Source organism: Gadus chalcogrammus, chromosome 3 (assembly GCF_026213295.1).
Source record: "Gadus chalcogrammus isolate NIFS_2021 chromosome 3, NIFS_Gcha_1.0, whole genome shotgun sequence".
Classification (NCBI taxonomy): Eukaryota; Metazoa; Chordata; class Actinopteri; order Gadiformes; family Gadidae; genus Gadus; species Gadus chalcogrammus.
The window spans coordinates 2,439,661-2,507,050 of record NC_079414.1 but is presented as its reverse complement, the minus strand read 5'-3'; the positions used below and the strand labels follow the sequence as shown (position 1 = coordinate 2,507,050).

The 67,390-nt window shown below is 47.2% G+C and overlaps 2 protein-coding genes across 6 annotated transcripts; both read left to right on the top strand.

Annotated features, from left to right (window-relative positions):
- Positions 1-6,083: 6,083 nt before the first annotated feature.
- Positions 6,084-9,306, top strand: LOC130377986 (uncharacterized). Its single transcript, XM_056584937.1, has one exon. It carries the CDS (start codon positions 6,084-6,086, stop codon positions 9,171-9,173), a length of 3,090 nt encoding a protein of 1,029 aa, XP_056440912.1. The 3' UTR covers positions 9,174-9,306.
- Positions 9,307-15,594: 6,288 nt separating this feature from the next.
- On the top strand, positions 15,595-44,569 carry LOC130377684 (equilibrative nucleoside transporter 2-like). Of its 5 annotated transcripts, none has more exons than XM_056584851.1 (14): positions 15,624-15,688; positions 17,247-17,412; positions 30,350-30,404; positions 30,523-30,604; positions 36,574-36,716; positions 37,123-37,262; positions 38,324-38,458; positions 39,258-39,355; positions 39,564-39,639; positions 39,765-39,874; positions 40,203-40,311; positions 40,701-40,786; positions 42,578-42,774; positions 44,039-44,569. In XM_056584851.1, exons 3-14 carry the CDS (start codon positions 30,373-30,375, stop codon positions 44,148-44,150), a joined length of 1,320 nt encoding a protein of 439 aa, XP_056440826.1. In that variant the 5' UTR covers positions 15,624-15,688; positions 17,247-17,412; positions 30,350-30,372; the 3' UTR covers positions 44,151-44,569. The 5 variants fall into 5 exon arrangements, with proteins under 5 accessions (XP_056440818.1, XP_056440826.1, XP_056440839.1 ...); XM_056584864.1 differs by lacking the exons at positions 15,624-15,688; positions 17,247-17,412 and adding exons at positions 17,419-20,874; positions 21,044-21,080; XM_056584843.1 differs by lacking the exon at positions 17,247-17,412 and having other exon boundaries at positions 15,595-15,688.
- The last annotated feature ends 22,821 nt before the right edge of the window (positions 44,570-67,390 follow it).

Sequence of the window (67,390 nt, the reverse complement as noted above, 5' to 3'; positions counted from 1 at the left end):
ATATACATATATATATTAGTGCTGTCAGTTTAACACGTTATTAACGGCGTTAACGCAAACCAATTTTAACAGCGTTAATTACGTTGTAGTTTTTTCACCTGCTGTCTAGCAACAACTTAGAAAAACTAAGTTGTTGCTAGACAGCAGATTAGCCTACGAAAAGAATAGACTGGTGTCGTTAGAAAAACTCCAACACTATACCGGATCTAGCTACAACGGAAACCAAACAACAAGCACGCCGCACAAACTTGTTGGGGCAAGCAAGGATACGGAGCGGGTGAAAAACTCCTTAAAAGTGTGTCTGTGTGTTTGTGTGTCACTCTGTTCGAGCCTGGACCTCGTTTCCCGATAACAATGGATCTTCGCTCGTACGATCATTCTCACGATGGATCTTGCGAACCATCGTGAATTTCTTTGGAGCGTTTCCCGAAACTCCTCTAAACATGAACGCGCGTTCACTGCACTCACAATGTTCGTAGGATTGTAACAGTCTACTGACACGGTGCTGAAATGGGCTCCGTACTGAGGGAGACGCAGGAATGTCGCAGGAAAATGGGGTTAAAAAGGATCCCCATCAAGGCCAACAGCAGAGTAGCCTACGAAAAGAATAGACTGCAATAATGTGAATGCTAAAGACATTAAAACACAATTGATTAGGCCTAGGCCGACATATGTATCCATAATCCTGAATGCACTGTGCGTACATTTTTTCACAGCCTTTTCCCCCCTTCCATGTTACAAAAATCTAAAAATAGCTTGTGTGACAACTAGGTGCTGATTTCTGAAACATGCTTTGCACAGCAAAGAGAGCCGACTTTATCTGATTCCGCATAAGGTTTCATTGATTGGCGCGCTCTCTCTAGTCTAGAATATTTGTAGACTAAAAATGCAACGTTCCATTCATGTATTATCATTCAAACGCAGAGGCTAGGCTTTGACGCACTGCTATTGCTGACCCGATTAGGAGAGCTTGGTCTAGATCCTGCCCATATTGTTGGGCAGGATGATGTAGGCTAGGTCTTTTTACACTGCCAAGCCGGTTTGGTCGCAAGTTTCCTGTGTAAAACCGAGCGGGTCGAGCCCCATTCGTCAATGCGCAGGCTTTCTTGGTTCACTGGAGAAGGCGGGCCTGCGCACATAGTCTAGACCTCTTTAGAATAATTTGTATTATTGCATACTCCCGAATGTTTTAATTTTTTTTATGAATGAAGAGGCATGCAATAATGATTTCACGACGTTCACAGTTTGTGAGTTTTGCGTCTGTTGAGTGATTGAGGAGGTTGCGGACGCAGAGCTCAGGCTGCCGGACGGCGCTGCAAGGAACTTTTATAAACGCAATATTATTATCCCGCAGTAGTCTCGCAAAGCCAGACCAAACTACAGCAAGTAGAATGGTCTGGAGCCACGCTACCTCGAGCCGTCTATCCGTGGGGAAACTGGGCGGGCCTGTTTTATTTCTTTAAAGCCTATGGTGCAGGTTAACCGGAAGTTTCGATTAATGGGTACATAAAGCACTCAAAATATGTATAGCATTCATCTAATGTCTCCAAAATGGTGTTAAAGTCCAGTTTCTGTCGTTTTTTGTAGTAACGGGTGTTTTCTAACGTCGTTCGCTGGTGACGTCACGGTAGGGAGTCGTGGTGGAAGGTAGCCTTAAGCCGTTTCTCAATTCGCGTACTTGTGCGTGCTCGTGTGCTCGTGGACTCGTGAAACGTCATCAGTCGTTGCCCGAGCACTGTTCCAATTCGAAGCACGCATCAAGCGAGTACTGTCGTAAAACCCGGAAGTGTTCTTGATGCGTGCTCGATATCGCCGTTTCACCGAGCATGCATCGGAGGTGGCTCGTGTGTGCTTGCAATCGCTATAAATCCCAGGATGCATTTCGCACTCGCAGCAGTACGATGGCGGACAATATGGAGAAGACGCCCAACTGTAGCTTAAGTTACTCTTAACTTATATATATATTTATATAATACAATAATTAATAATAATATAAGATAATATATAAATATATATATAAAGTCGTGTGTGTATAGCTCATACACATGACAGGACACGCATATCTTTTCAATTTTTATTCATTCAGTATATTTACATACTATTTGAAAATTAAAGAGGCTGGGATTTTGTTTTATATCATTTGTTTATATTGTTCAGTAGTGTATGCCTAAATGAGGCCGTAGCACAGTTAACGGACGAGCAGATGTGGTGACGTCATCGAGTCCGCTGCTGTTCCAATTGCAGGTACGTACTCGCGTGCTCGCAAGTCTGTGCTTGAAGTACGGACTTGCCAAGTACGTGCTTGCAAGTCATCGAGTCCGTAGTACGCGTGCTAGGAATTGAGAAACGGCTTCAGCCTAGTAATAGAACTATGGCGTCTAACTGGGATGAGGAAGAGGTGGCAAGAACCACAAATTACATTTATGATGGCCCGCAGCCGTATAATTTCGAGCCTGTTAGACGTGAGAGGGCGAATGAGGAATTGCCGAGGACTGATGGCCGTCAAAGCCAATTAAATTCATGGTCAGAGGAGAATGGGTGGAGAGTTGGTGAGGTGTCCAGTGATTTGCTATCATTTAGCAATGCGCTTGAGCTCGTTGCTGTACGAGCTCCCCCCCCCCCCCCCCGATAACCCCTACGATTAGTTATCCCACGTTTTGATGGTTGCCTAATAGCTCCAGTAACTACATATTTTGCCTAGTGTTTATTTCTAAGCTTTTACCTATTCCTCCGGTGAAAGTGTTGTTGCAAACGTACCCGGTAGCCGCCGGTCACGTAGGCTGGTCATGAATTCAGCGTGATTATTTTCGATTCTACTCCTCGTGATTGATTGTCATTGACACCGTCAGGGTACCGCTTACCGAGAGAGGGAGAGTAGTAAGCGTGTCTGTGTCGCTGTGTTTGGCTGGTGTTTGTGGGCGGTGCCGTCCCATGGAATCTGTGGTGGAGGGCTTGTGCTGTAGGGAAGTGAGTGCGTTTTGGTCGCTGGTCGAGGAGCTCAGCCCAAGACCAGCAGATGTGACATGCCTCACTCAGCATCCAGGATTTGAGGCATGCTGCCTGAATCCGTTTGTGCTGAAGATAGCATACACACATTTCAAGCAGGATCATGGTCCCCTTCAAGCCAGCACGCACGAGTATGTTAATTGTTTGTTTACTTTAGCATTCTTTTTATAGAGTCCTATGAACCAACTTAAACAGTTATAGGCGACTAGAGATGTGTTGCATAGACAATAAACATGCATTAATTTTTTTTATTTTCCAACCTACTTCCCTAGGCAATACCGGTACACTGCATACAGGCAGGCTATACGCTGGGCTTATGGAGTTCTTGGCCTGCATATAAGGAAGCCTCTACCCTCCTGTGGTTTCAGCCATCAGGCAACAATTTCAGAGTGGTGACCAGACCTATCATGGCTTTCAATGGCCTCGTTTGGATGAAGAATAAAAACCATATTGGCACGTGCAACATGAATACAATTATTTTTCAGTTCAAGAATGAACTCATGCTTGTTGTGTTGCGATCGCTCAACTGCCCTTAAAATTTTATAAAATACACAGAACACGTGAATTCATATAAAAACAGTTTATTAGGTCATCCCAAGTAATGGGGATCGATTACTGAAAAAAGGGACAGGTTGAAAGGCCTGATAAAGTAAACAAATCTCAAGAAACCAACATAAAATAATCTTGCAATAGTGTGGTCTTACCTGAGGGTCAGCTGATGGTTCTCTCACTCACTCACAGACACATACATGCAATGATATTACATAGAGCTGACGCATAGTGATCCAAGAGAAAAGCGCACACAGAGGTCCCTTTCGGATTCTTAAATTATTTCTTATGAATTATGGGGCAAATGGAGCTGTAAAGGAATGATTTGTGCACACAACTAAGTAAAAAACCCAATCAATAAAAACAAAACATGCGACATGCAGTGACCATGGTGATGCTGATAAAGGAATGAATGCCATAAATAACCAAGAGATAATGTTAGTCTACAGATGTTAGGGTCAGCGCAAGGGGTTCAAATGTAAGGTTATAATAAACTTCCTGGAACAATAAAAAAAAACAAGCAATAAACAGCACACAAAGAGAAAACAAAACATGCGGCATACAGAAAACCACCACCAAATAAAATAACATATACTTACTATATACATATATATACATACTCACAACTAAATTATTGGACCTGTCTGGGAAAAAAAATATTCTAATTCAATTTTTTGTAGCGTGACTGCTGGGCTAGATGGAGGCTGACGGCCTCCTCCTTGGGAATTTGTTGGAAGGATTTTGCGATGGGGGCAGGTGCACAGGCTGACAAATTGGCGCTAACCTCTTGAAGAGCCTTGGGTGAATCCATGTAGCTCTCCCGAAGGGCCTTGATTAATGACGTTGCATAACATGCAGACATAATAATGATAAAATACTGTATAAAGATCGCTGTCACTGATTACAGATGTCTTGTGCGCAAATGTCAAAATATGATAGAACTGCATGACACTGCCTACCGTATGAGGCCTTCTCTTTGATGGGAACAACTACCCAGGCACCTTTTCTGAAACGTGGATATCGCACGCTATACCTCTCCAAACCATCGCTTCTTCGTGCGGTCTCTCTGTTTGCATTATAGTTGTAATGCAGCGCCGCTAAGAGAAGCCTACAGAATAACACATTTGAGAACACTTTCGAAACCTGGTGTATGTATGATCAAATACGGCATTGTTATTCCATTGGACAGCACTGACCTGCTATACATGCCATGGTATGAAAACCCAGTGTGCTTGGGCGCGAAGTGCAGGATCAGGGAGTGGAAGGCTTCAAGGGAGTAAGTCTGGTGCTGCGGAGACAGCTGTCGAACATCCTTCAGTAAGGATGTCCTTGTGATGATACCCTCCAGTTCTATTTCATCCTTACTGACCGCCAGAGGCGGTGCATTAAGCACTGGATTTATCCGTCTCGCGCATGCGCAGTTCGAGTACCTATACCAACAAGGTCACATGTGACCCTCGTGACACCGGATTGGCTATACAGCCCGGTGTCGACAGAGGATCTGTTCCTTTCGTCTTCTCGCAAAGACGCATGTTGTAGTACCGCTTGCGGATAGCGTATTCGCTTTTTGAAAAGGATCGCGCTCCAGACTGTGTGCAGCCTCGCGACCAAGGGTCGGAGCAACGGGTGAACTCGTCCTCCAGGGGCTGTTGGTCTGTACAGCGCTGAAAGGCTTCCCTTGAGTAGAAGCTTCCAAGTTTTTGTTTAGTTTCAGTCACTTACCGGTGAAGGCAGCGCTCTCGCGTCCTCTCCCGGCAAAACTGCTGGGATTATTTTTTCACTACTGGGATTAATTTCGCTACTGATAGCTCCCTTATAGAAACAGCTCGGCTGTGTTCTGGGTTACCAAATTTATTTGGTAAAAGTTTTTCCAGTCAGTCACTTACCGGTGAAGGCAGCGTTCTCGCGTCCTCTCCCTGTAACACTGTTGTTTATTTCTTTCGGTCACTTACCGGTGAAGGCAGCGCTCTCGCGCCCTCTCCCTGTAACACTGTTGTTTGTTTCTTTTCAGTCACTTACCGGTGAAGGCAGCGCTCTCGCGTCCTCTCCCGAGAACACTGCTGTATATTTGAGTGTGTAATTATTTTTTCAGTCACTTGCTGGTGAAGACTGCGCTCTCGCGTCCTCTCCCGGTAACACTTTCTTGGCTTTTCTTGAATCAGTAGCTCTCTGGTGAAGGCAGTGCTCCCTCTCCCAGTGTTCTGCTGATGGCTCATGTGTGTGGCACCTGTGTGGCCCTCCTTGAGCCTGACGATGGCCATGATCGCTGCCCCTCTTGCCTCGGCTTCGAGCATTTGAGGGAGGGCCTTACCGAGAGGGCCTGTATGAACTGCGGCTCCATGCCCTTGGCACTCAGGCTGGCTAGGCTCGCAGCGGTGGAACATCCGGCAGCTGTCGACCTACCATCAATGGCGCCACTTCCTCCTGCTCAGCCCGGCCATTCTTGGCGTCGGGGTAGAGCAGGCCCCCCCCCCAGGAAAAGGGCTAGGGACGAGCTAGCATCCAAGGTGGATCGCTTGTCGTCCGATATGGAGAGGATACAGGAACTCCTCCTGACCCTGCAACCTGGGGCAGGTGGCGCGGTGGCTGACATCCGGCCTGACCCTTCCCTGGGGGATGTGCCGGGGACGGACGATGTCCTGTCGCTGGCGGCATCAGCCAACCTCTTCAGTGAGGGTGTCACGGGGGAGGGAGCCTCAAACGCTTTTGGGGAGGCCTCCCGCTCCTCTGCTCAGAGCTCTGGGCACAGCACAGAGGGTAACCCCATCGGGTCCGTCATCCGTACGGCCCTGGCTCGCCTGGGGCTCGATGCTCCTCAGGCAGACTTGGCCCAGCCTAGCGCCTTTTTCAGGCGCAGCCCTGCCACAGCCCCTTTCTCTGTCCCTCCTTCGGAGGAGTATTTAAAGGAGCTACACCTCTGCTGGAAGGACGCCAAGGCTCTCCCCCGTCCTTCTTCCAGTGCTCGGGCCTTGGCTGCCATGCGGGATCCAGCGCAGTATGGTTTGGGTTGCATGCCACCCGTTGAGCCCGCCATTGCCTCCCTCATTCTAACCCCCGATCAGGCCTTGCGGCCGGATGCCAGGTGTCCTCGGCCCCAGTGCAGGGTCACAGACGACCTGCTTTCGAAGGCCTATGACGCAGCAGCACGTATGGGGCGGATTGGCAACTCCCTCTCCCACCTAATGCTGGCGCTCTCGACCTCGCTGCAACAAGCTGCAGTTGAGCCGTCTACACAGGACCTGAGCGACGCGTCCCTACAGGCCTTTGCCCTCATGTCCAGGGAATTGGGGCGTGTTATGTCCACCCTGGTCCAGACTCGCTGCCAGGTTTGGTTGGCTCAGTCGCCCCTGACGGAGGCGTGCAGGAAGGCCCTTAGAGCCGTGCCAGTGGTACCGGGGGAGCTGTTTGGGTCAGCTGCCCTGGAGACGCTGGAGCGAGCTGCCCAAGCTAGGCAAACCAACCTGCAGCTGTCGGGTCTTCACAGGAGTGTCTCCGCTCCTGGCAGGCCTAGAGCCCCCCCGGCTGCCCCCCGGGGCCGCTACCAGCCACCACGCTCTTACCCAGCAAGAGATGAGGGCCTACGCAGGTCTCGGCGGTCCGCCCAGCAGCCCGCTGATAGCTTTCGCGCCCATCGCCCGGGCAGCCTCGGGCCGCGGAGCCTCACCGGTACCCCTCCAGAGCCGACAGAGGCCGGGGGGCCAGGCGCTAGGACCACGGGGCCGGTCGTCGGCTGTTTTTCCCAGCAGCAGATCAGCTATTGGGCTGCCTGTACTATAGACCCCTGGGTGTTTTCCACCTTAACCCGGGGGTACGAATTACAGTTCCGACGCCGGCCCCAGGCCTTCGGCCGGGTCAGGATGACAGTCGTCCGCGACCCGACGAAGGCCGCAGCTCTGGCCCAGGAGCTATCCGCCCTCCTGGCCAAGGGTGCGATCGAGCCAGTGGACCCTCAGATACAACCCGGGGGGTTCTACTCGGCGTACTTTCTGGTCACCAAGAAAGACGGCGGATTCAGGCCCATTCTAGACCTAAGGGGCCTGAACACGTTTTTAAAAATTTTACCATTTCACATGCTCACCTCGGCGGACACCCTGAGGGTAGTTGCCAGGGGGGAGTGGTTCACGACTATAGACCTAAAGGACGCCTATTTTCATGTGCCGGTTGTGGCACACCACAGGCGGTTCCTGAGGTTTGCCTATCGGGTCAGGCATTACCAATTCAGGGTACTTCCCTTCGGGCTTTCCCTCTCCCCGAGGGTTTTCACCAGGGTTGTGGCGGCAGCCCTCGCACCCCTGCAGACGCAGGGCATGAAGATCCTGCCGTATCTGGACGACTGGCTGGTCTGTGCGCCCTCCAGGTCCCAGGTGGCCCAGGACACGGCCCGCCTGCTGTCGCACGTCGCCCGGCTGGGCTTGACGGTGAATCAAACAAAGAGTTGCCTGGACCCTTCCCAACGGGTTACCTATCTGGGGTTGGTCCTGGACTCGGTCGCCATGAAGGCCTACCTTTCATCTCGACGGGTGAACGACATCCTCCGCCTCCTTCCCCTCTTCAGAGCCGGCAGGAGGCTGCTTTTTATTAATTTTCTTCAGCTTCTGGGCAAGCTGGCAGCTGCTTCAGCTGTGGTGCCTCTGGGCTTACTGTCCCTGCGGCCACTCCAAATGTGGCTGAACAGCCTGCACCTAGATGCCAAGTGGCACAGGCAGAGGAGGGTCAAGGTGACCCTGCAGTGTCTTGTCTCTCTGGCCCCATGGAGGAAGAGAGCGTATCTGGAGGCAGGCGTGCCCATGGGCGCAATCCCGGCACGCCGGGAGTTGGTGACAACCGACGCCTGCCTCTCGGGATGGGGCGCAGTGTGGCAGGGCAGGACTGCGCAGGGACGGTGGTCTGGCCGGGACGTGGCACAACACATCAATGTGCTGGAACTCCGGGCTGTGCAGCTGGCTTTAGCCAGCTTTCTGCCCCATTTGACAGGCCGGCATGTCCTGGTCCGGTCGGACAACATGGCCACGGTTTCGCAGGTGAACCACCAGGGGGGCACCAGGTCAGCACGGCTACTCCGGGTATCCCAGAGCCTGTGGACTTGGGCTTATCCCCGTCTGGCCAGCCTACGGGCAGTCTATTTGCCGGGGGCCCAGAATCGGGCGGCAGACTTTCTCTCCCGACGGAAGCCTCCACCGGGGGAATGGCGGCTTCACCCCGAGGTGGTGGAGTCAATGTGGGGCCTCTTCGGCAGGGCAGAGGTGGACCTCTTTGCCTCGGAGGAGTCGGCGCATCGCCCCCTCTGGTTCTCCTGGGCAGAAGCGTCCAGCCCTTTAGGGCAGGACGCGCTGGCGCACGATTGGCCGGACAGGCCTCTTTATGCCTACCCACCATGGCCTCTGGTTCTGCCGACACTCCAGAGGGTCTTTTTGCAGGGCCACCGGCTCCTTCTGGTGGCCCCCTTTTGGCCGGGGAGGCTCTGGTATCCACTGCTGCTCAGGCTCTGCTGCAGCTCGCCATGGCGCCTCCCCGACAGGAGGGATCTCCTGTCCCAGCTGGGGGGTCAGATCTGGCATCCCGACCCCTCTCGCCTACAGCTCTGGGCTTGGCCACTGCAGGGCCCGACCCACTGCTGAGGGAGTGCACTGCGGCTGTCAGGGGTACGGTCATGAGTGCCAGGGCACCATCGACCAGGTTGCAGTACGGAAACAGGTGGAAGCTGTTCTCCAACTGGTGTGCGGCTAGGGCCGTGGCTCCAGTGCATTGCGCTGTGACCACGGTGCTGGAATTTCTGCAGTCCCTCCTGGATAGTGGCCGGTCGCACTCTACCTTGAGGGTCTATGTCGCTGCCATCTCCTCCCTACATGATAGGGTTGACAGCGCCACGGTAGGGCGCCACAGATTAGTGTCCCTCTTTCTAAGAGGGGCTTTGAGGCTGCGTCCCCCTACAGCCATGCGGTCTCCAGCATGGGACCTGCCGCTGGTGCTGGAAGCCTTGTCATCTCCTCCCTTCGAGCCTTTGGGTCAAGGGGGTTTGAAGTGGCTGTCTATGAAGGCTGCCTTTTTACTCGCCATAACATCTGCCAAGCGGGTCGGGGAGTTGCATGCCCTATCAGTGAGTGATACATGCCTGAGGTGGAACTCTGATGGCTCGGGTGTCACTCTATGGCCGAACGTTGCGTTCCTGCCAAAGACCCTGCCACGCAATCACCTTAACCAGCCCATCCAGTTAGCACGCTTTGACCCCCCTTCTGGGGAGGGTGGGTCTGAGCTGCTGTGCCCGGTGCGGGCCCTTAGGGCTTATATTTCTGCTACCGCCGGTATTCGCCAGTCGGAGCAGCTTTTTGTTTGCCATGGTGGCCCTAACAGGGCTCGTGCTTTAACAAAGCAGAGGCTGTCCCACTGGATTGTGGAGACCATAACACACGCCTACGGGGCCAGTGGCCGCCCCCCGCCATCCAGGGTGAGGTGTCACTCAACTAGGAGCGTCTCCACATCATGGGCTGCCCTGAGAGGGGTGCCCCTGGGGACCATCTGTGCCGCGGCGTCATGGGCGTCGCCTAGCACATTCTCCAGGTTCTACCGGGTCAACGTTGCCACTCCCCATCCAATGGGCGTGGCCCTGTTGCCAAGCTCTGCTCTCTCTGATCAGTAGGTGAGCACCTTGACTCTTCGTGACGTTGTTGGTATTGGCCATCCAGTGCTTAATGCACCGCCTCTGGCGGTCAGTAAGGATGAAATAGAACGCAGAGTTACGTATGTAACTCCGGTTCTATGAATCCTGGATGACCGCCAGAGTTACAGGTCACTCAGAAGTCTCGTGGTTTGCGAGAAGATTCTGGGAACAGATCCTCTGTCGACACCGGGCTATATAGCCAATCCGGTGTCACGAGGGTCACATGTGACCTTGTTGGTATAGGTACTCGAACTGCGCATGCGCGAGACGGATAAATCCAGTGCTTAATGCACCGCCTCTGGCGGTCATCCAGGATTCATAGAACCGGAGTTACATACGTAACTCTGCGTTTTACTGCTGCCATTGAGCCTGCAAGAGACCAAGATAGGTAGGCAGGCACGCAGACAGACACACACACAGCAGACATACAAATAGACAGATTTTCTTTTCTCCAGTGGAAACACACATGAAATTGTCCTGCATATGAATTATAGCAAATAGTAGGGCAAGGGGTCCTCTACCGTAGCAGCATTGACACTGTCCGTGGTCTCACAAGGTGAGGCATCTGTCAACATCTTGCATAAATAAATTAGCGTCAGCGACACGGTCACGTCTAAATACATATGAAAGAGGACCGTAATAGTCACTTTCCATCAGGAAAAGGGCAATTATATACATCAACTAAATCAGACACACACACACTGTTGTGAAAGCCGATGAGCGCCAGTGATCCAAACACTGGCCATGGCGCTTTCTAGTTAGATATGACAAGCTTTTGGACATTTACTTCAGGACAATTTTGTTTTGGTTCATATTCATGAATCACGAAATGTGCTTTTCTAATGTCAGACTGATCATGAGTCATGACTGTAGTGGAGGCGGTGTCAAAGGGAATACGGTATGTAGTATACACAGGGCTAGCTAACGCACAGCTTGTAAACATTAGCATGAGGCTTACCATAGCCAGCTCTCGCTTGCGGCTGGCGGCACTGATCTTGGTGCCTCTCGTTCTCAGGGCAGGGCAGGCAGAGATGCGTGTGCACAGAAGGCACGGCGTTCGGAATAAGCTGTGCCAGGCTCTTAAACCCGAGAGATACCATCCTGACATACCCTTGGTCGTAATCCTCCTCCGTGAAATGAGCGCTGCAGACCTTGGAGTTCTTTGTGACCGAGGGAATAGAAAAATCTGCTCGTCTAACGCGGACAAACTGTACCCACTGTCTGAGGGTTGCCTTGTCCTTCGGAAAGGCATGAGTTATTAGAGTTATTACACCCTGCACAAACACAGTTGTACACCATTCTAAATCTACACCTACCTACCCACCACCTACCTACCTACGCTATGCTATGCTATGCTATCTGTCTTTCTCCCTATCTCTCGGTCTATATCTATATATGTCTATCTATCTATCTATGCTGTCTATCCATCTATATATGTATCTATGAATTGATCTCTTGCTTATCTATCTCTTATCTCTCTCGTACTCTACTCTCAATGGGTCTCGAAGGGCTACGTCTGTCGTATCCCTACCGTGACGTCATGCAACGCCTTCCGGGAGAAATGAGAAGCTATCGCAAACCGCTCCAATATGACCCAGTTTTGACCCAGTTTTCGTATTAAAATCCGTTTTGTGATACCCAACAACATTAAATACAATAGGTAACCATTAAAATGTTTATTACCAACAAGAAAATTGCGCAAATTCGAAAAAAATATAACCTGCACCATGGCCTTTAAACCAATCACAATCGTCTAGGGCGGGGCTAAGCCCGGGAAGCAGCAGCGGTGTCCATGAAAAATAGTGCCGGGGGGGAAATTATTTTGACGGAACTTCTTGACGTTCAGAGGCTGTCAGAAATGGCTCAATCCCAAACGCCACAAAAAAACATTAACGATGTATGTCGCATATGTGGAGATAATTTTATAGATAAAAAGAACAAACATCGTTTGATTCTTTGTCACGATGATTTCAAGCCACCATACACTTTGGCCCTTGAGGAGCTCACGGGACCTATACAAACGAACGACGTTTTAACATTTATATGTGGTTCTTGTAGAACACTACTAAAGAAATACCGTAGGAGCTATTGTGAAGTGGAACGGATCGGTTCATTGGTTAAATCCATGTCAAACGCTCATGCCGCTGTCAGAGTGAAATCGATGCGCCAAATCCACACCAACCGGCGATAGTCGTGACCGCAAACGCATCGTCCCCGGGGAGAATCCTGCCAGACGGAGTCTGGGCTTTTCCAAGGTAATGTCAAAATAGGTTATGTTGTGGTCCTACCATTGTAATGAAATCAGATAGTCAGTAATCAGTAATTACATTATATTAAAATTAAACAAGATTGGATGTCTAGTTCCACAAACAATTTCGAGAACTTGGTAACGCCAGCCACCGGAAGGGGAGGAGTCGCGGCCAAATCGGCCGCTAAGCAATAGACGCTGTCCACTTCCGTTCAGCCACACTATCCCGCAGTAATCAGCCCGACAGCCCCGAAATGTTAACAACTCACCGGGAATTCTCCCGACTCTCCCAATTACCGCTCCGCCAATGGGTGTATGTGTGTGTTATTTGATAGCCTGGTAATGTGTATAGGCCTACGTACGGTAGGAATATTCATACTGGTTTAAATAATGAATGTTGTAGTATTTCCCATCTTTGCAGAGCAAGAGTTTTGTTCGAAAGTTCAGTAATTGAAACAAATAAAAGCCTGGGTAATTGAAGTTTTCACCTCTCTTCTTATATCCATCTTACCAAATATATTTTATTACTGTCCTTCTCAACACTCTCTGATCTCACTAAAAGGCTAGCAGCACGAAATCAAGGGATATTTAGAAGAGAAAAAAAATGTGTGATTAATCTATCTTATATGTATATATATTAGTACTGTGAAGCGATTAAAATATTTAATCGCGATTAATCACACATTTTTCTCTATTCTAAATATCCCCTGATTTCGTGCTTAGCATTCCTGAGCTCCGGAGACTAGCAAAGACACAACAGAAAAGTGTGTGTGTGTGTGTGTGTGTGTGTGTGTGTGTGTGTGTGTGTGTGTGTGTGTGTGTGTGTGTGTGTGTGTGTGTGTGTGTGTGTGTGTGTGTGTGTGTGTGTGTGTGTGTGTGTGTGTGTGTGTGTGTGTGTCCAGTCCTCCCATAATAATGTGTATACCACATAACAAGTAGTCAACGGAAGACAATGTTTTAATCCCACTGTATATCTCCTTGTTACTTTTAGATGTGTGGCTTATAATGTGTTGCAGGGCAGAGAAATTAAATAGAATGGCTTAAAACAAACCCATCTGTAAAAATCAGTGAATGCATACACACTGTAAAAACGAAAACTCAAAATTGTTGGTCTCATTATGATTTCTGAGTAAAATGAATATAAAACATTAAGTATTCATGTACAACTGTGCAATGCAATTTAGTCCAACCAACAATGTTGAGTTTTGGGTCAAGAGTTGGGCTCACTGTAGTCTCTTTGTTATCAAGACACACGGGTTAAGTCAGACTCTGTCTGAGGCTGGGCCAACTACTGTGCGCATGCGCATTTCGACACTACCCCCCGGGGAGTCTGGGTATTCGTGATGCCGGGTGGGAAAAAGGGGTTTATTGCCTTTTGTCAATTTGTTTCTGTTAGGTTAAGTTGGGTTAACGGGTTTGGGGTCTTTATTGTTTGTGTGTTGTTTATTGTGCGTAGTGTTGCCGCCACCGTTACAGAGACTTGCATGTCCGTTGGTTGGCTGTGCGGTGCGCTGTGTGTAGCGGATGTGTGTTAAATAATGGCAGCTCTCGGGATCGTGCGGTGTATGAGGCACGAGAGTTGCGTCACCGTTTAACCTGGGCTCACGTCTCGTGCAGAACAAGTTTGACCATAATGTCAAACTTGTTCTGCTCTTTGGTTTGCTGCATTTAGACAGTGATTCTCTGCTGCTGAACTAGCTACATGTTGCTTGTTCTATTGCTGTCTGGCATTCAGAAATGTAAAATGGAAGTTTCAGATTATTCATTTTAATAAAGTGAACTTAAAACTCGTTTTGCATTCTTTGAAATGTTGTTTTTTTAAATAATATTAACCTTAATTTGAAATATTAAGTTAACACCCCTGACTTATATTTTTGAGTTTGTGAAATATAAAAATCTTAGTTGGTATAACTCTAACTTTCAAGTTTGTCTAAAGAAAAAAATCACGTTTTTGATGGGCTCAAAACTCAAAAATTGATTGCAGTAAGTTGCCTTGCAATTTTGAGTTTGCCCAACTTTTTATTTTTTACAGTGTAGAAATCATTGACAAGTGGTGCAGATGGTTTTCCCTCTGTGCAAGGTCATTAGCCCATGACCTAGTAAGTCCTACAAAAAAAAAACTACAGTAATAGCAGATGTTGAAGTTGTTAAATCGTTAACAAACAATTTGTGTGGAACAATCGGTTAAGGTAAGTTAAGTGCTTGAGTCTTGACACTTTAGAGAATGTCTAGCGCGCAACTTGAATAAGTCATGTGCGATTTTACCCGGGCTCCAGCGCAACATTCCCTACCAGGTGCAGCCTCAGGTAGCCTAAGACCATTCATACAGGAGCAAGCAAGAACGTTATTCTGTCCTTGGGAAACGAAAAAAAGGACAATCCGTTTCCACGGTTGGAGCAGTTTATCATTGCACATTTACAAGGCTTTCTTTTCAAAAAACAGACAATGACAGATGAAATGATATTGAGCGGGACATTGACTGTATTATTTAAGGTTGTCATACCGTACCATGTATATAACACATTGAACACTGAACACAAGAAGTGGAAGAAATTCCATTTACACCCATGTACTTTCACCATACATAACTATATAAAAAATAAAAGTGCCTGCAGGAAAATATAAATACAGTACGCAAAAAATAACTTCGACGGAAAGTCCTCCAATTGTGCTTCAGCTTCAGATGCCATCAAGAGGGGTCTCTGGTCGTAATCAGTCGCAAGTCCGTCCCTGACCAATCAGCATTCATTAGCAGAATGCTAGCGTGTACGGCCAACAACGGCCCAAACTGTAAGAAATCGAGAGGACATAAGTACACATTCATTTGGCTTTTGAACTATAATCTACATTGAACTTGCGGAATCTACAATAAAATTTGCGATATTTAAACGACAAGCAGGTGAAAGAGATATATTTAAACGTCTAGGCCCATAGACTCCCATTTAATCTGGACTCGCCCACGATCACCCCCAGTGGATGTCTAATGGAACGACAACCAATATCGGTACAATGGGGCGTATAGGAAGTGCCATGCTCTTCGTAGACGGGCTCTGATAGGACGCGACTAGCAAGGAAGTGTTCTAGCAAGGCTGCAGCCTTCACTTTGGGAAACAGTCAAATAATTGGGCGCGAACGTGCCACTTCCTCTTCTGAAGCCCTGCCTCCTCCTCCGTCCGCGCCTAACCAGAGACTTGACAGGACGCACTGCAGAACAGCCTACTGAGCAGGTAACGATGAAATCTTGCTATTAGTACAAAAAGGCTTTTGGCGAATATTATTTAGATACAAACGTATGCCTTTACGAAACTTTAAAGCAACTTATATATGGTGTTTTCAAGAAACCGAAAGTATATCTAACTAACTCTACGCGCGCTTTGCCCCACTTTTTCAATGGACTTTCATTGGCATCATCAGGGTGACTACTAGCCTACTGGAGACCAGGGGGTTTATATTGCGTTTATCATTCGAAGCCTACCGCCACGTATAAGTCAGGTCCATGTACTTTTGTGTGGAGTATGAGTATTCAAATATATTGACTTGTACTCAGATATGATCACCTTATTTAAATTAATAATTGGCCTGATCAATAATTTAATGGGGCTTTATTAAAGATACACTTTTAAATAAATAACTTGATATCTGACTTTAATCGGACAACTCTGGCGATCAGTCGAGCACATGGTCTTCACACAATGAAACGCGCTGGTAGTCCTCTGATGTCATGGTTTCGGGAAGGTATGACTCGGAGAGAGGTTAAGGTCAACACGTGGTTCATTCTGAGACACATGAGCCGATTCTCAATACCAAGTACGCGAACTGCGGACTCGTGGACTTGGAAGTTCGCACATGGCAAGTCCGGTCTTCCAAGTACAAACCTCCGAGACGAGTACGCACCTGCAATTGGAACAGCAGCGGACTCGAAGACTTCACCACCTTAGCTCGTCTGTTAACTGTGCTACGGCCTCATGTAGGCATATAGGCTGAACAATATTTACAAATTAGGCTATCTAAAACAAAACACCAGCCTCTTTCGTTGTATGTTAATATTTTGAATGAATATAAATGAAAAGGTATGCGTATTCACACGGCACACCAGCTGTACCCTATAAACAAACATTCAGTGGCTTGAAAAAGACTATGAGATAGCCGTTTCTCAATGTTCCTATATAGCCTATTATTATATTATTGGAGGCTATTGATATAAGAATTACGAACGAGCGAGAATAGAAACACACACGCACACGCGCGCGCGTGCGCGCTATCGGATGGATCCGACCGGGATTGCCGTTGCGATTCGTTTCCTCTATCAGCGACGTATACAATATAAACAAATGATGTAAAACAAAACCCCTCTTTCATTTAACCTTTGTGCCTTGTTCGTTTCTCTCCCCTTACTTTGGTGCTCCCGGTCAAATTTGACCGGCCTGCTTTAACTGCCCTTACAATAACAAAAAAAACAATGATCATTGCCAAATTTTATTGAACTCCATTTTAACCTGTAAACAATGCCTCAGACTACTTTTTTACATGAATAAATGCAGTGAATAGGAGTTACAATAGGAATTATTGTAAAAAAAAGACAGAAAAATCAAAACAGAGACCAAATTCACAGAACGTGTGTGTGTGTGTGTGTGTGTGTGTGTGTGTGTGTGTGTGTGTGTGTGTGTGTGTGTGTGTGTGTGTGTGTGTGTGTGTGTGTGTGTGTGTGTGTGTGTGTGTGTGTGTGTGTGTGTGTGTGTGTGTGTGTGTGTGTGTGTGTGTGTGTTCTGTGGTGACCCGCTCCAGGCAGGCATACCGGCGTCACAGGGCGTCGGCGTTGGCGTGCTCCCTGCCCGGTCGGTGGTCCACCCTGAACCGGAAGTTCTGGAGGGTCAGGAACCACCGCGTCACCCGGGCGTTGGTGTCCTTGGCCCCAGCCATCCACTTCAGGGGGGCGTGGTCGGTGACCAGGGTGAAATCCCTCCCTAGGAGATAGTACCTGAGTTTTCGCGAGGCTCCATTTGATGGCCAGGGCTTCCTTCTCAACGGTTGAATAGTTTTGCTCGTTGGGAAGGAGCTTCCTGCTGATGAAGGTTATGGGGTGGATCTGGGACAAGACCCCCCCCCGAGTCACACCTCCGAGGCGTCCGTGTGAACTGTCCCGGGTGTCACTGTCAGAGTGAAATCAGGTGTTATCAGTACCGGCTTTCAACACAGGGCCTCGCGAAGAGTCCCGAAAGCCCGGTTAGCTGCCTCCGACCAGGTGACTCGGTCCGGCAGGGCCTTTCGGGGCAGGTCATTCATGGGGCTGGCCAGCGTAGCGAACCCGGGTATGAAGCTCTGGTAGTAGCCTACCAGACCCAAGAACGCCTTCACCTGTTTCTTGGTGCAGGGTTGAGGCCAGTCCCGTATGGAGGCTACCTTACTGACCTGTGGCCGTACGGTTCCCCTCCCTACCTGGTACCCCAGGTACGTCGTCTCCTCCCGCCCGCGACGACATTTGGCCGGGTTGGCGGTGAGGCCCGCCTTTCGCAGCTCCCCCAGCACGGCCCTTAGCTGGCGGACGTGGACATCCCAGCTCGGGCTGTAGATGATAATATCATCAATGTAGGCCGCCGCGTAGGCCTGGTGGGGCCTAAGGAGCTGGTCCATCATCCGTTGGAAGGTTGCCGGGGCGCCATGTACTCCGAAGGGGAGGACGGTGTACTGATACAGCCCCCCGGGGGTGGAGAACGCTGTCCTCTCTCGGTAACCACGCTGCCGGTGTCCAGGAGGGCCTGCGTGTCTCGGGATGGTCGGACTTCCGGACGTCCCCTGCGTCCAACAGGTCGCCAGCATACAGGTTCGGCCCGCCCCCTGGCCCGCGTAGGCCGATGGCATCGACACGTCCCGGTCTCCACACGTAGGCCGATGGCATCGCGTAGGCCGATGGCATCGACACGTCCCGGTCTCCACATCGCTCGCAGTAGCGAGCGATGTGGCCGGGCTGGCCGCACTCGTAGCAGCGCCACCCCTCTCGAGTCTCCGGCAATCCGCTCGGCGGGTTGAGGGCGGGAGCCGGGGCCCCCCGGTCTCGTGTCCCCTTGGGTTTCGGCGGGTCTCGACGCGTCGGGGGGTGGAGACGGGTCTGGCGCTCAGGTGCTGAGCCACCTGCCAGTTCTCGAGCTGCCGTACCAGGTCATCCACGGTGTCGGGATGGTGGTGGGCCAGCACGCGTCGGGCGTCCGGCGGGAGCCGCCGCAGGGTGGTGTCGATGATTGGGCTGGGTCCCTCTCCCGACGTCAGCCACCGTTTCACCAGCCGGCGGTTTTGGGCGATCTGTGTCCGTACAGCTCCCCGAACATCGAACCGCCAGTCATGGACGCGTTGCGCGCAGCCTCCGCCGGCAGGTCCTGGCTCGCCTGCTGGGCGACAACGTCGAGGTACGCCTCCACGTCGTCGTCGGGTCCCAGTTTGGTGAGCCGGCTGGTCGGGGCGGCGGTCGGCGCGGTGCGGACGGCGTGCTGGGTGAGCTGCAGCACGGCCTCGCGGAGCAGGGCGATGCTCTCGGAGGTCTCCCGCTGCTGTTGCTGGGCGGCCGACGCCGCGGTTCCGTCCGGATTCTGCATGGCGTGATGTTGGCGCAGAGGGGGAGAGCATTTGCCTGCATTCTCCACCCTATGTGGTGACCCGCTCCTCGAATGAGCCGGGTTCCAGGTACAAATCACGAGAAAGCGATGGGTTAAGCCGAACTTGGCGTTTATTTAGCTTGAGTCACAGGATGCGTTCTCGCTCTAGGGTCTCCGTGAGCCTCTAGTCCTCGGGTGGGTTGCGTAAGCCCGACGTGTCCCTGCTCCCGCTCCGTGGTCCCTTTTAAGCCGGTTCCGGGTCTTCCTCCTCCCAGCCGCCGGGTGTCCCCCATCTCGCTGATTGGGGGGAAAGACAGGGTTCTCCCTGTCGCCGGCTGGTGGGTTGCGGTGGTATACCCCGTTCACCACTGTTCCTCGGACCCGCCCGGGCCGAGGTTTCAGGGGCGGGATGCCACAGTTCAAACACAGGAGTGGCATTTTGCAATCAGGTTGCAGTGTGCCTTGCAAACGTATGCATCACATTTGAAACATGCAAGACTTGTCTCATTGTCTCTAGGGGCACAGAGCTCGCATCTCTTCCATTTCTGCCCCTGTTTTGGGGGGAGAGCGGCCAGGGCAGTGGCTGGGGCTTGCAGACTCCTCACCAGACTGCCATAGGCTGGTGTGCGGGGAAGGTGCTGGCGCAGTTGAATTAGAGGAGTCACTAAAGCTTTCCCAAGCTCTGCCAGGAAGAGTCTCCTCTTGAAACATTTCCCCTGATTCCAGACTGGGTCAATCGCTGACCACACCACATATGCATTACATGCAGACACATCATGGATGTTGTGGAACACTGCCACAGGCCAACGAGCTGTGATTCACTTGCAGGTGTATGTACCAGTAAGCTACAATGAAAGAAACAATGACTAGATATGAAATAATATTGAATCTGTCTTACACAAAATGTGTTGCATGAATACAAGTAAATCAAATGCATGACAGATGAAAATATACATTACCTTATCAAGGCAGTCAACGCCTCCTTTGTTTCTGTTGTAGTCCAGGATGATCTGGGGTTTCCTATGCTCTGCTTTGCTGACAGCGGCGTATTTGTGTCGAGCGCTCATCAGGATGACATTCTTATTTTTCTTGGGCAAATATGACACAAGACTGTGTGTCAGTGAAAGCAAATTTGGATTATAGTGCATTTCTCCCTCTGGTCGAAACCAGTGCAGGGGGAAGTTGAGGCTTGTTCTTCCTCACTATCCCCACCATGGTGAACTTTCTTTTCAGCAGCTCCTGACCAAGCCCATGTGATGTGAAAAAGTTATCGCATGTGATTTTATGCCCCTTGAGACCGGCTGTCATGTCCAACACAACACGCATGCCTTGTTTTTTTTCTGGCCTTCCAGTAACAGGTTTCCCTGTGTAAACCTGCATATTCCAGGCGTAGCGGCTCCTGGCATCACATGCTGCCCAGATCTTGATCCCATACTTGCCTGGTTTGCTTGGGATGTACTGTTTGAATGGACAGCAACCTCTGAAAGGGACCAGGCGCTCGTCCACTGTCACCTCAGGGCCTGGATTGTACATTAGTGGTAGGCGCTCCACCCACCTGTCCCAAACGTTCCTGATGGCAGCCAGTTTGTCGTCTCTCCAGCGGAAAGATCGTGTAGCTCTGTCATCAAATCTGATAAATCTTGAGAGGATATGAAACTTCTGCATGGACATAGTTCACCGGAATATAGGCCTCCCTGACTGCATCCCACAGACTTTTTCTAGCCTCATTGTTGGACCGATGTACTCCTGCTAGAATCAACAGACACTTGGGGGTCTACCTGGTCCAATGTCTTCCATGTGTCCGCAAACACACGCCCCCTTTCCAGGTTTGTCATCGCCAGTATAATTTCCACAATGGACTCTGGTAAAAAGAGTTGGAAGCTGGACTTGATGTCATCCACACGAGATGTTGCATACCGTGTTTGCCCTGGCATCATCCTAATGATACTTTCCTCTCTTGCTCTGCCTCCTCTGTCCTGGGGGGATGAATACCAGATCAAGTTACCATCCTTGGACTGGAATTCCACCTCAGGTGTGTCTTCCCCAGGGGCCTCTTCACCAGGTGCCCCCTCCCCAGGTGCCTCTTCCTCAGGGGCCTCTTCCTCGCCATATGTTGACTGTTCGATCTCATGATGGTCTGTATCAAAATCAGGATTGTTGTCTTATATTTCTGAGACTTCCTCCTCTATTTCTGGTTCAACTTCAATCCCCTCTTCATCAGTTTGAAAAAAAAGGTCAAGAGCCTCTCTGACAGAAAATCGTCTGATCGGGCGCTGACTCATTGTGGTCATAGTAAAATAAGAGCAATGCACAAGCAAGCTATATATAGGGGATCTGTGAGAAGATATCATACATTTTGTATTGAAAGTGTGGTTCACGTGTAGGGATGGGGATCGAAACCCGGTTCTATCAAGGATCCGGTTCCACTTTTTTCAAAACCCGAAAATCGTTAACGTTTGGGCTAATCGATACCACTATCGAGTCCCGTCGCTCATTCATTATTTTTTTTGTCCCGTAGGTCCTGTAACGTAATGTTGTGTCCCTCGAGTCGCGTCACGGCAAACATGTATTTCATGTAAAACAAGTGAAGTCTGGCGGTTAACTTTGCTCGCGAGGATGGCTGAAAAGGGCGAAAATCATTTATTGTAAAGGGGGGAAAACAACCTCAATGGCCAAGCACATTAGCATTGTGCATCAAATAAAGGCCAAATGTAGTACCTTCGACTGTCTCCGAATTAAAAAGAGTCCTCCTGTATGAAGGTATTATTGTAGCAAAAGTCTTTAGCACCTGTAACTGCAGAATTTGAATGTGTACACTAAAGTCACAGTAAATTTGAAGTCGTATATATTTATTTTGCATGTGTACTCTAAAGTCACAAATGTGTAACAGTACATTTGTAGTCGTAAAAAAAAATATTTTTTTTTTATACAATTGTAAACACAAAATAGGGTCTACGAGTACGCTAATCTGTGTTACAGGTGCACAAATCCTTTTGCTACAATTATTGCAGCGCAGTTGGTGCAAAACACATTCGCACACCCGTGTTTCATAATCTGAGAACATGCCCAAAAGGTGTGCATTCGTAAACCCAAATTTGAACAAATGCATCAGAAGTTGCACATCTGTGAACGCTATGTTAATTCAGCATTTTAATGAGCGAGCACAAAACCATTTTACAACTGCTCGAATCTGCTCCTGCAAGTCTCAGCTGTGGGTTTTTTTGCAGGTTGTTTTGCAACACCCCTAGGTGGTAAATGTGTAGCAAAAGTATTCGTATCCGTAGATGACAGAGCGTCCGTGAGCGGGACAAAATAGTCCCGCCCATAATTTCCTAATCCAATGAAAATCGCCGGCAGGGATGCATTTCTCAAATTACAGTGACGGCTGGTGGTGATTTTGGGTGGGTGGGCTAAAGAATGCATTACATTTATCAATACTTCACAGGGCTCCAGACGCCATGAGGTCACCTTTATATCTCTGTTCATAACTTTCATATAATGTGAATGATTTTTAAACAAGATTAAGTTGTAGAGAAAGGCATGTCTTTATTTGAAGCACAATTATAAATAGAAGAAAAATAAGGTGTTTAAAGTGCTTCACTGAGCTGAAATTGAACATTTCGAACTAAACCATTAAGCAAAATAAAACTTTTTTTGTGCTTAAAGTATTACACAATTAAAATGTTGACTGGTCTCCCTTTGCGCAAAATGCGGCAGTAGACGATCACACACTCTTTGGTAGAGACGTCTGTGTCGTCGTCAATCATGAAGGACATGTAGGCCTATGTGGCGTTTCCGACGTCCGCAGCTGTCTTTTGCTTTAAGGTGTCGCCCATTAGGCCTACTGCAATGAATTGTGCACATGCCATCTCATTGCTATACGTCGGGTTGATGTTTAATCCATTTCTCTTCATGAGAATAATTTCGGATTTAAATTGAGAATGGCAACTCCTCTTTGGCAATGTTGTATGCAACATTAAATGAGATCATTTCCGATTCCTTAGAGAACCTTATTGTTACTGCCTGTCGCTGAAATGCAGCTTGGAGAGGGGCCACTATCTCTACACACTTGTCACGTCATGTTGGGTTATTTAGACAGCTTTTTAAATGTTTCGATACGAAACGTAGTTGACCCGCTTACAAATGCACTATTACCGGCCATATTCTGACCGCACTCCTGACAGTAAATCTGTACATCGTTTGGTTGATGTGTCCCCAATCTTTTCACTTCCAATTTTTCCTCCAAAGACATTAAAGAAAACCGATTAGAAAGTAAATAATCCACTTCACTAATTTTCATGCTAACGCCCGCCATACTGCACTTGCGCTACTGACTGTGCTGTGATTAGTCGAAGGTCACTGTACTGTAGCTACTGTGCTAGGTCAGCCTTTGGGCTAAACTAATTTAGCCCAAATGGGAAGCATATGAAGGGGGCGTGTCAGGGCACATGTCAATCAAACGTCAATGGAAGCTTACGCTACTGCGCTTGGGCTGAATACATTTAGCCCATTCACAGGAAAAAAACGAAGATATATATATCTGGGTCCCTTTTTGGTGCTGTTGCTCCTTTAGGTTCTACCAACATTTAAAACAATATGTTCTAAGTTTTTAATAATATTTTTTTTATTTTCACTGTATTTTCATTTATACCAGCCGTCCCTGACTGGGACCCATCGCGTGCCAGCCATGGAGCTATAAAGATCGCAGCATTCTCAGCGCGGGTACGTTTCTTTCTGGAGAAGTGAAGAGGGCGTCCTACTGAACGGAGGTGGGTATCCTACATTATGTAAAATGAAATGACTAAGTGAATTCTCCCCAAAGTATTGCATTAACATTTCTGAATTTATGTTATTATGGCGACCATTAAAATACATTCAAGGACATTTGCGGCATGTTAATGAAATACTTTGGAGGGAATTCAATTCACTTGAACTAAATCATTTCATTTAACATAATGTAGGATACCCATCTCCGTTCAGTAGGACGCCCTCTTCACTTCTCCAGAAAGAAACGTAGGCCTATCCCGCGCTGGGTATGCTGCGATCTTTAGGCCTATAGCTCCATGACTGGCACGCAGTGGGTCCCAGTGTAATTTGAGAAATGCATCCCTGCCGGCGATTTTCATTGGATTAGGAAATTATGGGCGGGACTATTTTGTCCCGCTCACGGACGCTCTGTCATCTACGGATACGAATACTTTTGCTACACATTTACCAACTAGGGGTGTTGCAAAACAACCTGCAAAAAAACCCACAGCTGAGACTTGCAGGAGCAGATTCGAGCAGTTGTAAAATGGTTTTGTGCTCGCTCATTAAAATGCTGAATTAACATAGCGTTCACAGATGTGCAACTTCTGATGCATTTGTTCAAATTTGGGTTAACGAATGCACACCTTTTGGGCATGTTCTCAGATTATGAAACACGGGTGTGCGAATGTGTTTTGCACCAACTGCGCTGCAATAATTGTAGCAAAAGGATTTGTGCACCTGTAACACAGATTAGCGTACTCGTAGACCCTATTTTGTGTTTACAATGGTATAAAAAATAAATAAAAATTTTTACGACTACAAATGTACTGTTACACATTTGTGACTTTAGAGTACACATGCAAAATAAATATATACGACTTCAAATTTACTGTGACTTTAGTGTACGCATTCAAATTCTGCAGTTACAGGTGCTAAAGACTTTTGCTACAATAATACCTTCATACTCCTGTCTCCTCCGTCTCCTGTCGCACCACAGACGGGCCTGTCTTAATCATCCACTCAAAGTACGAACTGTAATCGCACACACAGACATTGTCGCTAGTCCTGTCAGTTAAAAATAGTAATCCAATTGTGAAATCGGTGTTGTAATCGGTAGCATACAAGCTAGTTATCTAATAAAAAGTAAATAAAGTTTCAGATGTGCTGCGTGACGATGTGTTGAGGTTGGCTCAGTAAAACGACGGTTATCATGATGCGTTCAAATGTAACATAGAGAAACGGTAAATTGAGTTTTTGGTATCAGTAATACTGTATTATCATGTTGTACTGTGTATCATGTTTCTGTGTTACTAATACAATTGTATAGTGCTCTAATCATTTTATTAGATATAATTAAAACTACTGAAGTCAATATTTATTAAGAATTACATATTTAATTTAAAATGTAATTATTTATTTCCTAAATATTTTCCTCATCACTAAAAACGTGTCGTATTTCCACCAATTAATAGAAAAGTATCGATAGTGGTTTCGATAAAGACTCTGATCGTTAAGGAGTATCAAATGGTATCGATATCAATAAATATTAATGATCCCCATCCCTATTCACGTGGGGGGATAGGTACATAAGCACGGGAAAGAGAGGACACCTAAGTGTGTGTGTGTGTGTGTGTGTGTGTGTGTGTGTGTGTGTGTGTGTGTGTGTGTGTGTGTGTGTGTGTGTGTGTGTGTGTGTGTGTGTGTGTGTGTGTGTGTGTGTGTGTGTGTGTGTGTGTGTGTGTGTGTGTGTTGAAAATCCGTCGGATTTGACCCGAACACGACAGGAAGGTTAAAATAATAGTATGCATATATTTTGAATGAATAGGCCTCCATTTTTGTTATACTTTTAAAATGTTCCTGTCAAAAAAACGGTATATCAATGAAGATTCTAATGTACTTTTTAAAAAGGCCATCTCCTTGCTACCACCTCTAAACCCATGTTCTGCTGATGATCTTGTAGAAAACTTTAATTTGAAAATTTTGAAAGTCATAGATATCATTGCACCTTTATAAGGTTAAAACGATTTCTGGAAAGCAAAAGGCACCCTGGAGAAAAGCTGCTTCTGTAACAGCACAGAAAAAAGAATGCAGGAAGGTTGAACGCATCTGGCGTAAAACAAAACTTCATATTCAACATGATATCTATAAAGAGAGCCTCCGTGCCTACAATTTAGACTTAAAAAATGCTATAGAAACATTTTTCTCCAATATCATTAAAACCTAGCCTGGTTCTACCAGACTCTCGTACTTCACTTCATTTCATTTCATTTGTACAGAGAGTCTGGACCTAATCAATTGACAAACGTTAACTCACTTGAAGGCGGGTGTCTGCCTTTAAAATGATTGGAAGTTTAAAATGATTGGATCTGCCCAGTGCCACTCTGGATCTGCCATAACCAATCGTTAACGTTTGGTTGTGACGTATGTCATGCGCCAGGAATCACGCGCAGGATGTACACAAACCAAACACCTTGCGCGTCTGCACGAAAATGTCCGTCAACGACAGCTGCAGGTTTTGTTCGTCTAATTTAATTTATCAGGGAAAAATTGCACATTGTAAATCAATATTTTATACTAAGGCCAGAGATGATGTATGCAGTCAACTTTCGAAGCTGGGTCTAATCGTTGACAACACGCCATCGTCATTGTTCTCAGACACGCCCTCTGTTCGCTGATTGGGCGCCGCTGTGGCGGCCCCAGAAAACCAAATTACATACAGCAGGTCCAGACCTAGTACTGAAGGGAAATTCAAATTGAGCGGAAGTACTTAGGCGGGCGGAGCCAGGCTAATTAAAACCAACACTAATAATGCAAAAACCCTATTTTGCAACTGTTGACAGACTGACCAACCCCCCAACACAAATTCCACCTGATCTCCATTCCACGCAGAAATGCAATGAGTTTGCAGCTTTTTATACTGATAAAATTGAAGGTATCAGACGCGCCATCAATATCTCCACTTCAAACAAAAATGTTGGACTACCACCCTGTTCAGGCAAAAGTAACGTGGCAAGGATGGCATGCTGTAATGTTATAGACTCTCAATCTTGTGGAAACTGTGACACAACTAAAGCCATCCACCTGTTGCCTTGATACTATACCTACCAACCTCTTTAAGAATGTTTTCGACTGCCTAGCAGTAGACATATTGCAGATAGTTAACAACTCTCTCCAGTCAGGCAATTTCCCGAAAGCTTTGAAAACTGCAGTTATTAAACCCCTTTTAAAAAAGCGGAGCCTAGAAACCTCTATTATTAACAACTACAGACCAATATCAAATCTACCCTTCATAAGTAAAATCATTGAGAAAGTTGTCCTCCAGCAACTTAATCACTTCCTGCCATCAACTGGTTGCTATGACAACTTCCAATCAGGATTTCGACCCTTGCACAGCACTGAGACCGCCCTTATTAAAGTTGTAAACGACATCCGTCTTAACACAGACTCTGGCAAAACCTCAATACTAATGATACTTGACCTCAGTGCTGCATTAAATACTGTAGACTAGGGCCCGACCGATATTGATTTTTGAGTGCCGATGCCGATTATTTTCAGAGAAAAATTACGATTACGATTTAATCGGCCGATTTAAAAAGAAAAAAAAAGAAAAAAAAAAAAAAGCATATAAAACATAGTTTTTGATGCCTTAAATATACTTTAAACACTTTTGAGGAATATGTGAATTGAATGCAGAACCTTTGAGTGTTTTAGAATACATTTACAGTCAAAAATGAGTAATGTAAAATAAATAACTAACTCCCAATGTGCTGCGCTCGTGAGCAGTGACTAACACGTGCGTGCTGAGCAGTATGGTCTCACCGTTAAGAGTCTACAGTATAACAAATTAACATGGCCTGGGACCTAAAGAAAAACAGGCACAACATGCTCAAACAACGCGTCTTGTGTACATTGGTGAGGTGAGCGCGCAGCTGCCTGAGCGAGTGTGCTTTCATGTTGTACGGTAAAATTCAATCTCCTCTTTTTTACTCCAGCTAAAGTTGTTAGTTAGCAAGGCGAGTAGGAGCGCAATCTGCAGGATACTAAGCGCAATAACATTTAAAAAAATAATAATAATCGGTTGTAATCTGCGTCTTTTTGGCCGATGCCAATTATTTTCAAAAAGACTATAATCGGCCGATTAAATCGGCAGGCCGATGAATCGGTCGGGCCCTACTGTAGACCATACATTACTTCTGGACAGGTTAGAAAACTGGGTGGGGCTTTCAGGCACGTCTTAAATTGGTTCAGGTCCTACCTACAAAATAGGAACTACCTTGTTTCCATTGGCGACTTTGTATCAGAATCACCCAACGTGACATGTGGAGTCCCACAAGGTTCGATCTTAGGACCCTCTTTATTCAACATCTACATGCTCCCACTAGGGCAAATCATGCAAAATAACAAAATTGACCATCATTGCTATGCTGATGACACGCAAATCTATGTATCGCTATCACCAAATAACTATCGGCCCATAGATCTGCTGTGCCAGTGCATTGAGCAAGTGAAAGTATGGATGTGCCGAAATTTCCTTCAACTAAATGAGGACAAAACAGAGATAATTGTGTTTGGTTCTAAAATGGAAAGGCTTAAAGTAACCCAACACCTTCACTCTCTGTCCCTGAAAACCTCAATCAAAGCCAGAAATCTAGGGGTTATCATGGATTCAGATTTACATTTCGACAGTCACATCAAATCAGTTACAAAATCGGCATATTATCACCTTAAAAATGTAGCAAGACTTAGAGGGCTCATGTCCACCGAAGACTTACAAAAACGTGTACATGCCTTTATCACTAGTAAGCTTGATTACAGCAATGGTCTCCTTACAGGTCTCCCAAAACAAACTCTGAGGAAGCTTCAGCTTGTTCAGAATGCTGCTGCTAGAGTTCTAACAAAGACCAAACAATTTGATCATATTACATCAATTCTGAATTCGTTAATTGGCTTCCTGTGGGCCAGAGAATTTATTTTAAATCATGTTGCTAACCTATAAATCCCTACATGGTTTAGGCCCAAAATGTTTAACTGATATGCTTCCACTACATCAGCCTTCTAGACCACTAAGATCCTCTGAGACCAATCTGTTAATTATCCCCAGAGTAAACACAAAACATGGGAAAGCAGGATTTAGTTACTATGCAACAAATAGCTGGAATAAACTACCAGAGGATTTAAGACTTGCCCCAACTCTGAGCACCTTTAAAACAAGACTGAAGACTTTTATGTTTGCTAAAGCTTTCTGCTAAATCTTAAATGCATTGCACTTTCTAAAAAGCTTTTTTAACTTTGCCTTTATTTTCTATTTTAATACTAAAATGCCTTTTTAACTTTCTATTTTACCCATTTCTTTGCATATGTTTTACTTGTCTATTATTTTATTTTATTGTATGACAATGTTTATATGTGAAGCACTTTGAGTCTGCCTTGTGTATGCCATCCATGTGTCCTCCTGGGTTGAATTACATAGGTGACTTCATTGGACAGTTTCCTTGCGTATATTTGCATAACGCAGTCTGATTGGCCGACGGATCCGTCGCTGCCTGAAAAGTTGAACATTTCTCAACTTTTTGACTCCGACAGAACGGACGGACCCACAATGTATTTCGCGAGCGCCCCTTGCAAAGTCAATGAGATCCGTCGACAGACGGAGGTAGTGAGTCAGTCAGTCAAAGGACGTCAGAAGGCGTGGCTGACGGATGGGGGAGGTTTCCAGGGTCGTCAGAGCCCGAGTAGTGTCGCAGTGCTTATATTTTCATACGTGATCTGATTGGATGACGGATCCGTCGCTGCTGAAAAAGTCGCTGCTGAAAAATTTCAACTTTTTGACGGTGCCTTCAGCACACAGATCCACAATGCATTGCGCGTCCGTCCCCATTCAAAGTCAATGGGGATCAGTCAACGGACGGAGGCAGTGGGCACGAGGCGTTACGCCTCGTGCCCACTGCACCGTCAGTCAAAGGACGTCAGGAGGCGTGGCTGACGGATGGGGGAGCTTTCCAGGGTCGTCAGAGACCGTGTAGTGTCACAGTGCTTACATTTGCATACACGATCTGATTGGAGGACGGATCCGTCGCTGCCAAAAAAGAAGGGCGCTCCACAATGCATTGCGCATCCGTCCCCATTCAAAGTCAATGGGGATCAGTCAACGGACGGATGCAGTGGGCACGAGGCGTAACGCCTCGTGCCCACTGCACCGTCAGTCAAAGGACGTCAATCTTGAGGTACTTTTACAGAGAGTAGAATTTAAAGTGTCCTAGGATGGATACAATATTATGTATCATGAATTATTATTAATCAGATTAGGTATTGGATGCTGGAAAAACCAAGACTTCTAACTTTTGGTAGCCTATTAAAACCATTTAATCCATACATATTAATATGAATATTCACTTATTTCTGCAACTATGCATTGTCATGTAGTAGGTGGTAGACAACTTAATTTGGTTTCATTCATCATGGAGCAGCATTAGCATAAATTAGCCAAATTAATATGATACATTTAATTGAACATTAATCTCATAACATTTGTTTGTCCTAAAACCTGTGTAGGAGTATAAAGAGCCGGAACAGAGATGTTGAGTCAGAAGGACCCACCAGTGGACCGGTGTGTGATCTATTTCAAGGATTACTTACTGTCTCAATAAGTGATTTATTGTTCAGCTGCCTAATCCCTTATAAAGCAGTTGTGTTTTGCTGACCAGTTGTTCCCTTGTGTTGACCAGGGGGCAGGCCACAGCCATCATAGTCTTCATCTTGGGTCTTGGCTCTTTGCTGCCATGGAACTTCTTTGTGACAGCGTCTCTGGTAAACTTCCACACGCCACACACTCTCACCAGTACCTCAATATTACCTCACTCTGACTGCAGAGCTCACACTCCTCAACGTCACTCCTGTTCCCTGGAGCTTTAGCAGCTCAGACAGTAATCTCAAAAATACCAGGACTTGAATCAGCATCCAAATAATAATGAGCATTACAACGACCCCTTTATTGAACTACAAAGTTAAGAAAGATATATGGCTGAAATGATTTTAAACCTGCACGATGTAAATACATGCTCCCCCATCTGAAAGTGTATGCCAAGTGCAATGATGCTTATGGAGCTGCATTGACTCATCTTTATAGTAAATAAAGTATGAGGATTAAGCAATTACAAGGACTTCAAAGCGAAAGTATTTTTTTGTGTTTCCCGTGGTTACGGTCTCATGAAAGTACTTGTGCATAGGTGTCGTTTTCGCTGGGCCTACCAGTTTTCGTCTAGTTTCATTTTGTACCCACCACTAAAAAAAAGGAAAGAATATTGTAGCAGGTCAGTGAGCGTGCGGAGACCAAGTTCGTCGTCCTTAGAGGCCAGATGGCTCACCCTAGAGGCCAGACGCCGCACGTCCCCCCACACACCCCCGCCGCCCGACACAGGCCGGGGGCACATCCGGCCGCCAACTCACTCCCCCCCCCCCCCCCCCCCCCGGAACGGGAGAGGAAGTCCGCCACGGCCATCTGCGCCCTAGGCCTGTGCACAACCCGGAAGCTGAAGGGCTGCAATGCGAGGTACCACCGGGTAATCCTCGCGTTGACATCCTTCATGCGGTGGAGCCACTGGAGGGGGGCGTGGTCGGAATGGAGGGTGAACGTGCGACCCAGCCGGTAGTAACGAAGGGCGCCGACCGCCCATCGATGGCGAGACACTCCTTCTCCACCGCGCTGTACCGACCCTCTCGGTCTGATAGTTTTCGGCTCAGGTACAGCACCGGAAATAAAAAAAATCATGCAACAATATTCCAACCTCAAAACGTTGCTTTGCACAATTGTTTTATGGGTCATCACAAGGGATAAAGGAGAATATTTAATGCACTTTGCTTTGCACAATTGTTTATGGGTCATCACAAGGGATAAAGGAGAATATTTAATGCACAATTCGGTCGACCCCCTCCACCTGCTGGGTCAGGACCGCGCAAGACCCCCTATCCGACGCGTCCGTCTGCAGGGAAAGAAGAAGATCAAAGTTAGGAGCACACAGGACCGACTTCCCACAGAGGGCTGTTTTAATAGCCTCAAACGACACCTGACATGGCTCCGACCACTGGACTGTATCTGGGGCTCTCTTACGGGTGAGGTCGGTTAAGGGGCTGGCCAGGTCCGAGAAGTGCGGCACAAACTGCCGGTAGTACCCCGGCCATCCCCAAGAAATGCCTCTCCTCCTTCTTGGTCCTGGGCCGAGGGGAGGCGGTCTTAGGGACCTGCGGCCGGACCCCCCCCCCCCCAGGTGGTACCCCAGATACTGGATCTCCCTCCGCCCGATCACGCACTTCCTCGGGTTGGCCGTGAGCCCCGACCGTCTCAGCGACTGAAGGATTGCCGCCACCTGCCGCATATGCTGCCCCCACGTCTCACCATACTTGACGATGTCATCGACGTAGGCAGCAGCATACGCGGTGTGGGGCCATAACACATGGTCCATCAGCCGCTGAAACGTGGCCGGGGCCCCGAACAACCCGAACGGAAGTACCTTGAATTGGTATAGACCGAGAGGAGTGGAGGAGGACGTTTTTTCCCGGGCTGCTGGAGACAGCGGAATCTGCCAGTAGCCCTTCGTGCAGTCCAGAGTCGTGTAATAGGTGGCCATGCCAAGCCGGTCCACGAGCTCGTTGATCCAAGGCATTGGGTAGCCGTCAAACTTCGACACCGCCTTCACCCTACAGTAGTCCACACGGAACCGGACAGACCCGTCCGGCTTCCCCACAAGCACGACGGGACTGCACCAGTCACTGTGAGACTCCTCGATCACACCCAACTCTAACATGGTTGCTAATTTGCGTCGTACCACGTCTTGTTTGTGGACGGGCAGCCTGTAGGGGCGTGTCCGCACCGTTAACCCGGGCTGCGTCTCGATGTCATGAGTAACTAACGGGGTGCGACCGGGCAGGGGCGAAAAGACGTCGGCGAACTGGAGTAGTAGGCTGGCAACGTCCCGCGCCTGACTCCCTGAGAGATTCTCGCCTTGACCGACCGGAGGGATGGGGCCTTGGCCAGGGACCTCCGGTCCGAGCTCCTCTCTTTCTGGTAGCGTCGACGCAAATGCGACACGGACCGCATCGTTCCACCTCTTAAGGAGGTTGATGTTGCAGACCTGCTTGTTTTCGCCCCTGTCCGACCACGCTACCTCGTAATCCACGTCCCCGACTCGCCGCGTGACCACAAAGGGCCCTTGCCACTTCGCGAGTAATTTGGTGCTAGAGGTGGGCAACAGTACAAGGACCTTATCCCCCGGGTGAGATCGCGTAACCTAGTCCCTCTGTCGTACAGGCGTCTCTGACGCTCCTGGGCTCGGTGCAAGTGCTCACGTGACAATACATCCATGACGTACTGGATTTAGTTTTTGCTGTCACTGGACCCCTCCTCCCAGTTTTCTTTAATGAGGTCCAGGATGCCCCTGGGCTTGTGCCCATAGAGTAACTCAAATGGGGAAAACCCCGTGGAAGCCTGAGGCACTTCCCGCACTGCAAACAACAGAGGGTCTAGCCATTGATGCCAATTTCGAGCATCCTCGTGTACAAACTTATGCATCATGGACTTTAACGTCCGGTTAAACCATGGACATATTATAAAATGGACAACGGATTCCAAAATGGCGCCTATTCATTCCAATGTAAACTCAATGCTCAATGGCGCAGAGCATCATAAGCGAGAGGTCTGAGCGATAGCAGTCGCATTGTTTCCCGACAATGGAAGTATTCCCACGATGATTCTCTATATGTTTAACAATTATTATTTTAGATTAGTTTGCCCCTTTTTGACTTTATAAGAAAAGCACCTTGTATATACCTTTTTGAATGTTAAAACAGAAATCATAATTACCACTCGTTTTGGAATATATTTCTGTTTCTGAAACGAGAATCAAATGCCCAATATATACACAAACCCATCAGCTGGTGTACCCAGGGAACTCACAAAATGTTAGGAAGCAAAGGAGTCTGAAATGACCCCACATGGTATCATGGACCTATTATGTGTGGGTGCAATAAATAAGACAAGATATGATGTTGCCACCCCCACGTCAGGTTTCAAAAACAAGTAATACTGAAACGGAATCTCAAACTTGATCCTGAAATGTATTGAACATGAAATATTGTACAGGGAGAAGGCTGTGGCCGCAATCGATGGAGGAGGCAGTCAGGTGTGCAGGAAGACAACAACAGGAGTATGATGGACAGGGATCTGACATGGACAAGGAATTTTTTTATTTAAACATTCAGAGGTAGTCAGGCCTTCTGTAGGCCTATGGAAATAAGATTAAAGATGTCTAGGATAGTATAAATGATGACTGTAAATGGCAGGTGTACTTTTCTTTTGATGGAGCCATAATGTTATATTAATAAAAAGCATTTTATTCATGGAAACCTTTCAGGCCACTTAAGCACACCTTACATGCATAATTTATAAAATATTAAAAACACTTGGGTGAGGCGTGTTTGAAAAGAAAAAACGTAAATCTTTTTAGGACATGGCATAAAGATAATTATGAGCCTTTGATTGATATCCAGACATTTTTTGCGGAGACGCATTCCCCACTTGTATTGGAGTGAACGGAGATATCTACTTCTGGGTCCCTTGAATCGATGGGCCTGTCCACAGCCCGCTTAAACAGCTGCAATACCAGGCTTGGCCGCTGAGCACTGGTGGATTGCGGAAGTATGCACTGTTCCTGGGGGCTTGGGTTAAACCTCTCACACAAGCCGTCCATGGCTGGGTGATAGACGCTTGTGCGGATGGCCTTGACCTTCAACAACCCGTAAAGTTCATGAAAAGACATGAAATTGGTGCCCTGGTCAGTGAGAATCTCTTCCGGGACTCCCACCCGCGACACTCTTCGTGGAGATGTTGCGCAACGGAATTGCTTCCGGGTATCGGGTTGCGTAGTCGATCAGGACTAACACAAATCGATACCCGTGTGCGGAACATTCAAATTGCCCGATAATGTCCATGCCAATGTGGTCGAAGGGGGCTTCCACCAGGGGAAGGGGCCACAATGGAGCCCTGGGGACGGCCGGGGGATTCACCAACTGGCACTCAGGGCGGGATGCGCACCACCTGTTCACCTCCGTCCGAATCACCGGCCAATAGAACCGGGCCATTATCCGGTTAAGTGTTTTATCGTACCCCAAATGACCCGCCATTGGGATATAATGCGCCGCCTGGAAAACCATTTCCCGGCAGCCCCTGGGTACCAGCAACTGGGTGATAACCTCCTCACTCTGGGTGTCACGACTCACCCGATAAAGCCTATCCCTAACCACCATAAAGTGTGGGTATGTCAGCGCCGCGTCTGGCCGGACCCGACTCCCATCAATTACTATCACCTGGTCATAGGCTGAGCGTAGGGTAGCATCACGAGACTGATAATTTCGATAGGGACCAAAGGATACTCGTGCACATCCCTGTGTATACACCCCAACGCCTCAACCAATGCCTCGGACAGCACCAGGCACTGATGGATCATGGTCTGCCTGAAGCCCGAGAACAAAAGCGTCTGGTACGTACCCCGCTGTATCCTCACCGGGATACTGTACGCCCCGCCGGGACCGTGAGGAGGAGACGGGGCACCGGTGACGCGGACGACCTGGCCCACCTCCATTAGAGGGCGCCGGACGTGACCAGGCCGCCAGCACCGCCAACACCCGTCCCCTGCCGTCTGAGCGCCCGTCTGCGGAGTGGGGGTGGGAGGTGATTAATGTGATTAATGTGCCCGCTCCGGAACGGGGACCCCCCTCTCGCCCTTGGCGCCGAGCTTGGCCTGTCCCGGCATAGGTCAGCTGCACCGGTGTGCGGGACCGGTGTTGGTGGTCGCTGGGCCGTCGGTGGGGGCTGCAGGTGGCTCTCCGCCAGGTCGACCGCAGCGGAGAGGTGTTGCCAGACCCAGGCGGAGGTCCTGGTGGGAAGCCCCTCAACGAACCTCTCCTGGGCCACCTGCTCCACCACGTCCTCCGCCGAGTTCTGGTCCGGAACCAGCCACCTCCTCGCCTGGCCCCGCAGCTGCTGGGCAAAGGCGAAGGGACGGTCCCCCTCGGTGAAAGCCAGCGTCCGGAACCGGCGACGATGTTCTTCCGGGTAGAGGCCAAGCCGGTCCTGGATGGCCCTGGTGATGGTCCCATATGCCCGCTGGGCCCCGGCCGGCAGACTGTGGGCAAGCTGGGCCTCCCCTGTCAGGAGCGGCAGGAGACGGTGAGCCCACTCCTGACGAGGCCACCCGGAGACCTCGGCCACCCCCTGAAAAGTCTCCAGGAAGGCTCCGCATCGTCCGCCTCCCCCATCTTTGGGACGGGGATGTTGGCCATGGGTCCCGCTCCCCTGGTTCCCTCGCCGTGTCCCTCGGTCATTCTTGCTTTGCTTGAATTCTAAAATAATTGTGGTGGGTGCATGAGTTTTGGTCAGAATGCCTGATGTAGATTGAATGGATACGTGTTGTGATTTGAGTAAAGCCTGAGCTAGCTCATGATGTGATATAGTGTTCAGCTGTGCAGCAAATATTTTTTGCTTTTTCAATCTTGACGACTTTCTTCATAAAACGTGTCAGACATCAGTTTTTTGTGTACATTTTATTCTTTAGTAAGCTACATGTGTATGCCGTCCTTCAGAACCTTTCATTAAATGCACAAAAGAGAAAGAACTTCTGAAAAAATGCACTTCTGAATGCGTCTCTGTCCCCACCACATTTCAAACCAAACTGACGCCGATGTACTTGTGAATGATTCCATGGGCCTTGTGTTTGTGGCTGCAGTACTTCAACGAGTGCCTGAACGTGACGCAGAACAGCACCCAGGGGGGCCAACCTGAGGACTACAGCTTCAACAGCTGGATGACCTTCCTGTCCATGCTGCCCCTGCTGCTCTTCACCCTGCTCAACTCCTTCCTGTACCAATGGTTAGCTGATCACCGCCTACAGCCGGTGACATTCATCCCTCCACATCTACTCTTCGTTTCTCTGCACCAAATGGTCATGAGCCCAACGAGCAAGATATACACAGGAAAAGATGTTGCAAAACCCTTCAAATGCTCTGCTTTAAAGCACACGGTGCATCGCAACCATGACACTGAAAATTTAATTGGGTGTGTTTGTTTTATTCAGATTTTACCAATCCTAGTGGTGTTAAGCAGTGATTCAACCAAAGAAGAGTTTTGGCATGGATGTGTCAATCACAGACGCCAACACAGCATTGTGTTTTTTAATCTCCATGAATTTTAATCTCCATAAATGGTTTTGAATCCTAATAGACCACCAATCAGACCCCCCTACCGTCTGAAACCCTGTTTGACTCTTGTTCTGCAGGGTGCGAGAGCGGATTCGCGTGGTGGTCAGCATGGTCGCCATCCTGCTGCTCTTCTCCCTCACGGCGGCTCTGGTCAGGGTCCAAATGGACCCGGACACCTTCTTCTCAATCACCATGGGAACCATTTGGTTCATCAATGGTGAGGTTATCACTTTAAACGAGTGCCCAGCCCAACATTGCTCATAAATGGTTCCTGTTAGATTAAACACGTGTGTAGTGTGGCTGCATCTCCTTGCTCAAATAGGACTCTGTTGAAACGTGTTCCGTCTGTCCTGAGACAGCTGTGTTCCATCTGTCCTGAGACAGTTGTGTTCCGCATGAGCATCGCCACAATATAATTGGTGGGGGTCTACTAGTCCAGCGTTCTTTCCATTGCTTCACAATGAAATCTGCTCCATTTTATCAGTAGAAATCCACTCCATGTTTTCCTAACAAACAGCCGCATCACGCACGCATATTCAAAACATGCACCGAAGCAAGCCTATGTTGAGAGTCGGATCAACGACAGCGACAGACTTCAGCAACAAAGTCATTGTCAAAATGTCCAGCTTTAGCTGAAAAGGCTTTCTTTCTGTTCAGATATTTTGCCTATATTTTAGTGCCAGGTCATGTTAGAATGTTAACTTGTTAATTTAATCAAAACAATTAAACGTAGATCATTTTATATCTACGACAAAATATGGCCCCCCCACAATCAAAATACTGCTGACGCCCTTGGTTTTCCGTCTGTCCTGAGACGGCTGTGTCTGTCCTGAGACGGCTGTGTCTGTCCTGAGACGGCTGTGTGCTTGAGGCTCAGGTGTTGACCTCCCTGTTCTCCTCGTACTGAACCTGAACTAAAGGGGCGTTCCAAGGGGCCATGGACTAGAGACCCCTGAAAACATTTTATAATGGCTCTCCTTCAAGGTGTCAGTGTGTGTGTGTGCTTGCTTTCGAGTATGCGTGGTCTAGTTACACCCTGCTCCCTCTCTGAGGGTTGTCCCAGTAGGCTGACGAGGGGTTGTGTGTCCAATATGTGTATTGACGAGGGGTTGTGTGTCTGTTGTGTTTCCTGATGAGGGGTTATGTGTCGGATGTGTGTCTTGACGAGGGGTTGTGTGTCCGTTACGTGTCCTGAAGAGGGGTTGTGTGTCCGATGTGTGTCCTGACGAGGGGTTGTGTGTCCGATGTGTGTCCTGATGAGGGGTTGTGTGTCCGCAGCGTTCAGCGCAGTGCTCCAGGGCAGTCTGTTCGGGCTGGTGGGGCTGCTGCCCCCCCGCTACAGCACGCTGTTCATGAGCGGCCAGGGGCTGGCCGGGATCTTCGCCGCTCTCGCTATGCTGTTCTCTGTTCTGGGTGAGTAGCCCCCCCCTCAGCTTTGGAGCCCGACCTAGCCTGACGCTAGCTACGGGGGCGCTCTGATTCTCCACCTCAAAGCTGCACTCAAAGTGCTCAAACAGTTTCAACGCTCACCCTGGTGGATGCTCACCTCCAGAATTGTTCCAGTCAGATCACAGATTAGGTCGAGGTTCTAACCCCCCCTGCTAGTCTGTCTCTGACGACCTGATCTCAGTGTCATTGGTGTAATATTATTGAGACTGTATTATTGTGCATGTATTATTGTGTATGCAGGCGCGCTTGATGCGCGCCTGCGTGCTTGCGCAATAGTCCCTTCACAAGGTCTCATTCCACACCGTACGAGACGCTGGTAGCGTGAAGCTGTTGCTGCATCTCAGACATCGCTTCTGCAGGCATTTTCCAAAGCCAGCCCTTGCGAAGAAAAGTAAGGGCTGGCCCTTACGACAAAAAAAAAAGAGACACACTTCAGCCAAATTGAGATGCCAAAACTATACGACAAGGTCTGCAAGCACGTGGAGAAAGAAACCGGTGCTATTAAACATTAGTGTTTTTCTGAGAGCGAGAAAAGATTTTGCATTTTTTCTATGCGGTTTTGTTTCTGACGAACCAGTATTTTACCCCTTCAGAAGCATTAATATCGAAATTAGAAGATACAATTAACATACCGTGATATAATACCGTTACCGTCTATGCCTCAAATACCTCATACCGTGATATACATTTTAGTCCATACCGTACAGTCCTACATTCCAGCCATGTCACTCGCTACGTGGCTGTCCCTTCATGCACGCTGTAGGTAATGCAGACATCAGAACTGCTGCCCTGGGGTACTTCATCACCCCGTGCGTGGCCATGTCAGCCGTCCTGGCCTGCTACACCCTGCTGTCCCACCTGGTGAGTGGGCCTCATGTCATCTTCTTTAAAACTAACTCTTAAGCGTCATTGGACCTCTTGCTCAAATCTATAGAAGTTGGACTGCAGAAACCATGACTTGTATCAGCATTAGTCTAAATGGCTCTGGTCATTTTTCTTGTTTCTTACGCAATGCGCCTCACTCATTACTTCCTGCACACCTCAATCAATGCAAATGTTTTGTCAACAGGAATTTGCTCGTTTTTATCTGAATCGAGATGAGACGGTTAATCAGCCGTTTGAAAAGATGCCCGTTGAAAGCCTGGGTGGGTCTCATGATTATTCTGGACGTCATATTTGTATTTGTCAGATGATCTCAGATTGAGGTCTGACTTGTCCATGAGGTCAAGCTGCTGGATCGCTGACTGGACCACTGTGTTGTATTCTGCAGACAAAGAGTTCCTCAAGAAGTCCAAGGACCCAGAGTCTCAGGTCCTGCAGGACCTTAAGCAGCCAGAAACACAGCAGCAGAGATCCTCTGTCTTTGCGGTCTTCAAAAAGGTGCCTCTTTGGTTGTGATTTATCTCTCAACCAATATTGTAAATGAGCAATTTGGGAATGAGGTATTTGATTATAAGATTCTATTCTAATATAACTTTTCTTGTTGCTAATTTTTATACGTACCATCGAGCGAGTAAAAATTGTATTACAGAGCTGTTAGAATTCAGATACTTCTTAAACTATAGTTCTCCACCACAGACGTTGTACATTGTAAAATTCAACAGCGCGATTCAACGCCCCAGAGCCCCCCATGATTAGGGCTGTGGAGCCCTGGTGGTATGTATACCCCCCCTCTGTAGGGTCTAACAGGCTGTTTCCACCCCTCCAGATCTGGGTGATGGCCGCCTGCGTGACCTGCATCTTTGCCGTGACCCTCTCTGTCTTCCCCGTGATCACGGTCCAAGTGAAGACAGTCTACAGAGGCTCAGCTGGATGGGGTGAGAGGAGGCAAAAGGCTGCTCTTTAGGGTTTAAGACCTTTTTTGTCATCGTTATGCATCATTAACTATGAATGGTATAATGATGACTGTTTAAGGTTTAAGGATTCCACTCATAGTGCCTTCAAAACTAGGTAACAACTAGCTGTTGTCGGTTTTTGTCAATTGTGTTGAGAACCTGCGTAAGAAAGACCATCTCTTCACACACCCAAAATAATTATTAGTATTAATTGATGTTTCATTTCAATGATACGGACAGAACAGACTGATGATTGGCAGTTATATTATGTAACCCTAACTAAATACTAAATGGTATTTAGTTATTGGTTTGACTTTTTGTTGTGAATCAGACATTGAGTGGTCAACGCGCTGTGCTCTTGTCCCTCACAGAGAAGGTATTCACCTGCGTCTGCTGCTTCATCGTGTTCAACTCCCTGGACCTGGTGGGCCGCAGTGTCCCATCTCTGGTGCAGTGGGTGAGTGTGAGGGCATGGCTGTATGTCTATGAGTCTCGGCTAATGATGGGGCCCGCCTTCATGGAAGGCCCCTCCTCCAGTATGTTCAGGTTTACCTCTGGGTCTAAAGGACCAAGAGTTGGTGTTCTATTTCCAGGCAGATGCTTTGTGTGCTCAACGGTTCAGCGTTGGTGTGCTTTAGGTGTTAGAAAAAAGGAAATAAAAAAAGATGTAGAAGTTGATTATACAAATTTGAATTTATAGGTCAGATGACCTGCTAGTTGCAGCTGATTCTGGACTCCTAACCATCCTCGACCTGAGTTCAGCCTTTGACACACTCGGTCACACCACCCTCCTCAACAGGCTATCTTCCATTGCCATCACCCACACTGCGTTAGACTGGTTAAAAACATACCTATCTGGCCGCACTCAATTTATTCAACTGAAGTCCTTTAAATTCATCTGCTCCTCTTCATCATCTTTCTCCATCCCCTCGGCAATATCTTAAGCAAATGTAACATTCACTTCCACTGTTATGCTGACGACACCCAGCTCTACCTCATCACTAAACTCATGTCCACTCTCCCGCCCACCTCCCTCACTGATTGCATCTCTGAAATAAAAACGTGGTTCACCCTCAACTTCCTCAAATTAAATAGTACAAAATGGTACAAAATCAACTTTATCCAAAACTAACAGCTTTTCACTCACCATCGATAACTACACTGTCTCACCCTCCTCCAAGGTTAAGAGTCTGTGTGTCATCCTGGACAGTACACTATCCTTTCAATCCCACATCAATAACATCACCCGGTCTGCCTACTTCCACCCGCGAAACATCAATGGCCTCCGCCCCTCCCTGACCCCCCACAATGCCGCCATCCTTTTCCACAGCCTTGTCTCCTCCCGTATAGATTACTGCAACTCTCTCCTTCTTGGCCGCCCTCACAAATCCCTCCATAAACTCCAACTGGTCCAGAATTCAGCTACTCGCATCATAACACGAACCCCATCCATCCACCACATAAACCCTGTCCAACAGCTCCACTGGCTCCCGGTTCAGTTCTGTATCAAATTCAAAGTTTTCCTGTTAACATTCAAGGCCATCCACAACCTTGGATGGCCTTGGATGGCCATGTACCCAGGGAGTGGGTACATGACCTTGTTCATGTACCCACTCCCTCCCGCTCCCTAAGATCCTCTTTCTCCATACACCTGTCTGTCCCCTCTGCCCGTCTCACCACCCAATATCTGTCCGACCTTGTTCATGTACCCACTCCCTCCCGCTCCCTAAGATCCTCTTTCTCCATACACCTGTCTGTCCCCTCTGCCCGTCTCACCACCATGGGGCACAGAGAATTCAGCCGCTCATCTCTGGAATTCATTACCACCCGAACTCAGAAACATTGATTAATTCCTGCATTTCAAATAACAACTCAAAACACATCTGTTCAAAACTGCCTATTCCACCTGTTGTTATTATAATTTATTTCTCTTTCTTATTGTTGTTTTTTTCTAATGACTTTTGTGTATTTTTGAACGGTGTCCCTGATTGCAGAGAAAGGCGCCTTCAAATAAAAGTATTATTATTATTCATTTTTTTACCTCTTCCTCCTTCTCCCTCTCCTCCTCCCTCTCCCCCTGTTCCTCTTACTCCTCCTCCTCCCTCTCCACTTTCTCCTCCACCTTCTCCTGCTCATCCTCTCCTCCTTCTCCTCCTTCCTCTCCTCCTCCTCCACCTTCTCCCTCTCCTCTCTTCCTCCACGTCTCCTACTCCTCCTCCTCCTCCTCCTCCTCCTCCTCCTCACACAGCCATCCAAGGAGAGCCGTCTCTTCCCGGTTGTGGTGTTTTCCCGCATGCTCTTCATCCCGCTCCTAATGGTGTGTAACATCCCCGACTCCCGGCTTGCCGTCCTGCTCCCCCACGACGGGGCCTTCGTCCTGGTCATGGTGCTGTTCGCCCTCTCCAATGGCTACCTGGCCAGCCTCTGCATGGCCTACGCACCCCAGTGAGTATGACGAGCGGCTGTATGACGAGCTCAGCCGCTCCCTGCTGCCCTGAGATGAGTTGTCTTTATGTCTCTCTGTGTCTGTCTCTCTGTCTCTCTCTGCTTGTCTGTCTGTCTGTCTGTCTGTCTGTCTGTCTGTCTGTCTGTCTGTCTGTCTGTCTGTCTGTCTGTCTGTCTGTCTGTCTGTCTGTCTGTCTGTCTGTCTGTCTGTCTGTCTGTCTGTCTGTCTGTCTGTCTGTCTGTCTGTTAGTTTCTCTGTCTGTCTGTTAGTTTCTCTGTCTCTCTCTGTCTCTTAGTTTCCGTGTCTCTGTCTCTTAGTTTCCGTGTCTCTGTCTCTCTCTCTCTCTCTGTCTCTTAGTTTCTCTGTCCGTGTCGCTGTCTCTCTCTCTCTCTCTCTGTCTCTTAGTTTCTCTGTCCGTGTCTCTGTCTCTCTCTACCAGGCCGGGAAAAAGGCGTGCGTAAGAAGAGCATATTGGCAGTGTAAAATGTCTTCTGTCTCTGTCTCCCTGTGTCTGTCTCTGTGTCTATGTCTCTCTGTGTCTGTCTCTCTGTCTCTGTCTCTGTGTCTACGTCTCTGTCTTTCTGTGTCTGTCTCTCTGTCTCTGTCATTCTGTGTCTTTCTCTATGTCTCTGTCTCTCTGTCTCTGGCTGAATCCGAATACTTAGTACATACTATTTCTGTTCAGTGTCTACTACTTGACGGTACTACACTTGACTGTGTAGTACGGTCTACAGCTATGCGTAGAACGCCTCCGAACGCTTCCGAACATCGCCGAAACTCCACCGGATGTTTGGAGATGACGTATCTCCCCTCAGATGCCGGCAAAATTACCTTGATAAATTACCTGTTTTCCGTCTTGTTATCGTTGCTATTAAATTAAAAATGTCTCTTTTTACTTAATTACTTACTTTACTATTTTACTCTTTTTAATATCTATTTTTTTCGCCGCTTTATACAACGTCTTTCTGGTGATGTCGGGTCAGCCATCTCTTCTTCGTTCGTTACCAGACTCCGGTTGCATTGTGGGATAGCGTAGTGAACTCCGTGGTTTACTTTGGCGGTAGTACGCATTCGAAAACGTCTTCCGTACTACACAATGCGTACTGAGCATTCGGCTCAGTACGCATTACAAAATGCATACTATATATTAGTCAAGTATGAGCACTAAGAAATAAATCCATTGATTAATTTCCTGTATGCTATGCAAATGTACTTTCTCTCACTGTCTGTTTCTATCTCTATCTCTCTCTGCCTCTCTCTCAGGTTGGTGCGTTCCAGAGACTGTGAGACAGCAGGGGCCCTGATGACCTTCTTCCTGGCCCTTGGTCTCTCTCTGGGGGCCTCCATCTCCTTTCTGCTTGGCTCCTTGGTTTAGTAAAGGATCCGTCTTCTTAATTTACTTCTACTTTTTATGTTCAAGTGCATCAACGTGTGGGCGCTAAAAGATAATGCAGCAACAACAAAAAGACGATCAAAGGTTGATTGGACTGCTGGTATTTTGTTTGTGCTTTAAAGCATGGTGGAGTTCCCTTGTGAATTCAGTACTGCTGCCTGTTAGTTCTGATTTTGACTTGAATTTCAAGATCAAGTTGTGCACTTCGGTCATGACACGCATGGCTGCATTTTTTACTTTTTCAACATTTTATTGGATATTTATGTGAATTTTGTATAATTTCGATAACGTTTTCTATTTTATTTTTTATACAATACGTTTGAAGAATCACTTTTATTTCGAGAAAAAACATCAATAAAAAAAGCTCTAATTATTGTTGAACCTTTACTATATTATGAGGCTTTCCATAGCAAACTAACATAAGTTTAGGATCATTCAACTGTGATGTATAATGCATCCCTCCATATAGCAATAGAGCAGGGAATGGACCGGGCTAAATGGGGCCCACTACATGATTCTCTGATGTCTGCAACTTGCCTCCCCACACCCACAAGGCCTGAACATGATTTCTTCAGGGGCCAATGCAGCGACAATCCAGCACTGTGATGGAGAAGTAACGCTAGGTTGGCATGGTGACGTAATTCAACGTAACAGTACTAGCCACACGTAAACACAACTAGGTTGGTTGCAATCTGCTACCTCACCATTAGAGGCCGCCTTATCCTACACACTTACCTTTAAGTGTTGTTTATATTTTTGTTATGTGTGGTAAAGTTGGTAGCCATTGCACATGTGCCGTATGGATCCAGTAGGAGGTACGGATCGGGCTCTGAACATTGTTGCTGTCTCTCGTTGATGTGTTTCTCCCCTGCCGAGCACGGGGGAGTTAGTACAGAGACACAAAAACTGCACAGGGCAGCTTGATAAGAGTGGCTTTTCAAGGCAGGGGTAGATCTATTTCAATGGCCTGGCCTGGAGTAGGCAGCATAGACAGCATGGATTGAATGTACAAACTGTCTTAACAGAGAATTGACCCAACCAGTTGCATCATGGGCATTTATCTATGGAATTGAAGAGCTTGCTAGCGGTTTAGCTAAGCGTGCAGGAGCTCTGATTCCACCACAGCTGGTAGCCCATCTGGATCGAGCTAGGGGAACGGGAAACTGACTTGCACTCTATTACCCGAGCAGCTAATACCGCCAGGGAACCAGTGCCCTTGGTGTTATTGTTTCAGAGGAATTGTACTACCAACTCACACCATCTTGGCTGTGAGCCAATCACTTCAGAGCTACATATGTCATCCTACAGGGGACAGGTTGGCTCATCTCTGACCAGCAGTGACCAGAGAAGGCGGCCTTAGCTTGGCCTCTCAGCCGCACCACCGTCTCTCTCCAGGGGGTTGTACCCAGAGTCCTGGAGCTGATTTTAGTGTGCACTTCTATAGTCAGTTGGGTTGTGAATCCCCACGACTGACAGTAGGTGCAATAACGAAGCAGCATCAGGCTCTTTGGTTGAAGGATACAATGTTCCTGGGCCAGCGCCTGAGATAAGTAAAGCAGCTACGGTCGAGATTCATGATTTTCATGACCATGAAGGGGCAAGGTCTGCCGCTCTTACTCATGTCTGCCAGCTCATGTTCAAGCTCGATAGTCCGCCTTAACTCCCCCTTTTTGGAGAAAATATGCACAGTGTGACTATTGAGGCTGCAGAAAATGTGTCTTAGTTTTAATAGGAGTAACATTCTAGATGTTTGTCTTTTAAACAATTATGCTATTGATACACTGTTAGCCACACACACATTGACTGTCTGCATCCAGTGAGACAGCAGAATCTTGTTTGGCGTTATAAATGGTTAGATGTTCCGAGATTGATTGCTAGAATGAAGTTGAATCACCATTTCAGAAGAAAATAAGCCAAACAGACACTGGTATGGTTACACTGTTGTTATACAAATGACTGTAAAGGCCTTTGAGTGCAGTCCAGGTCCGAGCCCTTAGTGCTTCTGTCTGGGCTCTGTCTTCAGTGGGGACCTCTCTCTGACCTCTTCAGCACCGTTTCCTCCTGGCTTTCTCCCTTTCTTTGGCAAGTTATCTTTCTGCCTGTCAGAAAACATTTCACAGTTTCAATTTGTTCTGAGGGAAAAGGCGGACTGTAGGGATTTGAGCTTAATTATGGTCGAATCCCATTTCCCCACTGGCCTCAAGGTCTTGGCCTTGGGTTTCAACTCATCTGTTGGTCACAGCATGTTGGAGGACTCGGTGGTGTTCTCACAATGTGCCTCAAATTAGACTTGGTTTTTGCCACAGAAGATAATTAATTATTATAGGAATATGAATATATTCCTCTCATGTACACGGGACAAGGACAAGGAAGGACAAGGAACTGTGCAGGTTGGAAAGAATAGAGAGGTCACCTATTCACAACATCTTAATAAGAAGAATGGAAAGGTCACCTCTTCACTGCATCCAGAAGAATAGAGAGGTCACTTCTTCACTGCATCCTGCCAATAAGAATAGAGAGGTCATCTCTTCACTGCATCCTACCAAGAGGCCATGTGGTCCATGCTGGTATCAGGCTGGTCTGACCACCGACGTGGGCTGCTGCTTCAAAAACCTGGTTATTTATCAAATGTTTTGTTAAATGGGATTAAAAAATTAAAATGTTTATAAGTATAAATAAAAGTGATGTCATTAACAGGGGAGTCAATCACTACAGCCACCCTCTCATCTCCCTGATGAGACTGGCCCCGTCTCATCTCCCCTTATGAGACTACCACCCGCTCATCTCCGATAATGAGACCAATGCCTAGATTAGGTCAAATTGGAACTTGAATTATAGACTACTAAGAGTATTTTTATTATATTTATTCAGATAGGTTACAAACAAACACCGTTCTCCACCTAACCGTACACGAATGGTCTTGGCCCCGCACACTCAAGTGGAATGTTTTGTTCCACAACCCGTCCTTCCTGGTCGCTTTGTTCTGATGGGCGGCCCACTGAGTTACGATCCCTGAGGTATGACCGCGCTACGTCATCAGCGCTCCACACAGGAGCAGGTCCGACGGGTCCTGGTTCATTGCTGCCGACCAGAGAGAGCAAACTTCAGACAGGATAACCGAGCCGCCTCCCGTCCGGAGCTGGAACCACGCCACTGACACTGTTGGCTCTTATCGCTGCTTCCACGTCAGCATGGCCGAATCGAGTACAGGGAAGGAGAAAAAGGTAATCCGCAGTAACTTGTGCGCTACAAGGCCTGCTAGATAACTCATTCATGCGCTCCTTCTAAAGAGGCTGCAATGCAACCCCCGCCGCATGCATCCTAACGTGGGCAATTCCTTATGAAGGAAATATCTAGGGATACGTTCTTTGAAAGGCTCCCCCCTCCAGCGGTGCGGGGCCCGTGCAGGTCCCAAGCAGTGGTCACGTGGCGCAGCGCTCCGGCACGGTCGGGGGTCACCTTCGAAAATTTGTAGCATTTTGATCAACCATTCACCCAGTAATACATCCGTAATAAAATGTCCAGTGTGACCATGTATATATATTATAGTGCTTGATGTGGAAAAAAATTAGTGCCAGTACTCCCTTATTTCACATATAAGCGACGTGTGCAAATCAGTTAACAATTCATTGTAAGAAAAAAAAAAAAAAGTAGGAGGTAATGCTGAGCTTCAAAAACTATTTAATCAAAGAGACAACCATTTCAATTATTGGAGTACACTCGCTTTAGTTCACATATGGCACCATAGGCTCTGTGGTTAAACTTCAGGTTCTGGAGCTGCTGTTTCATCCGCATCTTACCTTGCCTTTACAGGGAGAGGCTGAAAGGGATCAGAGGTAGACAATAAGGCCCCGTCCACACGAAGCCGAAACGGGCGAAACCGTTACGGTTTCGATCTATCCGGTTTAGAATTATCTCCGTAAAGACGAAGCCAAGCGAAACCGGATAGATCTGTAGAAACGCTGTAGTACACATGCCAGGCCCATAAGGGGCGCTGCTTCTGGTACACAAATCCAGAAGAAGAAGAGGCGAGCATGCCCATAAAGGCTGCCCCCCGAACCACTAACAACGCAAACAAACAGCTCTTTTACGATGGCGAACTAGATTCTAAATAAATAATGGCTTAGCAACCCAACAAGGGACATGATATGCTGCAGAACGATTACAAGCTTGTAGTCCGCCATAATCTTTTTAGTTGTGATTTCTGAGACTCCGCGGGCTTAAGAGCCATTGGCTAGGAGGTCGAGGGGTGGGGCGATGACGTCATGGTTTGCGGTTTCAGTCGGTTTCAGGCGTCCACACGAAACCAAAACGAAACCGGAGAGATTTGAAACCACCTCCGAGGCTGGTTTCAGAAGTTTGCGGTTTCGGTCAGCGGATTCGCCGGCTTCCTGTGGACGGAAGGCCGAACCGTACAAGACCTTTGCGGTTTCGCCATGAAATCGGCTTCGTGTGGACGGGGCCTAAGTTAGCTGTGAATTTGGTAATGAATTCACTGAGGTAATCTATAGATGGTAAATGAATAAACCATAACTTGTCAACAATTGTACTTTAGTGTAACACGTCAGCAGAGTTGACAAATACTCGCAGCCAAAGACATAAGTAAACAAAAAACGTAGCTTTAACAGAAATATTGAATGTCAATCTTGATTTAAAAAAAAGAAAAAAGATTGTGCACAGACTAAATATTATAAGACAATTAACCTAATTTAAAAAAATGTAAACTGAGATGAGATTGATGAGATTACTTTTACTGCATTTGAAACGTAAATTCACTACTTAATACTTTACTTTCCCGTTTCTTAATTTACTGTGTAGATAAATGGACAAATATCATAGCTCTATCATCACCTTGCTATGATAGGCTAACGTGCCGAGGCAAGCATCATATGCCACACGATTATACATTTTAAAAAGTTTGTGTGGCATAGGATAGGATTTCCCCTTGTTAATTTGGTTTGTTTAGAACCAGTTGCTATGGAAACGTGACGTTACACTTTAATATATTGCCGGAGCATGGCTGACGCCGACGCGACTTTCCGTCTCGTAAACGGTCGTTGCCATTTGAAACGGTCGATGCCATTTCCGACCATGTCCGATTGCGTCCGCTCTCCGATCTTGAATTCCGAATGCTTCGTGAACGGAATTGACGGCATGACGATTAGCCGCGTTGCCCAATCAGCGTTGAGCTTGACCCGACGTCACTGGCAGAGAGTAGTGAGCTTGGACAGAAGCATACGGCCGACATCTTTCTTTATTCTGTGTGGAGATAGTAACATAGTTACGCCATTAAATGCTTTTATGGAAACATTTTTAGCGAGAAATGTGCATTTTACTTTCATAATGTTCGCTCGGTGAATGTGAAGGATGTTTGGTTTGATAGTTATGACGAAGAGGGAACGCTCCGACAGAGTCTCTGGTTACTAAGCAACCTCAACGTCTTGGCGGTGTCACGTTAAAATTGTACCGGGGGCGAAAATTGTACCGGCCTACGTCATCGTTTGTTTACATCCTGACAACCTGACAACCTGCCCGGCAACAGAAGACACGATGCAGAAAACATGTTTCCAAACAACGAAATAACATAATACAGATAGCGGATCGCTATCTGTATTATGATAGATAGCGATAACACTTGTTTTTACTTTATATTTGTATTGTATTTAATTGTTTAATTGAAACAATAAAAAAAATTGCCCGCAAAACGGGCGATCGCGTCAAATGACGCGTCAAATCACGTAGGAAGGTTCTTGAACATTCTAGAATATGAAACCTGCTTAAAACACTCAGTTTACTAGCTAAATTCGATTAAACAATTAAATACAATACAAGCGATCCGTTATCTGTATTATGTTTCAAGAACCCTCCTACGTCATTTGACGCGATCGCCCGTTTAGCAGGCAAAACATTTGTCATTTGACGCGATCGGCCGTTTTGCGGGCAAATTTTTTTATTGTTTCGATTAAACAATTAAATACAATACAAATATAAAGTAAAAACAATTGTTATCGCTATCTATCATAATACAGATAGCGATCCGCTATCTGTATTATGTTATTTCATCGTTTGGAAACATGTTTTCTGCATCGCGTCGTCTGTTGCCGGGCAGGTTGTCAGGATGTAAACAAACGATGACGTAGGCCGGTACAATTTTCGCCCCCGGTACAATTTTAACGTGACAGCGGACTATATATCTGCTGATCAACGCTACGAATGCTGGAAACACACCAGACACACCATGTGAAGTTATTTAACCCGATTATTGTTATTTATATCCGAGCATATCAGTTTTTATCATGGGTGTCTTTACGGGGACAGTTGCTGTTGGCATCTTACATTCAAAGGCCAACTGTGAATAATGTACTTAAGGTAATCATCCTTAAATTGTATTGATGAATAGCTGACAGATGTAAGTTTATTTTATTCAAATATCATCCCTTAAATTCAAATGGTTGCTAAGCAAAAGAGCCATTATAGCAAAAAGTGTTGCAACTGTCCCAGGTCTCCTCTATTCAATCAATCATTATGTATGACTGGCATAGATAGTTTCATAATCGGAGAGCGGACGCAATCGGACATGGTCGGAAATGGCATCGACCGTTTCACGAAGCATTCGGAATTCAAGATCGGAGAGCGGACGCAATCGGACATGGTCGGAAATGGCATCGACCGTTTCAAATGGCAACGACCGTTTACGAGACGGAAAGTCGCCTCGGCGCTGCGCCCTTGGGGACGCGCGTACTTTCTGACTACAGGCGTTACCATGGGAACTGTCCTGGCGAGGAAGGTCCTTTCAACGGATGCCTCTCGGGCGGGCTGGGGAGCCGTATACGAGGGCAGATCAGTAAATGGCACGTGGAGCTCACATATGCAGTTTGTTCACATAAACTGCCTGGAACTTCAGGCGGTGTCACTGGCGCTGAAACATTTTCTTCCCTTTCTGAGAGGGCAACATGTTCTAGTCAGGACGGACAACACCACGGTGGTGGCGTATATAAACCGTCAGGGGGGGCTGCGCTCCCCTCAAATGCACACGTTGGCACGCAGACTGACCATTTGGGGCAACGCCCACCTGTTGTCGCTGAGAGCAACACACGTACCGGGCGCGCGGAACTGGGGAGCAGATTTAATGTCCAGGGGCGACCCTCGCTACAAGGACTGGAAACTCCACGTCGTGGTCGTGAACCAGATATGGGAGAAATACGGTCGAGCAGAGGTCGATCTCTTTGCATCAGAGGAGAACTCAGTGCCCTCTGTTCTATTCCCTAACCGGTCGGAGCGCCCCAATGGGGCTGGATGCTTTGGCATACGAGTGGCCGCGCGTCCTCCTGTACGCTTTCCTCCCATTAGAACTGATCATTCCTACTCTCGCCAGGGTGCGAGAGAAGGGTCATGCGCTGATCCTTATAGCCCCCCGTTGGCCGGGGAAATATTGGTTGGCGGAAATAGTCCAGTTGCTGTGCGACCAGCCTTGGCCTCTGCCTTTACGAAGGGACCTCCTGACGCAAGCGCATGGGGAAATCTTCCATCCTCATCCGGAGCGCATGGCTCTATGGGCCTGGCCCGTGAAAGGATGAACCTAACGACAGCTGGACTCCTATGGCGACACATTAGTGCCATAATTCACTAACGTGATAAAAGATGCATTCGGGCGTATTATATTATTCCACACGCGTAGATATTAACTGCGAGCGCGCAAATGATCTCTGCGCGCGCAAAACAGCTTCTCGCGCGCGCAAATTACCACAGCGCGCGCAAAACAGCCTCTCGCGCGCGCAAATTACCTCAGCGCGCGCAAAACCTCTCGCGAAAGATGTTTTTACGCTCTCGCTCAAATTTAATTTTGGAAGCGAGCGAGAAGAGGTTAAAGACTGAAGAGATGACGTGACGACGGGGCTTATGTAGTAGGAGGGAGCCCCTCCTCTGCAGGCAGACGTCACGTCTGTTGGCCAGTCACGACTGGCGTAGTGTAAAATTGCTTCTGGGGGACAGCGCGAGGGGCGTGTCCCATAGTGAGATACCGAATGAATATTGAAAGAAAACCCTGTTGGCGGTAAGCAGGTTCTACGGAGCGCTCTGTATATAATTTGATATTTCAATAAATTAGCATGTTTTATTTACACATTTTGATTTAATAATATGTATATAGCGTTTTTAAGTTAAGTATGGTGTTAACAGGCTTTATGATTTACTTTGTGGTTTTGGCGGCAAACACATGCTGTATGTCTGTGATGGAGAGCATTGTTCTCCTTTGGTTTTTGCTATTCTAGATTCACGCAGTCACATTGGAATTTGTTATATTGTGAATGCAGGTACGTGATAATTTCCTAATGTAAATAGCTTGAGAATGTTGTTGATGTAATGTGTATGTATGTAGGTGAAATGAAATGACTGCGTCATCCAGTGTGTTGACCCGTTCCTTAGAACTAGGGAAACCCTGTTGGCGATTCACGCAGTCACATTGGAATTTGTTATATTGTGAATGCAGGATTAAATGTTACGGAGGAATCCCGGTCTCTGAATCTTTATTCATGGATGCCTGGAAATGAGGGTCGTTACACTGGTGCCGTGACTTCTCCTGGATCTTCTGGATCAGCTCCGCAAGCAGATCGCCGAGGGTGCTGCACTGCGCTGTGTTCCTGGAACGTGCATCGTGAATTGTTTGGTGATTCCGTATGACCACTAGGGGGTACTCTAACACTGCATTTCTAATATATGTCCTTAGTCGTTTGGATCGCAGTGTAGTGTCAATACTTTTTTTTTAGGTAGGCCTAGTGTGACAGTGATATTCTGCATTAGTAATTTCATTTTTTTTCTAATTATTTCAATTTCTGATATTGTATCACTTGAGGTAGCATTGCTGAGGGAAATAGTGGTCGGGCCAATGAGTTTAAAGGCTTCTCCATGAGTAGGGGAAGGGGTCTTCATGTTAAAAGTGGGGAGGGTGACGCATTGTCTAGTGGATATGGAAGTGGGAGTGTGGGTGGTCTTCAGAAAATTGTTAGGGGCAGAGGGCACAGTTTTAGCCCGGGCTGGTCTCCTAGTGAACAGTTTTTGAGGGAGGATGTGCGTACTTCTACTCCAGTGGATGACAACGTTGCCATACAACACCTGACTGATATGGTAGGCCAACTGGGAGAGCAAATAGGTAACTCTATTGCGGCTAGATTTTTTTCTTCGGGACTTGCTAATTGTACTAATGCACATGACACACCTTTGACTGACAGACCAGTGACTGTTCCGACTCAAGGCCCTACACAACAGAACACAACGCCAGTAGTAGTTCATGCCAAGACTGAACGTGAACCTTTGACTTTTAGGGGCGATGGTCCTGACAAGTACTCTGTTCGGGAATGGATTGCCATGACAAAAGCTCACCTTAGGAAGCAGTCTTACACAACAGCTGAACAGGCAGATGAGATACAGGGAAGGCTTTTGGGAAAGGCAAGAGACGTGGTCCAAATAGCGCTGAGGAGTGATGACACACTTGATGTGAAGAAGGACCCAGATCTCATATATGACATTCTAATGCGTTACTTCAGTCAGTCTTCATCGTCACTTCCATTGCAAGACTTTTACACCACATTGCCCAAGCCAAAAGAGAATCCAGTTGACTATTGGATCAGACTAAACAAAGCCGCAGACACAGCTGATGAGGGACTGCACCGTCAGGGTAGGAAAATGGAGAACATTTGTGGGGAGGTGGCACAGATGTTTGCAAAACACTGTCCTGATCCGCAGCTTTCCTCCATTTTTAAATGCAAGCCCGTCAGTGAGTGGACTTCTAGAGACATCCAGCTCAGGGTAGATGAATATCAAAGGGAATGGGGTGTGTCTGCAACATCTCAGAGTTTCCCACAGCTGAAAAGTCACCCTGCAGCTGTGCTAGACAATGGTTCAAACGCCTTTGCGCACTCGGATTCGCGTGGTATGGACCCCCAGTCGACTTTTTCTCATGCCACGTCTTTGATGCAGACTCACAACTCCTGCCCGGACTCTGCTTGGGTCCAGCAACACGTCCAGCGTCCGCAGCGCATTCTGCCGCCACAGCACGTTCAGCGCCCGCAACATGTCTTGCCACCGCTGAGTGCTCAGCGGCAAGATGATGGAGTCCTGGGCCGCATGATGAGCATGCTTGAGAGAGTCTTGGCCAGGGTGGAACCGCCCAATCCTGAGCGACGACAGAAACGCTCCAGCTTTTTCAGCTCGCCACCATGTAGAGTTTGTGGAGATGCTAATCACTCTACCTTGTCTCACTGCAGATCTGACCATCTCTGTTTCAAGTGTCTGGCCCCTGGTCACTCAAGGCAGGATTGCCCAAACATTGCCCCGCCCGAACTCAGCCCAGCTTCGGGAAACTAGCTGACCTGTGTCCAGAGGGAGGTAATACAGGTCATACAGAATCCTCCCACTCGCTAGACACCGATAATTTCGGTTCGGCTTTGAATTTTGACGATTTCTCTCAATTTAAAATGACAAACACTGTGTATCAAAACACTCAAAATGTGGGTGGCAGTGACAGCTTATTTTATGTACCAGTGAAGGTTGGGGGCAAAGTGACTATCGGCGGTATGCTGGATAGTGGCTCGATGGCATGTACAGTCAGTGATACTGCTATGCGTAACCTGCTCTCTGCTGGGGCAGTGTGTGAAGCAGAGAGGTTTTCCACAGATTTGACTCTCATTGGTGTTGCAGGTCGACGAGTGCACCCGAAGTCGGCCTTCAACATTAACATGGAAGTTAATGACTGCAAAATGATTGTGCCCACAACATGATGACTTAATTATTGGAACCAATGTGATCAAACACATACTGCGTGAGTCAAAGAAGTGTAGTACATACTGGACAGCAGTTTCTGGGCCGTCATCTACAGACACTGAAACTGAACGATTTATTTCAATGCTTGCTGGCTTGCATAGATGGGGAGATGGTGAAATGCCCGAGAAGATAGGCACAGTGCGTTGCAACTCAGCCACTTTCCTTCAACCCGGCTGTGAATACCTCCTATGGGGAAAGCTGCCAAAAACCACACGCGTGTCTCCTGGTAGTGCAGTGATGACAGAGCCTACATCAGCACGGTCTGCACCCAAGGGGCTCATGGTCGCCAGAATAGTCACACCTTTATGGGCAGATGGGTGGGTACCCTTGAAAGTGATGAATGTCTCTGACAAGCCTTTGTTTTTGAGACGTAACGCTAAGCTTGCTGACCTGGTGCCTTGTGTCGCATTGGAAGATTTAGACTTGGTCAGTTGTCATCAGAGCACTTCCACCGTGCCTGCTTGCCCTGTCTGTCCTGATGTGGGATGCTGGTGTGCTAGAGTCCATTGGCCTGAGTGAGCTTGACGTCGGCTTGTGTGATGCGTCATCTGACTGTAAAGACAAGTTGTCCGACCTTATTGTTTGCTAGGGGGTTGTCTTCTCACGCAACCACCTTGACTGCGGCAAAGCAGAAGAGTTTGTTCACAGAATCCACTTGATTGACCAAAAGCCATTCAGACTTCCTTTCAGACGTGTGCCACCGAGCCAGTACCAAAAACTACGTCAAGTCTTAAGTGAAATGGAAGAAAAAGAGATCATTCGAAAGTCGACAAGTGAGTATGCCTCACCGTTAGTCCTTATCTGGAAAAAGAATGGTGATTTGCGTGTGTGTACTGACTTCAGGTGGCTGAACAAGAGGACTTTGAAGGACGCTCACCCTCTGCCACATCAGGCCGATTGCTTGGCAGCACTTGGTGGAAATTCGCTGTTCAGCACAATGGACTTCACTTCAGGTTTTTATAACATGCCCTTACATGAGGATGACAGGAAGTATTCAGCATTCACTACACCTATGGGGCTTTACGAATACAACAGGCTGCCACAGGGGCTCTGTAACAGTCCAGGGAGTTTCATGAGAATGATGACTTCCATCTTTGGTGATCAAAATTATCTAAGTCTGCTGTGCTATTTAGATGATATCTTGGTGTTTGCTCCTGATGAAAGAGTTGCTCTTGAACGTCTTGAAATGGTGTTCAACAGACTCCGTGCCCACAACTTGAAACTGGCGCCTAAGAAATGCTACTTTCTGAGGAAGTCTGTCAAATTCCTTGGCCACATTGTTGACGAGCATGGCGTTTCGACTGACCCGGGCAAAGTTGAGAGCATAAGCAGTATGACTGTGAATGACTTGATGGAAGCTGATGGAGTGACACCATCTGAGAAACGTACACGATCCTTTCTCGGTATGCTAAACTTTTATCAGCACTACATTCCGGGGAATTCAGCACTTGCGAAACCCCAGTTCTCACTGTTGGCTGGTCAGAAACAGAAGAAAGGCCGAAAGTCTAAGTGTGCTGTAGTGAGCCGCAGACTAAAATCAACCGACTGGACTGCAGACCATGACCGGGCATTTGCTGAACTCAAACAGACCCTCATCAATTCTGTTGTTTTGGCTCATCCAGATTTTAGTCAACCATTTTTGCTGTCTACAGATGCCTCATTGGATGGCCTTGGGGCCGTTTTATCACAGGTGCGTGAGGGTGACTCAGTGGCTAGACCAATTGCATTTGCTAGCAAGTCCTTAACTCGGTCACAAAATATCTATCCGGCCCATCGATTAGAGTTTCTTGCACTGAAGTGGTCAGTATGCGACAAGTTTAGCCACTGGTTGAAGGGCCACGACTTTACTGTGTGGACTGACAATAATCCACTGACACATATTATGACTAAGCCTAAACTTGACTGTTGTGAGCAGCGATGGGTGTCAAAATTAGCCAGTTACAATTTTGACATCAAATATGTGCCAGGCCCACGAAACATTGTTGCTGACGCTCTCAGCCGTGTCCCTTTTTGCAAAAGTGTCGGTCACAGACTGGTCAGTGAACCACTTCATGAACTCGCCAGAGAAGCCGCTGTTGTGTCTGACACAGCCGTTCAACAGACCTTCAGAGAATCCACCAACCAGTCTGTAATGGCGGAGAAGCTAACATGTCTTTTAGCCACAAATGCCCAGTCCCTTCACACATCAGCTCAGTCATTGTCCACGCAGGAAGTCGCTGCTGTTATCCAGTCACACACTGAATGGGCCTCTGGTGCTAGGACTCGTGCGACGGCCCTTGTGGGTCATCTACCCCAGCTCATTCCTGACAGTTTGTCCAGCCTGCCTGTCTTCTCGGTTGAAGATTTAAGAGATGCTCAGTCTAAGGATAAGACCTTGTCTCGTATACATTTTTATGTGGAGAGGTCTCGGAGACCATCCAGACGTGAAAGGGCACAGGAGGAGGGTCAAGTTCTGAGGTTGCTGAAACACTGGGGAAAGTTTGTTCTGAGTGATGATGTCTTATACAGAGTGTCACATGATCAGATTTCAAAGACAAGACGCCATCAGTTTGTTGTCCCTGATTGCCTGAAGACTAAAGTCTTGAAAGGAGTCCATGACAGTGCGGGTCATCAGGGTCAGTCAAGGACCCTGAGCATTGCCAGACAGAGATTATTTTGGCTGCACATGGACAGGGATGTGAGGGAGTACGTTCGTCACTGTCAGCGTTGTATAGTGAGTAAGATGGCCGAGCCTGCAGGAAGAGCTCCTCTCGAAAGTATTGTCACTTCCCGCCCACTGCAACTTGTTTGCATTGATTTCTGGTCAGCTGAAGATTCGCACAACAAATCTGTGGATGTTTTAGTAATGACCGATCATTTTACCAGACTGGCTCAGGCCTTTGCCTGCAGGGATCAATCAGCCAAACAAGTAGCAAAAGTTCTCTGGGAGAAGTATTTCTGTGTCTATGGATTCCCTGAGAGGATTCACAGTGACCAGGGTGCAAACTTTGAAAGCGAGTTGATCGCTGAACTTCTACGCTTATCTGGTGTGCGAAAGTCCCATACTACTCCATACCATCCGATGGGGAATGGCAGTGTTGAACGTTTTAATCGAACACTGGGCAATATGATCAGAGCTCTTCCCCTGGAATCTAAGCTAGACTGGCCCAGACGCTTGCAAACTCTCACTTTCATGTACAATTGCACTACCCATGAAACGACAGGATATGCACCATTTTACCTAATGTTTGGAAGGGTACCCCGTCTGCCGGTAGATATCCTGTTTGGGAACATTTTGACTGACCCTGATGTGACAGACTTTGGCAGATATGTTGCAAAGCTGTCTGAGGACCTTAAGGAAGCCATGTTAATTGCTCAAGAGCATGTGACAAAGGAACAGAACAGACAGGCGAGACTCTATAACAGGAAAGTGAAAGGTCCAATGATCGAAATTGGAGATTGAGTTCTTGTGGCTAACAAGAAAGAGAGGGGAAAGAGAAAAGTTGCAGACCGATGGGAGTCGATTGTTTACACTGTAACTGAGATTACTCCCCAGACGCACACATATAAGATACAGGATACTGTCACAGGACGTGAATGGATTGTCCATCGCAATCTACTCATGCTGGTGAACTTTCTTCCTGTTCAAGATATCCCGCAATCTTCTCGGTCTAGTATTTCAATGTCCTCTGTCCCATCTTCTGTCTCTGTCCATTCCATGGCTTCGGGTCAGGCTACATCCGACCACACTCAGGTTCAAGTGTTTTGTCAGCCGGATGGGTCTCAATCTGCAGTTGATGATGTGCACAGTTTTGTGAGCATCCAGGGACTTGAAAATTACTCGGACATCATACCTGCATCTGGGGTGAGGACCAGGGAATGGGTCAGTCACCTGAACACCCCGAGTCAACAGCCTCCTGAAGGGAGTGCCGGGAGTCATTTGCTGACCTGACTGACGACGTGTTGACTGACCAGGTCCAAGACTCACACTCTGATGATGCTGTTGCTAAGGCTGACGCCTCGACTGTTAGTGACGATCACACCGTTTTGTCAGTGGTTACTTCTGTTTCTGTGAGTGATGCTGCACACACTGTACTGCCTGAGTCTGCACCACATCGCACTATGCGTCTGGGTCGTGTTGTTCGACCGGTTAACAGGCTCCTTTACGCCATAGCTAGACAAGATGTCACTGGACGATGGCAGACTATTCGGACTGTATGCAGCTCTGTAGTTCAAGCTCTTAGGGCTTAAGTTTCTTATTTTTATTATATACATTTTTCTGATTGTGCTTAGAAATACTGTAAAATATGATATGTGAACACTAGTACCTATATATGTGTATTGGCAGTTTTGGGCAAGTGTAGTGTGTGTAAGGCATTCTATGTCCGGTGGTTGGTTGGAGGGTTTGACATCGCTCTCTATCCACTGCATCCTTGAGGGATACTTCTACAGTCGGTCTTGTTGTGTGTAGTCCCATGACACCAGATATGTCATAGGTATGGTGTTGTGAACGTGTGTAAAATTTTGTCCAGAATTCAGTAGGGGGTGTGTGTAACAGAGTTAAAAAAGAAAGTTGGAAATTTGAATTCTCACAAAATTATAATATTAACATGCCATTGTTATTTTACATGTTTATATGTTGTACCGCATTCAATATGTTAATATGAGGCTGCGTGACTGCATGTCTTTTATTTTCACGCTTTTTGGGCGTTAGCGCTACCCGTAGTTCCTTAGAACTAGGGAAACCCTGTTGGCGGTAAGCAGGTTCTACGGAGCGCTCTGTATATAATTTGATATTTCAATAAATTAGCATGTTTTATTTACACATTTTGATTTAATAATATGTATATAGCGTTTTTAAGTTAAGTATGGTGTTAACAGGCTTTATGATTTACTTTGTGGTTTTGGCGGCAAACACATGCTGTATGTCTGTGATGGAGAGCATTGTTCTCCTTTGGTTTTTGCTATTCTAGATTCACGCAGTCACATTGGAATTTGTTATATTGTGAATGCAGGTACGTGATAATTTCCTAATGTAAATAGCTTGAGAATGTTGTTGATGTAATGTGTATGTATGTAGGTGAAATGACTGCGTCATCCAGTGTGTTGACCCGTTCCTTAGAACTAGGGAAACCCTGTTGGCGATTCACGCAGTCACATTGGAATTTGTTATATTGTGAATGCAGGATTAAATGTTACGGAGGAATCCCGGTCTCTGAATCTTTATTCATGGATGCCTGGAAATGAGGGTCGTTACACCAAGATAGTGAACCAATCAAATTGCGCCATTTTAGGAGGTTCAAGTGTAGAATATACTAGCCATATATAATATCTATTTATTTATCTATGTATCTGTATAATCTGCTGAACACTCTCTTACTAGTCTCTACTCTCAAAGGTCTCAATCATGGACATATTATTGAATGGACACCGGATTCCAAAATGGCGCCCATTCATTCCTATGTAAACTGCTCAATGGCGCAGGGCAACATCAAGGAGAGATATGCTTCCGCATCGGGGAGCCTAGCCACGCCCTAGTTCATGACGTACCTGATGCAGTGTTTCTGGAAGACTATCCGGCACCTCAGAAGGGGGAAACAGGGAACCATCCAAGCTGTGTACAGTAAGGATGGGACTCTGCTGACCTCAACTGAGGAGGTCGTCTGACGTTTGAAGGAACACTTTGAGGAACTCCTGAATCGGAATAACACACCCTCTATGTTGGAGGCAGAGCTCGAGGTTGATGGTGTTTCGTCGTCAATTTCCCTGGTGGAGGTCACTGAGGTAGTCAAACATCTCCACAGTGGCAAAGCCCCGGGGATTGATGAGATCCGGCCAGAAATGCTAAAGGCTCTGGGTGTTGAGGGGCTGTCATGGTTGACACGCCTATTCAACATTGCGTGGGAGTCGGGTACAGTGCCAAAGGAGTGGCAAACCGGGTTGGTGGTTCCCCTGTTCAAAAAGGGGGACCGGAGAGTGTGTGCCAATTACCGGGGTATCACACTTCTCAGCCTCCCTGGTAAAGTCTACTCCAAGGTGCTGGAAAGGAGGGTTCGGCCGATCGTCGAACCTCAGATTGAAGAGGAACAATGCGGTTTTCGCCCCGGACGTGGAACTACGGACCAGCTCTTCACTCTCGCAAGGATTGAGTTTGCTTCCTATTTATGTCTAGTGTACACCCCTACCGTCCACAAGCATCCCCCCCCCCCTCCCCATATGGATTTGGAGAATTGTTGCCACGTCCCAGTGGTGGAGGTACCATATATATGAAAGAGGGCATTCAATTATACTACAATGATCAATTAGGAGGCCGAAGACCTAAAGGAAGTGATGCAATAGGTGACTGAGTCGAGAACCTTTAAGAAAGCTGTACCTTGGGGTCTCTTATATATCAAAGGGGGTCTCAAAGGATGCATACGCTTCAACCTGTGGCTCCAGCCCTACAAGAATTGACTCAGCAAGTGCTCCATCTCGTTGCACCTCACCCAGCGGCTCGCTTATAAGATTTTGGCCTGAAGTTCATCCCAGACCTATACCCTAGCCATCCAACATGCATATCTGAGAATCAGGCCTCTCTTTAATAATGACAAAAAGTTATGGGAGAAATACGCATTAACTTTTTTTTATCTCATAAGCGGCGTGGTGCCGGTTCCTGTTGACCTTTTGACCCCAGACTTCAAAAAAACGTGGCCACAGGCCAGCTGTGTCTACACACCTTAAGCCACACATGTACACCTCCATCCCACAAAAAATGGGGACTAGAAACTAACCTCTGTCTTATGTACATTTACTGTACTGTTGGAGGTCACGCCCCTTTTCCGGCCTTTTCGAGATAGCTAGGGATGCTAAAATGTTTACACACATTTCCCGGGGCCCCGAGAACGACATATCCGAGATTTGGAGTTCTAGCCCTTAGAGAAAAAAAGTTTTCCCAAATGGACTGTCATTTGGACAAAGCCCCTCAGAAGTGTTGCCTGCAAGACCTAATGGTTCAGAATGTGGTGGAAAACTGTTTTTGAGAAAGGAAGCTCCTTTTGACCCCAGTCTTCAAAAACGTGGCCACAGGCCAGCTGTGTCTACACACCTTAAAGGTCCCATGACATGAAAATCTCACTTTATGAGGTTTTCTAACATAAATATGAGTTCCCCTAGCCTGCCTATGGTCCCCCAGTGGCTAAAACTTGCGTTTGGTGTAAAACGAGCACTAGCTGTTCTGCTCGCCTTTCAAAAAACGGAGGCTAAAGCGCGCTGATTTGGAATGTCTTTATTTATGTCGTCATAAAGCATCTAAGCACCTCCCCTTACTCTGCCTGGCCCGCCCAGAGACGTTGGACCGCCGATGAGACACGACCGTGCGAGCGCCACATGTGTGTGTGTGAATACACTCACTGTAACGCAAGTGTTTCTTGTTGGTTCTTTGACGTCTCTTATATTTCCACAACGAGACAGTGGGGGTTATCTAATCCATGGTTGAGAAGGAATTGGGGGAAAGGAACTTTGGCTTTGACTCGCTGAAGTACATGAACTGCGACATGCCGCCGGTTGCCGCAAGGCACCATTGCCCGGCAGCGGGCAGCCGGCAGCGGGCAGCCGGCAGCAGGCAGCGCGCGGTTCAGCCTACTTCAGATTGATGTGAAAGTGGAAGAACCAGAGACGTTGCAGAACCCGACAATGTAGTTTGTGATTCATAATATCGTATGGAGGCGCACACAGCTTTTGGCCGTGATAATATGTATTATATGATATAGATCTATGTAGCTATTATATGATATTATTTAGATATAGAGCTCCAGGACTGTAACGCAAGTGTTGTACACTTCCTTGTTATTTGGATAACTGTTCTGCTTATGGTGTTATGGCGCATAACACGTCAGACTCTCGTCTCTGGTATTTCTACAACGAGACTCGTAGTGGGGGTTATCTCAGCCAAGGTTGAGAATGAATTGGGGAGAAGGAACTTTGGATTTGACTCCCTCAAGAACATGAACCACGACATGGAGGAGAAAGGGATTGTTGGCGGCGAATGTCGCCCGCTTGAGCCCCGCTGAGGGAACACCGCCGGAGGCGGAGGTGCCTAAGCGCTGCCCGGCAACGATCCCTTTCTCCTCCTTGTCGCGGTTCAGTCTTGTTAACATTGATGTGGACGTGGAAGAACCAGGAACGTCGGAGAACCCAACGCGGTCGTTTGAGATTCATAATATCGGCTCACACAGCTTTTGGCCGTGATAATATATTTTATATGATATAGATATCTATGTAGGCTATGTGATAATGTTTAGGTAGAGAGCTCCAGGACTCTCGTGTGTTCTAGAATATTTACAGAACACGGCTAAAGACTGTGTGCGCCTCGCCATTGCAATACATCCACTGTAAACAGCGCATGGTACCGTGGCTGCAAGCTGCTCAGGGCCACACCCCCACCCTCCTCCTTGACCCGCCTCGCTCCTCCTCATTTGCATTATAGCTACAGACACCAAAACAGCGCATTTGGGGGAAGCTCAATGTGCGACTGGCTCGGAGTGTAACTCTGTAACTCTGCACCACGGCTGAATTTCGGGAACGTCTTTGAATACTGTGTTAGATGCCCACTAATACCTATATTAAAGAATACATAAAATAGCATGTCATGGGACCTTTAAGCCACAAATGTACAGCTCCATCCCACAAAAAATGGGGACTAGAAACTAACCTCTGTCTTATGTACATTTACTGTACTGTTGGAGGTCACGCCCCTTCTCTGGCCTTTTCGAGATAGCTAAAGATGCTAAAATGTTTACACACATTTCCCGGGGCCCCGAGAACGAGGTATCCGAGATTTGGAGTTCTAGCCCTTAGAGAAAAAAAGTTTTCCCAAATGGACTGTCATTTGGACAAAGCCCCCAGAAGTGTTGCTTGCAAGAATGGTTCAGAATGTGGTGGGCAAAACAGTTTTTGAGATAAGAAGGTCCTACCCCCCTGAAATTTGAATACCTTATTCTAGGGCCTACCTGGGACCCCCACACCGAAACTTGGCCCGGTCGGACCCCGAGGGCAAGAATTCTATGGCCTAACTGGGACCCCTGCACCGAAACTTGGCCCGGTCAGACCCCGAGGGCAGGAATTCTATGGCCTAACTGGGAGCCCCGCACCGAAACTTGGCCCAGTCGGACCCCGAGTGCAGGAAGGGGGGGCCTGCCCTCGGGGATCCCACCGAGGGCAGGACTTTCATAATCTTCGCTCGGTGAATGTGAAGGATGTTTGGTTGGAAGAAGAATCATAATGTGAATGGGAATATTCTATAAATGTCTTGATATCATCTTTCGTATCAACACTTCTGCTGCAGCCGCTTAAAGTCTCACTGCGAGAACCTTAAAATATGAATCAATCCATTAGAAGTATGAAAATATCTTCCCGGTGGCGTAACGGGGCAAACAAGGTGTCCTTTGACATCTACGTTTCGAGGCGATTGCAACAGTGCCACACATGATCATATTTGTGTATGTTTCGGGGTAGTAATTAGCTGTCGATTTTGGAGGCCTTTATCAATAATGACCAGCTATAGATTTGCTTCCCGATGGGGATTTTTGACAAATTACATGTTATTTAGCATCTACACGTTAAGCTGAGTCCAATGAGATCAACTCGCCCTCTTGCCACACCGAGATCATGCCCCAGACCATAGGTGTACCATGTAAAATACATGTTACCATTTGCTAGAGTGTCATGCTTTGTGTCATTGGACTCAGCTCAACGTGTAGATGCTAAATAACGTGTCATTTGTCACATATTTCTATCGGCAAGCAAATCAAAACCTGCTCATTATTGAATAAGACCTCCAATTTTGACAGCTAATTACTACCATTAAACATGTTCGAATATGCTCATGTGTGGCACTGTTGCAATCGCCTGGAAGCGTAGATGTTGAAAGACACCTTGTTCGCCCTCTTACGCCAACGGGAAGATATTTACATACTTCTGATTGACTGATGAATTGATTCAGCTATTCCCCCAGAAGTCTGGGGTCAAAAGGAGCCGGCACCACGCCGCTTATGAGATAAAAAAAAGTTAATGTGTAGTTCTCTCGTAACTTTTTGTCATTATTAAAGAGAGTCCTGATTCTCGCATGTTGGATGGCTAGGGTGTAGGTCTGGGAAGAACCTCAGGCCAAAATCTTGCAAGCAAGCCGCTGGGTGAGGTGCAACGAGATGGAGCACTTGCTGAGTCATTTCCTGTATGGCTGGAGCCACAGGTTGAAGCGTATATGCGTCCTTTGAGACCCCCATTGATATATGAGAGACCCCAAGGTACAGCTTACTTAAATGTTGTCGACCCAGTCACCTATTGCACCACTTCCTTTAGGGCTTCGGCCTCCTAATTGATCATTGTAGTATAATTGAATGCCCTCTTTCATATATAGGATACCTCCACCACTGGGACGTGGCAACAATTCTCCAAATCCATATGGGGAGGGGGGGGGGGGATGCTTGTGGACGGTAGGGTTGTACACTAGACATAAATAGGAAGCAAACTCAGGAGAAGTAATGACATCTCACAAATATTTATTTAATAAATTGTTTCAAATAACCCTGCCTCGTTAAATCAATGAGCTTGGTGTTTTGCTTTCAAAAATAGGTTATAGTAGAAGTCTAAACTGCAGAAAATAAAAACATCCAAGCTGCCTTTTAAGGATACCTTGGAATATCTGTCTATTTTTTAACCATCGGACCCTAATTTACGACAAAAACAAGACAATTGACGGCCGCCCCTTTGCCGCGTGGTTTTTAGAGCCATGTAAGGATTAGAGGGGGGCGGTCGATACCAACCACCATAGCAACCATGACGGTCAAGTGACTGGATGCAGCCCCGTTGAAAAAAATAGAATACCACCCTACAAACTCAGGAGATTAATGATATTCAAATTATTATGCCTATGAAGTCTTTATTTGCATGGGTTTACATTTCGTTCTGTGTAGAATGGAAAAATCAGAGAAACACTCCCATTCAGAATACTTTGGTTTACATTTCGTTCTTTAGAGCACGGTTATTTTTATTTATTTATTTATTTTCAGTTTTTGAGGAGGTGCTTCAAAGATGCAAGTGTTTCTGCAATAATCCAAAATCCAATGGAAAAACCCGTTGGCTTTTTGTCAAGGGAACCCAGGGCGACGCTCACTTCCGGGTTGGCCAACATACGTCATCCCTCCACCACTCTGCTGTAAAAACACATGTTCAAACTGAATGAGAATAATAATAATGATAATAATAATAATTCTGCCATAGTATTTATTTAAGGGGGGGCATACAAGTCTTTTGGCCATTCATAGTGTTGATCAGCAGAGAAATTATTTGTCCGCAAGCGACGGTGACGTCGCTTAGCAACGGAAGACGCTGGGGTTGACAAGTCACAGGACTAATACCCATGCAAGTGAACGGAGCGTTCCACGGCATTGAGAAGACCCGTGTAATAAAGGCCTAAAATATTTCTGTTTATGGCATAGATTTCTCCTCCGATTAGGCCAATAAACCAATGATAAAATAAAAATAAAAACGCTCAATCAAAGGCCCGGCCCGAGGATAGTGGTGGGAAATATCGGCCCGACCCGGCCCGCGTCCGGTCCGGCTCGGGCTCGGGCTCGGGCAGAGAATCTAAACACTGACTGGAACTACTTAGCAGGTGTCTGTAGGCCTATATCAGGAGTTAATGCACGCCCTGCAGCCAATCAGAATACGAGTATTCCCCCAGACCGTGGTATAAACAATATTATTCACGAATTATAATCAACCCCTACACATCAATATTAATGATAACCCATTAAATACGGTATGATTTCTAGATGTCATGGCAACGTCCGCTCGCGACACTGGACTTGCGAGACATCGACGCAGACTTTCATTGACATAGCCAAAAACAAGAGAATAGATGGCTAGATAAAATAAACATCAAGACATACAATTCTAAAAAGAACAGATGAAGCAGCTACCCTTTTTTCATTCGCGGTTTGCCTACAGAGCAGCGCACCTGCATTTAATATATCCGTGAACTGTCACAATTTCTCAGAATCAAAGGTGAAAGTAGAAACGGGTGGCCAAAAGCTGTCATTTGTTAGTTATCACAGACAATTTTCAACAATGAATGATCTCTACGCAGAACCTTAGTTTGGAAGTCGTGCTTAGTGACACGACAAATACTTCCAATTGAAATCCAAAATTTAGAAAATACGTGTCCCTGATCACCTTTCAATAGATTAAATAACGTGACAGTGTCACGTATTTTCGTGAGACCAGGTTCGAGCGTGTGCATGGGTTGAATTGCGTGTGTCTCACGCCGAATGCATGAGACTTGAGAGCCCTGTACTTACGTGACACAAACCAGCACCGCAAGCGTTCTCTCCCGCTTGAGATGACGTCTTTCTGTAGGCTATAGGTTTATGGGTCTGATGCGCCGA

Coding starts and splice junctions, on each gene's coding strand:
- LOC130377986 (XM_056584937.1), top strand. CDS start 6,084: ATGGAGAGGATACAGGAACTCCTCCTGACCCTGCAACCTGGGGCAGGT.
- LOC130377684 (XM_056584843.1), top strand. CDS start 30,373: ATGTTGAGTCAGAAGGACCCACCAGTGGACCG. Junction 39,640..39,764: donor GATGCCCGTTGAAAGCCTGG/GTGGGTCTCATG, acceptor TGTATTCTGCAG/ACAAAGAGTTCCTCAAGAAG. Junction 39,875..40,202: donor TCTTTGCGGTCTTCAAAAAG/GTGCCTCTTTGG, acceptor CCACCCCTCCAG/ATCTGGGTGATGGCCGCCTG.